At 47.4% G+C, this 60948-nt stretch overlaps 1 protein-coding gene across 1 annotated transcript; it reads right to left on the bottom strand.

The window, feature by feature from the left end:
- Positions 1 to 20829: 20829 nt before the first annotated feature.
- LSM2 (LSM2 homolog, U6 small nuclear RNA and mRNA degradation associated) lies at positions 20830 to 27116 on the bottom strand. Its single transcript, XM_063938046.1, has 5 exons — positions 26982 to 27116; positions 24778 to 24845; positions 24466 to 24496; positions 23523 to 23582; positions 20830 to 21840 (listed from the first exon to the last, which is right to left on the bottom strand). The coding sequence occupies exons 1-5, from the start codon at positions 26982 to 26984 to the stop codon at positions 21715 to 21717; spliced, it is 288 nt and encodes a 95-aa protein (XP_063794116.1). The 5' UTR covers positions 26985 to 27116; the 3' UTR covers positions 20830 to 21714.
- Positions 27117 to 60948: the final 33832 nt, after the last annotated feature.

Genomic DNA, 60948 nt, shown 5'->3' with positions numbered 1-60948 from the left:
CAGTCTCCTGCGGAGCCGCTATTCCCCATGGTCCTTACGGAGTTCCCAGCATCCACTAGGACGTCAGAGAAAATAAGATTTTAAACCTACCGGTAAATCTATTTCTCCTAGTCCGTAGAGGATGCTGGGGACTCCGTAAGGACAATGGGGTATAGACGGGCTCCGCAGGAGATATGGGCACTATAAAGAACTTTAGAATGGGTGTGCACTGGCTCCTCACTCTATGCCCCTCCTCCAGACCTCAGTTAGAGAAACTGTGCCCAGAGGAGATGGACAATACAAGGAAAGGATTTTGTTAATCTAAGGGCAAGATTCATACCAGCCCACACAATCCACACCGTATAACCTGGAATATATGCAAACAGTTAACAGTATGAACAAAAAACAGTATCAGCTAAAGACTGATCTCAACTGTAACATAACCCTTATGGAAGCAACACCTATATACAAGCCTTGCAGATTTTGTCCGCACTGGGACGGGCGCCCAGCATCCTCTACGGACTAGGAGAAAAAGATTTACCGGTAGGTTTAAAATCTTATTTTCTCTTACGTCCTAGAGGATGCTGGGGACTCCGTAAGGACCATGGGGTTTATACCAAAGCTCCAGAGCAGGCGGGAGAGTGCCGACGACTCTGCAGCACCGACTGAGCAAACGCAAGGTCCTCATCAGCCAGGGTATCAAACTTATAGAACTTGGCAAAAGTGTTTGAACCTGACCAGGTAGCTGCTTGGCAAAGCTGTAAAGCCGAGAAGCGTCGGGTAGCCGCCCAAGAAGAGGCCACCTTCCTAGTGGAATGGGCCTTTACTGAATTTGTTGTTTTTTTTTTAACATAATTTTTTATTGAAGCATTATATGCAATACATACATAAACATTTACTGTAATTCAAACCTTCGGTAGAAGGGTAACATATGAAAACGAAACAAAGGAGAATGCAGTTGAGTCCTTAATCAAGAGACATATCCATTATAAACAAGCAACAGTATCACATCTGCATAAAGCATGTCCCCGGAGACCACAGGCTCCACTGATCCAAAATCCAGCTCAGTCGACTGACCCAGACTTATACATAAAAGAAAAGAAAAAAAACCAAAACAAAAAAAAAAACCGTGTCCGTACCTTAGTTCCCCACCCATCCGCCCCCGAAGCCCCGAGTGACAATCAGTTTTAAAGCACAATCGGCGGATCTCCCGCAGCCATTCTAGTTAGAAACCATTCTGTATTGGACAAGGAGTCATGGAGCTGTTTCCTAACCGTTGTCGACAGGGTCGTTATATAGCTCTCCCAAACTTCAAAACATTTTTGTACCTTAGTATCTTTTTCCAGCAATATGCTTATCCACTCCATCCTAAAGAGATAGAATAGTTTGGCTTTGAATAATGATAGAGTAGGTGGATCCCTAGCTATCCACACTTGCAGAATGGCCTTCCTAGCCGCTATACTAACTGCCAGCAGCAGCTTTTTACTGCCCAAAGAGAGGCGTTGATTCAGTGGTAAAATACCGAAAAGCGCCCACTCCGGAGACAACCTCCAATAGTTCACCAGATCGGCCGTCAAGTAGTTTCTTATATGTATCCAAAACTGTCTGATTATAGGGCATGTCCACAGGCAGTGAAAGAGATCCGCCTGGAGAGTGCCACATTTCCAACATGTGTGTGTCAGCAAGTCCTATCAGGTATCGTCTATGAGGCGATAAATAAGTCTTATGTAAAATATTAAGAGACATTTCTTTATACCTAGAAGAGGGAAATAATTTACAGGCCTTAACATGTGCCGCTAGTAAGTCCGTAGTCTCAATGTCTGGGAGACAATCCTTCCAAGACATAATACCTCCCAGTCCCCTCGAGTAATCTAGGACGTTCCGAAAGTACCCATATGCAGTCGAAATTGCCTTACGAACCTTAGGGGTTTGTTTCAGCATTCTATCCATCGGATTGTCCCAATCCCCAGGTGAAAAAATAAGATTTTAAACCTACCGGTAAATCTATTTCTCCTAGTCCGTAGAGGATGCTGGGGACTCCTTAAGGACCATGGGGGGTATAGACGGGCTCCGCAGGAGATAGGGCACCTAAAAAGAACTTTGACTATGGGTGTGCACTGGCTCCTCCCTCTATGCCCCTCCTCCAGACCCCAGTTAGAGAACTGTGCCCAGAGGAGATGGACAATACAAGGCAGGATTTAGCAATCCAAGGGCAAGATTCATACCAGCCCACACCAATCATACCATGTAACCTGGAACATACATAACCAGCTAACAGTATGAACAAAAACAACAGTAACGGTCCTAGACCGATGTCAACTGTAACATAACCTTTATGTAAGCAACAACTATATACAAGTCTTGCAGAGTTTCCGCACTGGGACGGGCGCCCAGCATCCTCTACGGACTAGGAGAAATAGATTTACCGGTAGGTTTAAAATCTTATTTTCTCTTCCGTCCTAGAGGATGCTGGGGACTCCGTAAGGACCAAAGCATCCAATCGGGCGGAAGAGTACGTATGACTCTGCAGCACCGACTGAGCAAACGCCAGGTCCTCATCAGCCAGGGTATCAAACTTGTAGAATTTAGCAAAAGTGTTTGACCCCGACCAAGTCGCCGCTCGGCAAAGTTGTAAAGCCGAGACCCCTCGGGCAGCCGCCGAAGAAGAGCCCACCTTCCTAGTGGAATGGGCCTTAACCGAATTTGGTACCGGCAATCCAGCCGTAGAGTGAGCCTGCTGAATCGTATTACAGATCCAGCGAGCAATAGTCTGCTTTGAAGCAGGAGCGCCAATCTTATTGGCCGCATACAGGACAAACAGAGCCTCTGTTTTCCTAATTCTAGCCGTCCTGGCTAAATAAATCTTTAAGGCCCTGACTACGTCTAGGGATCTGGAATCCTCCAGGTCACCGGTAGCCACAGGCACCACAATAGGTTGATTCATATGGAACGAAGAAACCACTTTAGGCAAAACTTGCGGACGTGTCCTCAATTCAGCTCGATCTACATGAAAAATCAAGTAGGGGCAGAGGCAGAACTCTGGGAGGCAACGGAGTCATCTGCCGCCGGGCTCCTGCTATGAAGGGGGGCACCTCTCCTCCCATTCTGTGACACCATTGAATTAACTTAATTGAGAGCTGCCGCTATCTCTTCAGTGGCCGACTTCCAAACTGGTCCCTGCACTTTACAAATCACATCCTTTTTATTATACTGTAGATACACATTTTTCAAGAGTCATATCCAGGATTAGAAACCACGATTACACTGGAAGTAGACACCTTACTGATGAAGCTATTTGCTCCTGTATAGGAAATATGAAAATTTTAACTATATGAAGTTACTTCTCTGACAATTACAAGTAACTTCTACTTCATATAGTTAGAATTCTCATAACTCCATCAGTAAAGTGTCTGCTGTCAGTGTAACAGGTCATGGATTCTAATCCTGGGTATGACTGGTAAGAAATGTGAGATTTAAAATAAAAGACAATTAAATGTGTAAATACAGTATATACATTTTTTTCAGAACACACGCACACATACATACATACATACATACATACATACATACATACATACATACATGTATCTTAATATAGGAAATAGGGGGGCACCAATATTTATCTTGCCTCCGGGCAACTGGGACGAACTTACGCCACTGAGTAGGGGCTCTTGTGTGAGAGAGCCGCCAATTCTGACACTCGCCTTGCTGATGCTAAGGCCAACAACATGACCACCTTCCAAGTAAGAAATTTCAACTCAACCTAGTTAAGCGGTTCAAACCAGTGTGATTTTAGGAACTGCAACACCACGTTCAGGTCCCATGGTGCCACTGGAGGCACAAAAGGGGGCTGGATGTGCAGCACTCCCTTTACAAACGTCTGGACTTCTGGAAGAGAAGCCAATTCCTTCTGAAAGAAATTTGAGAGGGCCGAAATCTGTACCTTTACCGAGCCTAATTTCAGGCCCATATCCACTCCTGTCTGTAGGAAGTGAAGAAAACGACCCAGATAAAAATCTTCCGTAGGTGCATTCTTGGCCTCACACCAAGACACATACTTTCGCCAGATACGATGATAACGTTTTATCGTCACCTCCTTCCTAGCCTTTATTAAAGTAGGCATGACCTCTTCCGGAATCCCCTTTTTTGCTAGGAATCGGCGTTACACCGCCATGCCGTCAAACGTAACCGCGGTAAGTCTTGAAATACACATGGCCCCTGCTGCAACAGGTCTTCCCTCAGAGGAAGAGGCCAGGGGTCTCCTGTGAGCATCTCTTGTAGATCCGAGTACCAGGCCCTTCGAGGCCAGTCTGGGACAACGAGTATCGTCTGTACTCTTCTTCGTCTTATGATCCTCAACACTTTCGTGATGAGAGGAAGAGGAGGAAACACGTAGACCGACTCGAACACCCACGGTGTTACCAGTGCGTCTACTGCTACTGCCTGAGGTTCCCGAGACCTTGCGCAATACCTCCGAAGTTTTTTGTTGAGGCGTGACGCCATCATGTCTATTTGAGGGGTTCCCCAAAGACGTGTTACGTCTGCAAAGACTTCTTGATGAAGTCCCCACTCTCCTGGATGGAGATCGTGTCTGCTGAGGAAGTCTGCTTCCCAGTTGTCTACTTCGGAATGAAGACAGCCGACAGAGCGCTTACATGATTTTCCGCCCAGCAAAGAATCCTTGTGGCTTCCGCCATCGCGACTCTGCTTCTTGTCCCGCCTTGGCGGTTCACATGAGCCACTGCTGTGACATTGTCTGATTGAATCAGAATCGGTAGGTTTCGAAGAAAACTCTCCGCTTGTCGAAGGCCGTTGTAAATGGCCCTGAGTTCCAACACATTGATGTGCGTCCGTGGTAACCAGGATCCAGTCCTGAATCCCGAACCGGCGACCCTCCAGTAGATGAGCACTTTGCAACCACCACAGGAGGGACACTCTGGTTCCTGGGGACAGAGTTATTTTCCGATGTAAGTGCAGATGGGACCTTGACCACTTGTCCAGAAGGTCCCATTGAAAAGTCAGTGCATGGAACCTTCCGAAGGGAATGGCCTCGTAGGCCGCCACCATTTTTCCCAGAACTCGAGTGCATTGGTGAACTGACACCCTTTTCGGTTTTAGCAGTTCTCTGACCATGTTCTGGATGTCTTGGGCCTTCTCTATTGGGAGAAAGACCTTCATTTGTTCCGTATCCAGTATCATACCTAGGAACGGTAGTCAAGTTGTCGGAATCAACTGTGACTTTGGTAGATTTAGAATCCAACCGTGTTGCTGGAGCACTCTCAGAGAGAGCGCCACACTGCTCAGCAATTTCTCCCTTGATCTCGCTTTTATCAGGAGATCGTCCAAGTATGGGATAATTGTGACTCCATGCTTGCGCAGGACCACCATCATTTCCGCCATTATTTTGGTGAAAATCCTCGGGGCCGTGGAAAGTCCAAACGGCAACGTCTGAAATTTGTAATGACAATCCTGTACAGCGAATCTCAGGTATTCCTGATGGGGGGCATATATGGGGACATGAAGGTACGCATCCTTTATGTCCAGAGACACCATAAACTCCCCCTCCTCCATGTTGGCTATTATCGCTCTGAGTGATTCCATTTTGAATTTGAATCTTTTTATGTACAGGTTTAGGGATTTCAGATTCAAAATCGGTCTGACCGAACCATCCGGTTTCGGGACCACAAATAGGGTTGAGTAGTAACCTCTTCCCTGCTGGTGCAGGGGAACCTTGATTATCACTTGCTGTATACACAGCGTTTGAATTGCAGCTAACACTACATCCCTTTCCGATGTGGAAGCTGGTAGGGCCGATTTGAAAAATCGGAGCGGGGGCACCTCCTCGAATTCCAGTTTGTAACCCTAGGAAACTATTTCCAACATCCAGGGATTCAGGTCCGAACTGACCCAGGCCTGACTGAAAAGTCGAAGACGTGCCCCCACCGGTGCGGACTCCCTCAGGGGAGCCCCAGCGTCATGCTGTGGGTTTTGGAGCAGCCGGGGAGGACTTTTGTTCCTGGGCACCTGCCGCAGCAGGTGCTCTCTTGCCTCTGCCCTTACTTCTGGCGAGGAAAGAGGATCCCCGACCTCTTTTGGACTTGTGCGACCGAAAGGACTGCATCTGATAGGGTGTTACTTTCTTTTGCTGTTGGGGAATATATGGTAAAAAATTTGATTTACCTGCTGTAGCTGTGGAAACCAGGTCCGTCAGCCCATCCACAAACAATACATCCCCCTTATAGGGTAGTACTTCCATATGTTTCTTGGAATCCGCATCACCCGTCCATTGGCGAGTCCATAAGGATCTTCTCGCTGAGATAGCCATGGCATTGGCCCTAGAAGCTAGCAATCCAATGTCTCTTTGAGCATCCCTCATAAATAAGGCTGCGTCTTTTATATGGGCTAGAGTTAGGAATATAGTATCCTTATCCATAGTATCAAATTGATCTGTCAGCTCATCTGTCCAAGCTGCAATTGCGCTACACACCCATGCCGACGCAATTGTCGGTCTTAGCACAGCACCCGTATGAGAATAAATACCCTTTAAGGTAGTTTCTTGCCTGCGATCTGCAGGGTCTTTAAGGGCCGCTGTGTCAGGAGACGGTAGCGCCACTTTCTTGGATAAGCGCGTCAGGGCCTTGTCCACAGTGGGGGGTAATTGCCAAATCTCCCTGTCCTTCTTAGGGAAAGGGTATGCCATAAAAATTCTTTTGGGGATCTGCGGTCTCTTATCCGGAGTCTCCCAAGCTTTTCCAAAGAACTCATTTAATTCATGAGATGTGGGAAAATTAATAATCTGTTTCTTTTCCTTAAACATGTGTACCCTTGTGTCGGGGACTGAGGGTTCATCCACAATATGCAACACATCCCTTATTGCCACAATCATACACTGAATAGTTTTAGTCACCCTAGGGTGCAATTTTACTTCGTCATAGCCGACACTGGAATCAGAATCAGTGTCGGTAGTAGTGTCTTGTGTTAAGGGACGCTTTTGAGACTCCGACGGGCCCTGTGAGTCGGTCCAATCTGAGGATTGACCGCCTGATGTCCCCCCTAAACCAGCCTTATCAAGCCTTTTATGTAAAGATGCCACACTTGCATGCAACGTATGCCACATGTCCATCCAATCAGGAGTCGGCACAACCGACGGGGACACACCACTCATTTGCTCCACCTCCTCCTTGGAGAAGCCTTCCGCCTCAGACATGTCGACACACACGTACCGACACCCCACACACACAGGGAGTTACCTATAAGGGGACAAAACCCCAACCAGGCCCTTAGGAGAGACAGAGAGAGAGAGAGTATGCCAGCACACACCCAGCGCTTAAAAACACTGGAATATACAACCAGATAGCGCTTTTATATGTTTATAATCGTAATCTCCACTCACTGCGTCGCCAAAGTGCCCCCCTCCTCCTTTTTCCAACCTGTGAAGCTCAGCAGGGGAGAGAACAGGGAGCCAGCGTTTTCTCATGCAGCCTCTGTGGAGAAAATGGCGCTGGTTAGTGCTGAGGATCAAGCCCCGCCCACCCGACGGCGGGCTTCGGTCCCTTCATCATATATTAAGAAAATGGCGGGGGTCAGCGGATTTACTGTCCCCCAGCCTAATCCACTTTATTTATGTCCAAAACGAGGTTTATTGCTGCCCAGGGCGCCTGTGTGTGTGACTGGGAGCAATGGCGCGCAGCTTACCGATGCGCGCTTACCTCATGAAGATCTGATGTCTTCTGCCACCTGAAGTCTTTTCCTCAATACTCACCCGGCTTCTATCTTCGGCATCTGTGAGGAGGACGGTGGCGGCGCGGCTCCGGGACGAACCCCAGGTGAGACCTGTGTTTCGACTCCCTCTGGAGCTAATGGTGTCCAGTAGCCTAGAAGCAGTGCCCAACTTTACAAGCCAGCTCTGCTTCTCTCTCCTCGGTCCCACGATGCAGGGAGCCTGTTGCCAACAGGACTCCCTGAAAATAAAAAACCTAACAAAATTCTTTTTCCACAGAAAACTCTGGAGAGCTCTCTGCAATGCACCCATTCTCCTCTGGGCACAAGATCTAACTGAGGTCTGGAGGAGGGGCATAGAGGGAGGAGCCAGTGCACACCCATAGTCAAAGTTCTTTTTAGGTGCCCTATCTCCTGCGGAGCCCATCTATACCCCCCATGGTCCTTACGGAGTCCCCAGCATCCTCTAGGACGTAAGAGAAATATCCAATAGTGGATGAAACATAGTGTTGAGCCAAAAGAAAGCCCACAGGATAGGCCAGCAAAGTTGGATATTTAGTAGTGGCCTCCTGGAATGTGAGCGGCCTCGAGCCACGCATGTCCACTAGATCGCCGATCTTGGACACACACCCCAACCGCCATATATGAAACGGATATTGTGCCCGACCATCTTGGAAGTCAGGATTAGCCATGAACGGAAGATGTAATGATTAATCATTTAGATCACGTTTATGTCGCATATCCGTCCATAGCTTCTTAATGTTCCACAATAGTGGGTTTCTCCTCAGCTCCTCGGACACCTCCCGAGCGCGCAGATGTAGAAAGGTAATTAGATCCCCCCCTTGTAAAAATTCCCTATCTAAGTCTGTGTTTGTGTACGTGTTGTCATTGTGCATTCAGTCATGGAGGTATCGTAGTTGGGCCGCTTGGGAGTACCAGAAAATATTAGGGAAATTAATTCCCCCATTTCCTGCAGTCTGCTGGAGTTTGATCAACGCTATGCACGGTCTCCCTTCCTGCCAAATAAATCTTCTAAAAAGAAAATTGAGACGTTGAACGTCTTTAGGTAAAAGTACATGCGGCATGGCTTGCTTTACTGATTTTGGTAACGGCAATCCAGCCGTAACATAAGCCTGCTGAATCGTGTTACAGATCCAACGAGCAATAGTCTGCTTCGAAGCAGGAGCGCCAACTTTGTTGGCTGCATACAGGACAAACAGTGCTTCTGTTTTCCTAACCCGAGCCGTCCTGGCTACATAGATTTTTAAGTCCCTGACTACATCCAGGGACTTGGAATCCTCCAAGTCACCCGTAGCCACAGGCACCACAATAGGTTGGTTCATATGAAATGAAGAAACCACCTTAGGCAAAAAATAAGATTTTAAACCTACCGGTAAATCTTTATCTCGTAGTCCGTAGAGGATGCTGGGGACTCCGTAAGGACCATGGGGATAGACGGGCTCCGCAGGAGACATGGGCACTTTAAGAAAGACTTTAGGTCTGGGTGTGCACTGGCTCCTCCCTCTATGCCCCTCCTCTAGACCTCAGTTAGAGAAACTGTGCCCAGAGGAGACGGACAGTACGAGGAAAGGATTTTTGTTAATCCAAGGGCAAGATTCATACCAGCCACACCAATCACACCGTATAACTTGTGTATCTATTAAACAGTTAACAGTATGAAAAAACAACATAGCATCAGTCCAACCTGATGAAACTATAACATAACCCTTATGTAAGCAAAACTATATACAAGTCTCGCAGAAGTAGTCCGCACTTGGGACGGGCGCCCAGCATCCTCTACGGACTACGAGAAAAAGATTTACCAGTAGGTTTAAAATCTTATTTTCTCTAACGTCCTAGAGGATGCTGGGAACTCCGTAAGGACCATGGGGATTATACCAAAGCTCCCAAACGGGCGGGAGAGTGCGGATGACTCTGCAGCAACGAATGAGCAAACCTTAGGTCCTCCTCAGCCAGGGTATCAAACTTATAGAACTTTGAAAAGGTGTTTGAACCCGACCAAGTAGCAGCTCGGCACAGTTGTAGTGCTGAGACCCCTCGGGCCGCCGCCCAAGACGAGCCCACCTTCCTAGTGGAATGGGCCTTAACCGATTTTGGTAACGGCAATCCAGCCGTAGAATGCGCCTGCTGAATCGTGTTACAGATCCAGCGAGCAATAGTCTGCTTCGAAGCAGGGGCGCCAACCTTGTTGGCTGCATATAGGACAAACAGTGCTTCTGTTTTCCTGACTCTAGCCATTCTGGCCACATAAATTTTCAAAGCCCTGACTACATCAAGGGACTCGGAATCCTCCAAATCTCGTGTAGCCACAAGCACCACAATAGGTTGGTTCATATGAAAAGATGACACCACCTTATGCAAGAATTGAGGACGGGTCCCCAATTCCGCCCTATCCATATGGAAAACCAGATAGGGGCTTTTATGAGACAAAGCCGCCAATTCAGACACTCGCCTAGCCGAAGCCAAGGCTAATAACATGACCACCTTGCAAGTGAGATATTTTAACTCCACCGTTTGAAGTGGTTCAAACCAGTGCGACTTAAGGAAACTCAACACTACGTTAAGGTCCCAAGGCGCCACCGGAGGTATAAAAGGAGGCTGAATATGCAGCACTCCCTTCACAAAAGTCTGTACTTCTGGGAGAGAAGCCAGTTCTTTTTGAAAGAAAATGGATAAGGCCGATATCTGTACCTTAATGGAGCCTAATTTTAGGCACAAATTCACTCCAGTCTGTAGGAAGTGAAGGAAACGGCCCAGATGGAATTCTTCCGTAGGAGCATTCCTGGCCTCACACCAAGAAACATATTTTCGCCATATCCGGTGATAATGTTTCGCTGTCACGTCTTTCCTAGCCTTTATCAGAGTAGGAATGACCTCATCCGGAATTCCCTTTTCCGCTAGGATCCGGCGTTCAACCGCCATGCCGTCAAACGCAGCCGCGGTAGGTCTTGGAACAGACATGGCCCCTGTTTAACAGGTCCTGTCTTAGAGGAAGAGGCCACGGATCTTCTGTGAGCATTTCCAGCAGATCCGGATACCAGGTCCTTCGTGGCCAATCTGGAACAATGAGAATTGTTCTCACTCCTCTTTTTCTTATTATTCTCAACACCTTGGGTATGAGAGGAAGAGGAGGAAACACACAGACCGAATGGAACACCCACAGTGTCACTAGGGCGTCTACTGCTACCGCCTGAGGGTCTTTTGATTTGGCGCAATACCTCTGTAGTTTTTTGTTGAGGCGCGACGCCATCATGTCTATCTGGGGCAGTCCCCACTGACTTGCAATCTGTGCAAAGACTTCCCGATGAAGTCCCCACTCCCCTGGATGCAGGTCTTGTCTGCTGAGGAAGTCTGCTTCCCAGTTGTCCACTCCCTGAATGAACACTGCTGACAGTGCGCTTACATGATTTTCCGCCCAGCGAAGAATCCTGGTGGCTTCCGCCATTGCCACTCTGCTCCTTGTGCCGCCTTGGCGGTTTACATGAGCCACTGCAGTGATGTTGTCTGACTGGATCAGAACTGGTTGGTCGCGAAGTAAGTTCTCCGCTTGACGTAGGGCGTTGTATATGGCCCTCAGTTCCAGGATGTTGATGTGAAGACAAGTCTCTTGACTTGTCCAAAGTCCTTGGAAATTTCTTCCCTGTGTGACTGCTCCCCACCCTCTGAGGCTCGCGTCCGTGGTCACCAGGATCCAATCCTGAATGCCGAACCTGCGGCCTTCCAAAAGGTGAGCACTCTGCAGCCACCACAGGAGAGACACCCTGGCCCTGGGGGACAGGGTGATCAGCTGACGAATTTGAAGATGTGACCCGGACCACTTGTCCAAGAGGTCCCATTGGAAAGTCCTTGCATGGAACCTGCCGAAGGGAATGGCTTTGTATGCTGCCACCATTTTTCCCAGGACTTGAGTGCAATGATGCACAGACACTTGTTTTGGCTTCAATAGGTTCTTGACTAGAGTCATGAGTTCCTGAGCTTTTTCTATCGGAAGAAAAACCCTTTTCTGGTCTGTGTCCAGAATCATGCCCAAGAAGGTCAGACGAGTCGTAGGAACCAGCTGTGACTTCGGGATATTGAGAATCCAGCCGTGTTGCTGTAACACCTTCAATGAAAGTGACACGCTGTTCAGTAACTTCTGTCGTGATCTCGCTTTTATGAGGAGATCGTCCAAGTATGGGATAATTGTGACACCCTGCTTGCGCAGGAGCACCATCATTTCCACCATTACCTTGGTGAAAATCCTCGGGGCCGTGGAAAGCCCAAACGGCAACGTCTGAAATTGGTAATGACAATCCTGTACCGCAAATCTCAGGTACGCCTGGTGAGGTGGATAAATGGGGACATGAAGGTATGCATATACCATAAAATCCCCCCTTCCAGGCTGGCGATGACCGCTCTGAGCGATTCCATCTTGAACTTGAACCGTTTTAAGTATAGGTTCAGGGATTTTAAATTCAATATGGGTCTGACCGAACCGTCCGGTTTCGGAACTACAAACAGGGTTGAGTAGTAACCCTTCCCTCTCTGAAGCAGGGGAACTTCGACCACCACTTGTTGAAGACACAATTTGTGAATAGCATTTAATACTATCTCCCTTTCTAGGGGAGAAGTCGGTAGAGCCGATTTGAAAAACCGTCGAGGAGGCACCTCTTCGAATTCCAGCTTGTATCCCTGAGAAACAATTTCTATTGCCCAGGGATCCACCTGTGAGTGAACCCAGATGTGGCTGAAAAGTCGAAGACGTGCTCCCACTGGGGCGGACTACCTCAGCGGAGCCCCAGCGTCATGCGGTGGATTTTGCAGAGGCCGGGGAGGACTTCTGTTCCTGGGAACTAGCTGTGCTGTGCAGCTTTTTACCTCTGCCCTTACCTCTGGCAAGAAAGGACGATCCACGTACTCTTTTGCTTTTATTTGAACGAAAGGACTGCATTTGTTAATGTGGCGCTTTCTTAGGTTGTGAGGGAACATAAGGCAAAAAATTCGATTTACCTGCCGTAGCTGTGGAGACCAGGGCCCTCATTCCGAGTTGTTCGCTCGCAAGGCGAATGTAGCAGAGTTACACACGCTAAGCCGCCGCCTACTGGGAGTGAATCTTAGCTTCTTAAAATTGCGACCGACGTACGCGCAATATTGCGATTACAAACGAGTTAGCAGTTTCAGAGTAGCTCCAGACTTACTCTGCCTGTGCGATCATTTCAGTGCTTGTCGTTCCTGGTTGACGTCACAAACACACCCAGCGTTCGCCCAGGCACTCCCACCGTTTCCCCGGCCACTCCTGCGTTTTTTCCGGAAACGGTAGCGTTTTCAGCCACACGCCCCTGAAACGCCGTGTTTCCGCCCAGTAACACCCATTTCCTGTCAATCACATTACGATCGCCGGAGCGAAGAAAAAGCCGTGAGTAAAAATACTTTCTTCATAGTAAAGTTACTTGGCGCAGTCGCAGTGCGAACATTGCGCATGCGTACTAAGCGGATTTTCACTGCGATGCGATGAAAAATACCGAGCGAACAACTCGGAATGAGGGCCCAGGTCCGAGAGGCCTTCCCCAAACAATTCCTCACCCTTGTAAGGTAAGACCTCCATATGTCTTTTTGAGTCGGCATCACCTGTCCACTGCTGGGTCCAGAGGACTCGTCTAGCAGAAATTGACATAGCGTTTATTCTGGAACCCAGTAAACTAATATATATGAGAGATGCTCAAAGAGACAAGACAGCATCCTTTATATGGCCTAGGGTCAATAAAATGGTATCCTTATCTAGGGTCTCAATTTCCGCTGATAAGGAATCTGTCCATGCTGCTACAGCGCTACAAACCCAGGCCGACGCAATTGCCGGTCTGAGTAATGTACCAGAATGTGTGTAAATGGATTTCAAGGTAACCTCCTGCTTGCGGTCAGCAGGATCCTTGAGGGTAGCCGTATCTTGGGATGGCAGCGCTATCTTTTTTGACAAGCGTGTCAACGCTTTGTCCACCTTAGGGGAGGATTCCCACCATATCCTGTCCGTTGGCGGGAAAGGATACGCCATAAGAATCCTTTTGGGAATCTGCAGTTTTTTGTCTGGAGATTCCCACGCTTTTTCACATAATTCGTTCAACTCATGTGAGGAGGGAAAAGTTACCTCAGGCTTCTTTCCCTTATACATGTGTACCCTCGTGTCAGGGACAGGGGGTTCCTCTGTGATATGCAACACTTCTTTTATTGCAATAATCATATATCGAATACATTTAGCCACTTTTGGCTGTAACTTTGCATCATCGTAGTCGACACTGGAGTCCAAATCTGCGTCGGTATCTGTGTCTCCTATCTGGGATAGTGGGCGCTTCTGAGACCCTGAAGGTCCCGGCGACATAGGGACAGACATGGGTTCACTCCCTGACTGTTCCTTAGCTTCAGCTTTGTCTAATCTTTTGTGCAATAAGTTCACACTAGCACTTAAAACATTCCACATATCCATCCAGTCAGGTGTCGGCATCGCCGATGGAGACCTCACATTCATACGCTCCCCTTCCTCCCTAGGTGAGCTGTCTACCTCAGACATGTCGACACGCGTACCGACACCACACACACAGGGAACCTCTTATCTGAAGATAGTTTCCCCACCAGGCCCTTTGGAGAGACAGAGAGAGAGTATGCCAGCACACACCCCAGCGCTATATGACCCTGGAAAAAAAACACTACATGTTTATCCAGTAGCGCTGTTTATACTTTATATCCGCCAAATTTGTGCCCCCCCCTACCCCCTCTATCACCGTGTATTAGCAGGGGAGAGTCCGGGGAGCTTCCTCTCAGCGCTGTGCTGTGGAGAAAAATGGCGCTGGTGAGTGCTGAGGGAGAAGCCCCGCCCCCTCGACGGCAGGCTTCTGTCCCGCTCAAAATTCCTCTAAACTGGCGGGGTCTCTGTTATATACATGTACAGTGCCCATATGTACATGTATATACTTATTTTGCCAATGGAGATGTTTTATTGCTGCCCAGGGCACCCCCCCCTGCGCCCTGCACCCTTACAGTGACTGCGGTGTGTGAGGTGTATGGGAGCAATGGCGCACAGCTTTACTGCTGTGCGTTACCTCAGTGAAGATCATGAAGTCTTCTGCCGCCTCTGAAGTCTTCTTTTCTTCTCATACTCACCCGGCTTCTATCTTCCGGGTCTGCGAGGAGGACGGCGGCGCAGCTCTGGGACGGACGGCGAGGGTGAGACCCGCGCACCAATCCCTCTGGAGCTAATGGTGTCCAGTAGCCTAAGAAACAGAGCCTTGAAACTCACAGAAGTAGGTCTGTTTCTCTCTCCTCAGTCCCTCGATGCAGGGAGTCTGTTGCCAGCAGGCTCCCTGAAAATAAAAAACTTAAATATACTTTCTGACAGAGAGCTCCCTGTAGTGCACCCATCTCCTCTGGGCACAGTATCAAACTGAGGTCTAGAGGAGGGGCATAGAGGGAGGAGTCAGTGCACACTCAGACCTAAAGTCTTTCTTAAAGTGCCCATGTCTCCTGCGGAGCCCGTCTATCCCCATGGTCCTTACGGAGTCCCCAGCATCCTCTAGGACGTTAGAGAAATTGAGGACGAGTCCTCAACTCTGCTCTATCCACATGGAAGGTCAAATAGGGGCTCTTGTGAGACAAGGCCGCCAATTCGGACACCCGCCTTGCAGATGCCAAGGCCAACAACATGACCACCTTCCAAGTGAGAAATTTCAATTCAACCGTTTGAAGAGGTTCAAACCAGTGAGACTTCAGGAACCGCAACACCACGTTAAGGTCCCAAGGTGCCACTGGGGCACAAAAGGACTCTGGATGTGCAGCACTCCCTTTACAAAAGTCTGGACTTCTGGGAGAGAAGCCAATTCCTTCTGAAAGAAAATAGACAGGGCCGAAAACTGTAACTTAATGGAGCCTAATTTTAGGGCCATATCCACTCCTGTCTGTAGAAAGTGGAGAAAACGGCCCAGATGGAAATCTTCCGTAGGAGCATTCTTGGCTTCACACCAAGAAACATATTTCCTCCAGATACGGTGATAATGTTTTGCCGTCACCTCCTTCCTAGCCTTCATCAGAGTAGGGATGACTTCCTCCGGGATACCTTTCCCAGCTAGGATTCGGTGTTCAACCGCCATGCCGTCAAACGTAACCGCAGTAAGTCTTGGAACACGCAGGGCCCCTGTTGTAACAGGTCCTCCCTGAGAGGAAGAGGCCATGGATCTTCTGTGAGCATCTCCTGAAGATCTGAATATCAGGCCCTTCGAGGCCAATCTGGAACAATGAGGATCGTTTTCACTCTTTTTTTGTCTTATGATTCTCAATATTTTTGAGATGGGAGGAAGAGGGGGGAACACATAGACCAACTGAAACACCCAAGGTGTCACCAGGGCGTCTACCGCTACTGCCTGAGGGTCCCTTGACCTGGCACAATACCTCCGAAACTTCTTGTTGAGGCGTGACGCCATCATGTGTATGTGAGGAATTCCCCAAAGACTTGTTATCTCTGTAAAAACGTCTTGATGAAGTCCCCACTCTCCTGGATGGAGATTGTGTCTGCTGAGGAAGTCTGCTTCCCAGTTGTCCACTCCCGGAATGAAGAACGCTGACAGAGCGCTTACGTGATCTCCCGCCCAGCGAAGAATCCTGGTGGCTTCCGCCATTGCCACTCTGCTCCTTGTCCCGCCTTGGCGGTTCACATGAGCCACGGCTGCGACGTTGTCTGATTGAATCAGAACCGGTAGGTTGCGAAGAAGATTCTCCGCTTGTCGCAGGCCGTTGTATATGGCCCTCAATTCCAGTACGTTGATGTGTAGACAAGCCTCCTGGCTTGACCATAGCCCCTGAAAATTTCTTCCTTGTGCGACTGCTCCCCATCCTCGGAGGCTCGCGTCCGTGGTCACCAGTCTTGAATGCCGAACCTGCGACCTTCAAGAAGGTGAGCACTTTGCAGCCACCACAGGAGAGACACCCTGGCCCGGGGGGACAGGCTTATCTTCTGATGTATTAGTAGATGGGACCCTGACCACTTGTCCAGGAGGTCCCACTGAAACTTCCTTGCATGAAACCTGCTGAAGGGGATAGCTTCGTAGGCTGCCACCATTTTCCCCAGAACTTGAGTGCATTGATGAACAGACACTCTTTTTGGTTTTATCAAGTCTCTGACCATGTTCTGGAGGTCCTGGGCTTTTTCCATCGGAAGAAAAACCCTCTTCTGTTCCGTGTCCAGAATCATGCAGAGTCGTTGGAATCAATTGTGACTTTGGCAGATTGAGAATCCAACCGTGTTGTTGTAGCACTCTCAGGGAGAGCGACACGCTCTTCTGCAATTGATCTCTCGATCTTGCTTTTATCAGGAAATCATCCAAGTATGGGATAATTGTGACTCCCTGCCTGCGCAGGAGCACCATCATCTCCGCCATCACCTTGGTGAAAATCCTCGGGGCCGTGGAAAGGCCAAACGCCAACGTCTGAAACTGGTAATGACAGTCCCGTACAGCAAATCTCAGGTACGCCTGATGAGGAGGATATATGGGGACATGAAGGTATGCATCCTTTATGTCAAGTGACATCCATCTTGAATTTGAACTTTTTCAAGTACAGGTTTAGGGATTTTAGATTTAAAATGGGTCTGACCGAACCATCCAGCTTCGGGACCACGAACAGAGTCGAATAGTACCCTTTCCCCTGCTGGACTAGGGGAACCTTGACAATCACTTTCTGTTGACACAGCTTTGGAATTGCAGCTAACACTACTTCCCTCTCCGGGGAAGAAGCTGGCAAGGCCGACTTGAAAAATCGGCGAGGGGGCACCTCTTCGAATTCCAGTTTGTAGCCTTGGGATACAATATCCATCGCCCAAGGATCCACATCTGACAGAACCCAGACCTGGCTGAAGAGTCGAAGACGTGCCCCCACCGGTGCGGACTCCCTCAGTGGAGCCCCAGCGTCATGCGGTGGATTTAGTAGAAGCCGGAGAGGACCTCTGCTCCTGGGAACTAGCCGAAGCAGGTGCTCTCTTTCCTCTACCCTTACCTCTGGCGAGGAAAGATGAGCCCCGACCTCTTCTGGACTTATGCGACCGAAAGGACTGCATCTGATATTGTGAAGATCAGTGAAGATCTGAAGGCCTCTGCCGCCTTGATGTCTTCTTTTCTTCTTATACTCACCCGGCTTCTATCTTCCGGCTCTGCGAGGAGGACGGCGGTGCGGCTCTGGGACGAACAGCGGGGGTAGACCTGCGTTCCGACTCCCTCTGGAGCTAATGGTGTCCAGTAGCCTAAGAAGCAGAGCCTATCACTTAAGTAGGTCTGCTTCTCTCTCCTCAGTCCCACGATGCAGGGAACCTGTTGCCAGCAGTGTTCCCTGAAAATAAAAAACCTAACAAAATTCTTTATCAGAGAACTCAGGAGAGCTCCCCTGTAATGCACCCAAACTCCTCTGGGCACAGGATCTAACTGAGGTCTAGAGGAGGGGCATAGAGGGAGGAGCCAGTGCACACCCATTCTAAAGTTCTTTATAGTGCCCATATCTCCTGCGGAGCCCGTCTATACCCCATGGTCCTTACGGAGTCCCCAGCATCCTCTAGGACGTAAGAGAAATGTATTTAAGTCCTTAGACGGAGGAAAAGTCACCACCTGTTTTTTTATTTCATTTAAAATAATCTTTTTCCTCAGGTGGAGGTGTTTTGTCAGGAAATTCCAACACCTCTTTTATAGAGACTATCATACATTGAATGCTCTTAACCAGTTTAACCAGTTTGGGATCTACCCCCCTCAAACCCCCAGTGTCAACGTCAGTGAATTTCTTCGCTAGTTTAGCCATATTACTCTGCAGCTTTCTCACCCACACAGGCTCAGAACACTCTTGTGCCTCTAACATGGGTTTCTCTAGACATGGCACATGCGTGTACAGTCACACCACTCACTCACACACGCGCGCGCGCGCTAATGGGGACACACCTACACTAATGTTTGTCAGAGCAAGCCAGAGGGAATTGCCAGTCCACAACTCGCGCCCTATATGTATTACATACAATGAATATACATATATACCAAAACAGAGCTTTATATTCAATATGAAGCCCGCAGACTTCAATAAATTGCGTGCTCCCCTTCTATAACACCCTGGGTGCTTGTATCAACAATGTGTGAGGAGAAGCAGCGTGCAGGATCAGCGCTCCGGCGTCTGTGAGGAGAAAATGGCGCCAATTGAGTGTTACAAGCAATTCTGAGGTGAAACCCCACCCCCTGTAATGGCGCAGTTCAGCCACAGTAATATTTATACTGGCGGAGGTAGTGTACATCAGTGGCTCACATGTATGTACATTTTGCCAGTGAGAGTAAGGATTTATCATGCCCCTCAGAGCACGCCCTGCACCCTGTGCTGAGAGACATGTTGCTGCGCCGATACCTTTATGCCGCCATGATGACTGGAGGGCCCCTCTCTGCAAGTCTCCGATTAATACTCACCAGCCTTCTGACTCTGTTAGGGGGTGGCGGCAGTGCTGTGGGCGTGAGCAGCAGCCAGGCAAGGGCTGTGTTCAGTACCCTTCAGGAGCTAATGGTGTCCTGTCAGCGGAAGCAGAGCCACTAAACTAACAGAGAAGTTGGCTCCTGCTCTCTCTCCTCCCCTCCCTTCCAAGTCCCACAGAGCACGGAAGCTGTTGCCAGCAGCTTCCCTGTAAAATAAAAAACCTAACAAAGTCTTTTCCAGCAGAACGCTGTAGAGCTCCACTGGTGTACATCCAGTCTCCCGGGCACATTTTCTAACCTGAGGTCTGGAGGAAGGGCATAGAGGGAGGAGCCAGTTCACACTGTTAAATAGTCTTAAAGTGCCGAAGGCTCCTGCGGAACCGTCTATACCCCCATGGTACTAAAACGGACCCCAGCATCCTCTAGGACGTAAGAGGAACATTGTATAATGATCTGGGCAACTTGAAAACCGTTTCTCTGCCGCTTCTGGCTAAACAGGAGCAGAGAAACACTGGGGCAGATGTATTAAGCCGGGAGAAGTGATAAAGCAGTGATAAGTGCATGGTGATAAATGCACCAGCCAATCATTATGGATTTGAAAAATGACAGTTAGGAGCAGATTGGCTGGTGTGTTATCACTTCTTTAGGCTTAGTACATCTGCCCCACTGTTCTATAATGGTATGCTCACCACAGCAGCGTCTGTGGTATCATCATCCAGTGCCTAGTGCACTACGGAGCCTATTCTGAGTCACACTCCACACCAAATGTGTCCAGATCCCACAGATGGTGCATGCACAGCTTGCAGATATATCACACACACACGGGGAGTTCCTCTGCCACCCCAGGGACAGGTTCTCTTTGGCACAAGCCAAACACTTGAAGCAGAACCAGTTTCTGGGAACAGCTCAATGTAAAAGCATTAAACTAACATTACCGGGTGTGGTATGTTACTTAGACTAGACTTAGGTCGACAGTGTCTAGGTCGACATGGTTTCTAGTTTGACAGGGACTCTAAGGCAACATGTACTAAGTCAGGCATTCCCAACCGCGGTCCTCAAGGCACACCAACAGTGCAGGTTTTAGTGATATCCAGGCTGCAGCACAGATGGTTACATCAAACTAACTGAGCTACTAATTAAGTCACCTGTGTTCAAGCCTGGATATCACTAAAACCTGCACTGTTAGTGTGCCTTGAGGACTGTGGTTGGGAAACACTGTACTAGGTCAACATGAAAATAGGTAGACATGTTTAAATTGTTTTTGGTGTCGTTTTCTTCAGAGAGTGACAGGAAGGCCAGTTAGTGCACAGTGCCTGAAGCATAGCAAGCCATGTGAGGGGACAATGTGCCTCACTGCGCTCAGCACAGGTTCCCAATCATAGTCCACGTGGATCGTAAAGTATGAAAAAGCTCCCCAAAAAAAATATATTATAATATATTTATTTAATATATATATATATATATATATATATATATATATATATATATATATATATATATATATATATATATATATATATATATATAGGGGGGGACACACTTATGTCAACCTTTTGTCCTATCGACCTAGAGTCCCTGTCGACCAATGGTGGTGACCTAAAAAAACAGATCCCAACATTACCACTCATGTGTACAATAAGAACATAGTCAATAAGCTCAATGAGACCTCAAAAGGGTTTTATTTATAACCATAAAAACAGAACCTACATAAATGTGGGCGTTTCCTTCCCATATAAGGAAAACAATCAATGATAACTGTACAGAAAATTATCCTTTTAACAAAATGAGTCATTCTTACAATTCACCACTGCAGGAAAGTCCTCTTCCTGCAGAAGTGCCGACCTCATCTTCCCCCCCTCCCCCCTCTAACAAATGATTCTCACATCTTTATACATCAGGCCTGGCCAACCTGCGACTTTCCAGTTGTTGTAAAACTACAAGTCCCAGCATGACCTGCTACAGTTTTGCTAGTAGCAAAATGCTAAAACTGGTGCAGAGCATGATGGGATGTGTAGTTTCACAACAGCTGGAGAGCCACAGGTTGGCCAGGCCTGTTATACGGCAACTGTCTGGCAGAATTTGGAAAAGGAAGGCAAGAACAGGTATCGCTGTATATAGCCACTGTAGCCAGTTAAGATACAGCCCCTTTGGACCATTACCCCAAGAGAGAGCAGATAGGATAATAGACCAATGTCCACGGATAAAGTAGGCTGGCACAGCGATACGCATGTACACAAGCCTGTACTATATGGCATAACCGCACTACAAGAGAGCAGTGCATTACAGATGTAGACTGAATGAAATACCTCTTTGTAGCCTGCAGGGGTCACTGTTGCTAAAGTAGATTATAGACAAATTGCAGAACACAAAAAGGGCGTTACACTGTAAACACAAGATTATGAAATTCTGAAGATGCATCTTCCATTGAAGGAAAGGGTACTTAATTCTAGAATTTTTATTTTGTGTAGTCCAAGTGCCTGTCCAAAATGTAAACACCAGGGAAGAGGAATCAAGTGTCCAGTAGGGAAGCCGGAGCACACACGGGTCACTGTTTCTGCTGAACGGCCTCCTTCCTTGCTGCATCTTGCAGTAACTGAGTGTCCACCTCATCAGCAGGAAGCTGGACATAGCGGACCACAGAGCCGCGGATGAAACAGTTCTTCACAGACAGCTGGTGGGGTGGGAAAGAGGAGAAAGATCAGTACAGAAGCCCTTGCATTGCTACTACAGGTCACTAATGCAATGACAATTCACAATTTGTCTATGGGAGCAGTGCTGGAACGGCACACAGAACACTACATGCTTCTGTCCTGTAAGCCTGCTGCCTGGGCATCATACCCACCACTTCTTCTACTTTACTCCACATCCAGTTCCTCTCCCAATCATACCGCATCCAGAACATCTCCAGGATAAGCCTCTCACCCTGGATGCAACCTAGGCCCACACAGAACATCCTGCGAGTGCCAATTACTGGAACTATTCCAGTGATTTAGCGTGTAGCTTTTAAGCAGCAATAATTTAAAAGGTAAAACCAGACTGGGCACTGGAATCCCCTCTAGCTCCTGCAGCTTGCCAGGTATTACATATGGGTCAGAGTGGGCACCAGTCTCTGCTACTCACTTGTCATATTAACCCCCTTGCTGACCTCACTCACCTCTCCCCACTTCTATACATCCTTAATGCCACTGCTGCTCTTATTTCCCCCTCTCGGAGCTCTGCGTCAGTCACTGCACTTATACCTTACAGGATTCAGTTTCAGTTCTTCACCTTCGTCTATAAAGCCTCAGGGGCAGATTTATTTACCCTGGTGAAGTGATAAAGTGGAAGGTGATAACGCACCAGCCAATCAGCTCCCAACTGTCATTTTTCAAACACAGCCTGTGACATAGAAGTTAGGAGCTAATTGGCTGGTGCTCTATCACCTTCCACTTTATCACTTCACCAGGCTTAATAAATCTGCCCCTCAGTACTACTCTCCTCTCTACAGGGCTGATTCTGAGTCACATGCGCAGTGTCAGTAGCTGCCGGCAGACGACTCTACTAAAGCAGGGGTTTGAGAGTGTGCAAGCGGAACCCCGTGCCGCCCAGCGATTTTATGCCGGCCCACAACGGTCACTATTAGTATGTGTAATTGCAGCAGCCTCATGCTAGGGGGGAGGAAATATGTCGGACAGACTTCCCTACCCCGTAGGCACCACTCAATCACATGGAGCTTTTGATGCACGCCCACACATCAGGATGGTTCATGAGATCACTGTGCCACAGCCCAGTTAAGGGAAAGAAAGTTAGGCTAAGTTCTATACAACTCCAAATAGGACGGACATACACATATGCAGACACATGCCTCTGCGGATGTGCACAGAGATCGAGGAGTATATTTACTAAAAAGTGTGAGTTTTTAGAAGTGCCGATAGCAGCCAATCAGATTCTACATATTTATCTAGCACCTTCTCGGAGACAATAGCTATAATCCGATTGGATGCCATCAGATTAGTAAATATACCCCTTAGAATGAATCCCTACATCTCCAGCCTGAATTCCTTTCATACTCCCTGCCACCCTCTCTGCCCTGCCAAATATTGCTGGCTCGCCTATTCCAATATCCCCTCCTTTCATGTCGAACCTGACTTGCCCTCTTTAGTAGGTGTGATACCATTCCCCCATAGAGAGATGCTCCATACTGAACTGTATCTTGCCATCTGTTATCCTATCTAGAGCTTTAAGTGATGTCCACCATTTTGTATTGGTAGCTAAGTGTACGGTTTGGTTGTATGCCGTTTGTCTGGTGCTTTGGACAATTTGTGGCCCCTTACAAGTATGATGTAGGAGAAACAGGACTACACCAGGACTCACCATGTGAGGGTACTTCTCCGGGTCCGTCACGCTGATGTCTGTTAGTTTGATGTTCAGATACTAAGATGCATAGAAAGGTTCCATTACTAATAATTTTATATATTATAGCAGTACAGTCCAAACCTACTACAGAGAGAAAAGTGATAAAGAAATATGATAAATTGACAGTTACTCTAAAGGAAGTCACTTTTGGCAGAGGAAAGTGGTCCTCAGATATACGACCTTACCATAATACCACTCCTACCAAATTAGTAAAGCGATTACAGATGTTATCGGATTATTTAGGTTTACAGGTGATAAGACACGTTTACAAGGTTTAGTAGATCAAACCACCTGCCATTTTAAACCCCTCCTGTAACAAACACAATCAGGGATAATAGATCCAGTGGCAAGCACAGTGATGGTACTTGCTGCCGGTATTATGGCTGGAGGGATTCTGACAGCCGGCACCATGTCCGCGGCGTATTCCATCTCCATCCTGACAATCACACATACACATTTATCCCACGGGTCTCTGAATAGTGCGTCTTAAGCCCAACAGTCAGAACCTTCCATTCTCCCCCCTCCAAGTAGCAGCCAAGAACTGCAGTTCAGTTTGAACACGGCTCTCACATCTCTGCCCATATTACATCTGCCCCACCTGCAGTGTTACATGGATTTAACCAGGTGCGCAGTTACTTGCTCCCAACGCAGAATCAGCCCCTTATACACGTTCTGCCGCACAGAGCATCTGATGAAGGTACACCTGCTTACACAGGGCATTACAGCAATGATCCAGCCGATATGGGTCACTGCAGCATAATAGATGGGCTTGTATTACTTTATAACAGGATACTGACCATTATGCATTAAAATAAACATCAGCTACATTTCTAGAGGTCTTAATGCCCAATATTTTATGTAACCAGTTATACAACCTAAGAAAAGCCACATTCCGACTTACCTGATCAACAGAGTGCAACGTACCACAGATACTGCAAGAAAGCACAACTACCGTTACCAATAGTGACGCAGAAAAAGGGCATATTGTTACCGCATGCACGGAGGACAGAAGGAACTACATTGAATAAAGAAGCTAGGATAGGAATTTCTTTCTGAAGATGTATCTATAGAACAAGAGGACGTGCATTCGGGAATACAGTACAGCTGCAGACGTAGTTGGGTAGACGTGACAGGACACAGGAATGGTGAAGCCCAGATAAGGAGAAGGAGAGGTGGTCATATACACAAGTACAGGGGTCTCAGTGATACTCACCTCAAGTCATTCTTTAGCTCCACTACGACATCCTTCCCCACTAGTGACTTGAAGAAGGAGTAGAAGAGCTGCAGAACCAGGACAGGACAGTCAGAGAGCTCTTCCCACCATCCCCAATATAGGAGGTTACAGAACATAACCCAACGTTAGCAGTTACGCACTACTCAGAAGGGGTGTGGATCATCAAATCGACAGTATCTAGGTCGACAATGTTTAGGTCGACCACTATAGGTCGACATGTGCTAGGTCAACAGGTCAAAAAGTCAACATGAGTTTTTATTTTATTTTTTTGGTGTCGTTTGCTTCATAGAGTGACCGGGAACCCCAATTAGTGCACCGTGTCCCCTTGCATGGCTTGCCATGCTTCAGGCAAGGTGCCTCGCTCCGCTACTGCTTTGCTCGGCACAGATTACAGTTCCAATTGTAGTCCACGTGGATCGTAAAGTATGAAAAAGTTCAAAAAAAAAAAAAAAAAGAGAAAAAGTGAAAAACTCATGTCGACATTTTGACCTAGCACATGTCAACCTTCCAACCCTGTCGACCCAAACATTGTCGATCTTCAGACCGGATCCCACTCAGAAGCTACATGCAGTATACAGACAGCTGGTGCTCAATAAGCAACATATATACCATAGCAACACTAAAGCTATAGATGACTGATGTGATCAGGTGGTAACAGTAAGCTTTGGCTTGTGTCATCTGCCATTGCCGACACTCGTCCCCTGACTCGGCTATAAGGCTACTTAAAGTATTTTAGCCGTGCAGCATTATAACTTTAAGGGGCCTATTTATCATGAAATATTGGCGACATACGAGTGTTTTCATCTCTCAGTTGTCTGCTGTGGTTCTTCCATTTCCACTGCAGCCTCATAGGTTTCTATGGTGGTGCAAAGCTATCACATTTGCCAAGTTCCAGAATGGTTTGGACCCTGTAGCTAACAAAGATAGAGTTATCTGCTGTCGCCTATGATTTACACTTCACAAATACTACTGGGAGGGAATACATACGGATGACAGACAGATGGGGTGCCAGCCGTCAGTATACCGACAGCAGCACCCCGTCAGCAAGTCCCTTCACGGGCTCACTGCGCTCGCCACGCTTCAGGCACAGTGGCGAGCGTCACACACCACAGGTTATGCTCCCACGCGGTGGTGGCATGGACTCACCACCCAAGTAAGAATTCCAGGCAGTGGGCGCAATTGCAGCCGCCGGCATTTCCATGGATGTCAGGATTCCTGTGTTGGTATACTTAACAGCAGGACCCCAACAGGTGGTATATTAACTGCATCCCACTGAGAGAGGGCTCCACCAACGGGGGGTCATTCAGAGTTGATCGCACGTAGCAACTTTTTGAACCACTGCGTGCGAACAGGTCAGAATGACCCCCAATGTCCAGCAGGCTGCACGTGTGCAGGAGTCCTGATAGAGGAATGAAGAGACTGTTGATGTGGTCACTTCTCTGGACACAGCGCAGCCACTGTGCCGATACATCCAAGCAGCATCACCACATACTGCACTGCGACTTATAGGGTGCAAGTACACACCCAGGATGCATTGAGAATGTGACTGATAAATAGACCCCCACACACAAGCTGGTAATTAAAGTGTGCATGGCTATAATGCTTTTAAAGTTCAACCATGTCGGGATATTGGCACCAACACTCCCATGTCCACATAGTGACTACATACACAGCCTTGCACCCGATAAAGGAAAACCCTGTACCACCATGGCTACCGTAACAGGATAACAGGTTGAGAAGTGAATTTGCCCCATTGTGACAGAACTGTGGAAATGTTGGTGCATTGCAAACACTCCCGACCTCATTAACTATTTGGAACCTCCATTCTAAGGCACTAGGGTCCCTTTTAGCAGCAGGTTAACAAAAGTCCCCTCAGAATACCCATTCCCCCGCAGGAGCTGCTGCCTGTCTGCAAGTGACCAACAAACACCGAGCCACAGCTCCATGGCCAGCACCAGGCAAACTGTGGCTCATCTCCAGGAGTGGGACTACAACTCCCGGCATGCTGTGCGCGTCCACCGCTACAGAACACTACATATAAGCTACCGCAGCATACTGATAGTTGTAGTTCATCCAGCAGCAGCAAGACAAATGCGCATGCTTGCCTAGCCAGGCTCGCAGCCAACAGCTACAGTACATGGCGCCACACGGTACAATTAGTGCGGCCCTGCAGCTGCCCCTACCATGGTGCCGGTAGCCCGAGCCGGTCAGGAGGCGATACGCTGGTCGCAGAGCAACCTTCCGGGAAACAGCAGACAAGTGCGGACGACCGCTTCACGTTGGTGCTCAATTTCAATGCCGGCCGCAAACTCTCGCGAGAAGGCGCCAGCCAATCGTACGGTCCGCTGGGAGAGTTTCGCTGCTGAAAATGCAGATGCTGCCGCGCAATGAGTAACGTGTCAGCCATTTTGTTGAAGACCACAGCTGGCTGTAGTTCTAGTATTGCACAATGTGATATGTGATCTTTACACACAGTTGATATGTGTTATTATGTGAATGTGATATGCAGCTGATGATCCTGAGCAGCAAGCAAGGCACCACAGTAACCTTCATTTACCCAGACACAATAAGCCTTGTCCCAGATGCAAAACACCCCCCAATCCCCGCTCAGCTATGGGCACCATATGCAGAACCCATGCACATTTCCACAAGCGCCATGCGGCCCAGCATTAGCCATCTTGGAATCAGAGCAGGGATTTGTGTTCATGCCAGCTAAGGATCATAGTTGTCAGATCTGCCAGTGAGTGTGTGCAAGACTCTCCGGCTCACAGGAGGGTAGGCCGCACCATAGTGGGTGATAAATTCCCATTCATCGCCCTTACAACTTGGACCTCCTCTCTAGACAAATATGGTTAAGGCGTGACCACAAAACGTGGTAAATGTGATCACCGCACTAGTGGGGAGTACTTAGGACCTATAACTGGGCTTACCATACCATGCCTTTAAACCGGAACATTCATGGATTACACAGATGCTGTGGCTAATTAAAACCAGGTGAAATGCAGGATGAAGTCAGCCAGCCACAGAACCTGCGTAATTCATGAGTCTCCCAGTTGAAAGGGATAGTATAGTAAGCCTACCTGCCATACTCCCAACTGATCTGATTTCAGCAGGACAGTTCCTATGCCAGGGCTCTGTCACGTTCGGTGTAGCATTCCTGCTCTGCATAGTAGAACAGCAATGAGCAGGTAAAGGTTAACACTAAGAGGACAGGCACTAGTCAAGGTGCAGCTTAACACTTTTCAGCACTAGGCAAGCCACCAGAAGTGTGTCCGCACCCCCTATGTGACATACCCTCTGTCCTAGAAGAGGACAGACAGCAGTTCCTTTGTGGCTGTGCTTCAGGTATTAACCCGCACTTCCACAAAGGAACTTGTGAAACAGCACACGCCTAGTGCATGAGAAGCACTAGGCTACGATCACGCCATTTGGCTGAAAACACAATTGAATTGCTGTTCGCTCCTGATTCGGCTGCACAAAGTACTGGTTACCATGGTGATGACTTTGCTGTATACCCTCCCCTGCACGGGTTGTGTACGGGACCCTGACAGTCAGGACGCCAATGCTCAGAATATTGTTAGCATCATCCCGGCAGTCATAATCCTGACACATTTTGGTTAGGTATTGTAACGGGATCCGGTCTGAAGATCGACAGTGTCTAGGTCGACAATGTTTAGGTCGACCACTATAGGTCGACAGTCACTAGGTCGACATGGATGGAAGGTCGACAGGGTTTCTAGGTCGACATGTGCTAGGTCGACAGGTCTCAAGGTCGACATGAGTTTTTCACTTTTTTTTTTGTGTGGATTTTTTCATACTTAACGATCCACGTGGACTACGATTGGAACGGTAAAGTGTGCCGAGCGAAGCGAAGCCACCACGCCCGAAGCATGGCGAGCGAAGCGAGCCATGCGAGGGGACGCGGTGCACTAATTTGGGATCCCGGTCACTTTACGAAGAAAACGACACAAAAATAAAATAAAATCCTCATGTCGACCTTTAGACCTGTCGACCTAGCACGTGTCGACCTAGAAACCCTGTCGACCTTCCATCTATGTCGACCTAGTGACTGTCGACCTATAGTGGTCGACCTAAACATTGTCGACCTAGACACTGTCGATAAAACGAACCACACCCATTGTAACCCTTACCCTCCCCCTAACCCGCCCCCCTCCTCCTGCAGCCTAATCCTAACCCCACTCCTGACGGATTCTGACAGCCGGGGTGCCGCTGACGGTATTGTGACTGTTGGGATGCTGACTACATCCCCCCTGCACAGTAAGCAATGCTATCTCTATGGGCCTAATTCAGATCTGATCGCAGCAGCAAATTTGTTAGCTAATGGGCAAAACCGTGGGGGTCATTCTGACCTGATCGCACGCTGCCGTTCATCGCAGCGATCAGGTCAGAAGTACGCATGCGCTGCAGTGCGCTGGCGCATAGCTGACAGGCGACAGCTGGTCGTTGCCTAGCGATCACCTCTGCCTGATTGACATCGGCGTTTGGCTGCTGTTTTGTGGGCGCAGTCCAGCCAAAGGCAGACGGGGCCAGACCATGGGGATAGCCCTGGCACAGCTGCCGGCATTCTGGTGGTCGGGACCCTGGCATCTGTATTCTGACCGCCGGGATATTAACTACATCCCGTTAGGAGGACATGGCAATCCTTGGTTGTTAACCCTTTGCAGCCCCCTTCCGTCATGACGCCTTTTATGAGCATTACTTATGCTAATTGTGACTCCATATATCATCAACACCTAAATCACTCCTAGATAGTAACTACAATCATTTATAGCATATATCTAACTCCTATTATCTGCCTGAGCCTTTCTAATCATTGTTGGTAAAATGTAAGTATGCTGTGATCCAGATCTGCCCTAGTAATACAGCGGGCTGTCACTTACTTCTGACGCCAGCTGTTCCCTCCACGTGAGACACGTAGAAGGACGAGTTCTAATACAGGCTGAACATCCCATATCCAAATATTCCGAAATACAGAATTTTTTGAGTGAGACTGAGATAGTGAAACCTTTGTTTCTGCTGCGGGGTACACTGGGCTCCACAAGGAATGAACAATGGGGTGTAGAGTAGAATCTTGATCCGAGGCACCAACAGGCTCAAAGCTTTGACTGTTCCCAGAATGCATAGCGCCGCCTCCTATATCACCCCGCCTCCCTGCACAGGATCTCAGTTTTGTAGTTGGTGCTGCAGTAGCAGGCACTTAACAGAGGGGCTGCTCCAGGCAGCCCTAAGAAGAGCTTTTTTTCTGAGGAAAAAAGTGAAGACTTCAAGGGCAGCAGCAGTGTTACATGTCAGTGGACATTCACGGCTGCAGCTCCGGCTCTCCCCAGCGGCGCTGTACACTCCCGAGCCCTGGTTGCCAGGTAACTACAGCAGGAGGCTCCGGTTTTCTTCTTGTCAGGCACACACGACGGGGGCTCTCCGGGATCGCGTGGCCGCGCTTCGGGAGGCGGTAAGTGGGTCCCGCTTGCGGGACCCGGTCTTTATCGTGATCCGGCGTGGCCAGTGGGAGGCGGGCTGCGCGCGCTGGCGGTGGACACTTTGGCAGTACAGACGATCCCACTAGATCACCAGTGAATGGGACAGGTCAGGTTTTCTCTATAAACCGTTTTATTAGAGCCCGCAGTACCCGGTGGTTTTGCCAGCAGGGGAATAGAGCTTGGACCTGAAGCCCCAGCCCCAGGGCGCCATTTTCTGCAAATGTTCCCGCCCTGGAGCTGCATATCTGTCTCTCCCTCACTCCCTGGCAGTGTCTGCGGCGCCATTATCCCTCAGCTCACTGTTCCTGGGAATGCTTGGGCAAATCCTCCTATGTAAAGCCGCTTGGTTGTCAGTGCTGTGACTTTACAAGACACTTAAGTATTCTACCTGCCTTTTTTTTTAGTAATTGTTAGTTAAGAAAGAGTGCACTTAGTCAGGGTTTCCTAGTACAATTACCCTGTGATATACATCCAGTTCTTACTGTGTAGTTATATCTATTGTTATATAGCTGTGTAAGCTAGTCCAGTGCAGTATTATTGTTAGTAATAACCTCTGCATTGTACAGACTGTGACTATTTGTGTGTGCATTTGATAGCTGAGTGGTGTCCATTTCGTGTCTTTCACTCAACCTGCTATCCCTATATTCTATAACCTGAGGGGGCTTGGTGCGTCAGGTGTTATTTAATATAGGATTTTCACAAAGATATACTGTATTACGTATTTTTCTCTGTGATAAAGTCACCATATCTCTCCTTTATCTCTGCTGGTGCTGACTACACTGCGCAGGGGTTTGGGCTAGAGGTATTGTGCTGCTGACAAATTGTACTGTGTTACCTGATACTGCAAGTTATATCATGTCTGCTTCTGAGGCTAACGGTTCTGGGGCTGAACACACTGCGGGTGTTGCTGAAGCCGCAGATACCTATGAGGAGAATATAGCAGCTTTGGGCTCTGGTTCTGGGGGCTCCTTGCCCCCCAGTGGGACAGTGGCAACGGGGGCAAATAATGACCCGCCGTGGGCCGCTTTTTCTACGCTTCTGCATACGCTAGTTCATAAACTAACACCCCCTATGGGACCCCCAATGCCGGTGCAACCGTTTGTGGTCCCTGCAGCTAACCCGCCGTGGGCGGACGATTTATCTGCTCAAATAAAGAAGTTGAACCAGTCCATAACTACTAAAAAGTCTGACCGATGCTCGCCTACGTCCAAAGGGTCCTCTAAGCGAGCGCTTGTCTCCTCACAATCCACTGCTGTCACTGACACCTCGTCGGATGAAGACGGCACTTACACTGACCCCACAGGTTCTGACTCAGATACGGCTGATGGGGAGGGTGGTTCACATGTGGCTGTTCCTGATCTTTTGGAGGCTATTAAGTTAAACCCGGGTACGAAGTTTGTGCCTCAAAAGAAGATGCTGGCTCGCTATCCCCTCGCGCCGGAGCTGTCTAAGAATTGGGAAACGCCTCCTCCAGTGGACTCACATGTGGCTAGGATGGTGGTTTCCTCAGCTCTACCGGTCACCACCATCACGTCTCTTAAAGAGCCTACGGATAAACGTGTGGAGGATTGTCTGAAAGCGATTTACACCCTCACGGGTGCTGCACAAAGGCCCACTATTGCAGCTACTTGGGCTGCAGAGGCCGTTGAAGCATGGGCCTTGGAGTTAGATGCTGAAATCTCCTCCGACCATGCTAGACAATGCTTGTCTTATATTGTCACAGCTTCTCGTTATATTAAAGAGGCGGCTTCTGATGCCGGTATCCTGGCAGCCAAGGCCTCTACTACGTCAGTCCTGGCTCGCCGGATAATGTGGCTGTCAAAGTCGAAAAATATCCTGATACATATGCCTTGTACTAACCCCTCATGCACATGCCCGCTGCACGTGCACATGCCCTGCCGTGCGTGCACATATCCGCAATTTGCGTAAGATCGCTCCGGCGATCACGCCCGGTGTATGCGCATTTACGGTAGAGTTTGTAAGCGTCTAGCGGGCGACTCGATCATAACATATTTAATTCATATAGCGTATATTGTAGTGAATATTCCCCTTAACAATGTCAGAAAGTATGTTTAGTGTAAACGGTTCTTGGACAGAGAGATTCCTCTTTGCATGATAGGAAGGGTCAGATAAAGGTAGAACGGTGGTGTCTAGTATCCAGCTGTAGAGTATTTTAATAGTAACATTTCGGTGTTGGTTAGGAAGAGATTGCTCGCTCCTGCGCATAGTTATGTACAAAAGTAGTTTATAGATAGTTACTGTATTTGCTGTTCATTACCCATGCGGCGGGAATCCTAAGGATACCTCCCACCTGAGCAGTTGGAGAAAGGCACAGCCCACTTGTTCGAACCCACCTATGACCTTTTGTTATAATGCAGAGACACATTCCTGTGTCCAATGAACCATGAGATTATAGGGACCATTGTATTGTTACTGTATGTTGTATATAAAAAGACCACCATTGCCTGTCCAGTCACTCACTCCCTCTGCAAGGTTTTCACATTGAAGGCTGAGGGCTGGATTCAGGACGCGCCTGCGAATCATTCCCACGTGTGTAAGTTCTCTGCAGCCATTTTGTTATCCTCTATGTTTGCCATTTGTTCTCATTGTGTACTCATTCTGTTTTCTTGTGTTTGCGATCGTTCGCTATTGTTCATATTATTTCTCGTTATTCTGTTTAGATTTTTATGTTAGTTTTGTAGTGTATAAGCTGTACTGTTTTTCCCCTTTTTACTCAAATAGAATTATCCACTGGGTGTTAGAGCCTAAGTGGTTTTTGTATCCTAACCAGGTCTTGTGTTTTCACTAGTTACTGTAGAGGGTTTTCTGAGCGTCTCAATCGCTCAAACAGCTTCTCATATTATCAAGGTTAATAAGTATTACATCGTTATAGTATTTCATTGCCAAGGTTTAAAGTGTAAAACGTACCCTTAAGGTGTGTAGTTAATAAGGGTTACTGTGTAACATTCCGTGAGCGTGCGTGTCGCTTGTGCGTCGCGCCCACGGCCTAGCGTCCGCTACACTAGGTGCGTACCCTTACGGTACTCTGTGCGCCAATAGCGTACTTAGTCCATAATAGAATATAGCTTAATGTTTTTAGGTAATAACTGACTTTATCAATTGGGGGCATCGTACGGGCCTCCTCATATCCGCAGCCAAGCGGAACCAGGCAGACTTTATCCATCAGCAAAGGGCGGGAAGGTAGTATCCCCTGTTAGCCGTTTGGTGGTTGGGGATACGATAAGTGCTGATTAGATAAGCGTCTGCTCCGCTTGGTTTGTAGGGATGCTGGTGGGATCCGGAACCGAAAGGTAAGAACGTTAAGCTATTGTCTTTTAAATCTGTTTAAATTTCCGTATTGGTGAAAATTGCGCACGCAACACACGCACACACTTGTATTTCCATTTGCGTATTTTCACATATCTACCTTTCTGTTTGCCATTAGCATTGATCACGTACTGAGAAAAATTTTTGCTATTTAGTTAAAAGTAAAAGTAATACTTAAGGGAGTAATTGTAAAACACGCACGCAGCCTGACCCAGTTATAAAGGTTTATACAGGAGATACTGTGTGGTGTTTGGTAAACGATTATAGTTAAATATCGTTTGCATTTATAGAAGCGTGTTATTTGTGTCACTGCGGACGTATCCGGCCTGTGTACACGTGTCTCTGACCGAGTGCAAGACAGCGTACGCAACGCAAAGGCCCACACACGTGGCGTACATTACGCAACGTGCGTACGGATACGCCCACTAAACACAAATCACACGATAGCATTGTTTTAGTAGTAGATACGGAAGCCACGAGATAATAGCACAAATTTGTTCAGTTTCCAAAATTTAGTTTAAAAAGATCCTCCTCTCGTTGCATTACCTCTGGGATTAGCCTGTGTTACCTGAATGAAAGAAATTTTCTGTACAGAAAAATCAAAGTATATATGAAGTGAAAGAGCGTGTGTATGCAAGTAAAGTTTTTTTTGGTGTGAACCCTGGAAAAATCGAGATCTCGTAGAAGGATACCCGTGAAGTGAACACGTGGTGGCGTGGGAGAAGGCCATCTCACGTTTAAAGTCCATAAGGTAAGAGGAGCAATTAGTGTTAAAGCAGACCAGGAGGTCCGCGAAAGTCAGAAATCCGTTAAAAGTACATATATGAAGTTCTGAAAACCCTGACTTAAGAAAGGTCAGAGGTAGAGAGCGCAGCCCTGGGGGTTGGCGCAATACCCATATAGGCCCGTTTTGAGAATACGCTCCGGCTGAAGGTTTCGCAGCCTAAACAACCGATTCAGCTGGTCGTTCTGCGGATAAGTAATAGTTACTTATACGCATTGCGACTGTACCGCATGTAATTGTGTGCATTAGTTGGTTACCTTGATACCCATTACGCAATTTGCGTATGCTTTGCAGGATCATAAACACTATTTGTACATTCTAACGTGATTTGTGTAGGTTTTTTTTTTATTTTAAGGGAGGTTCGCTGTTCACTCAGAAATTCTCCAGCAACTGATACTTACTGGGGAGGGTAGCATACTCCCACACGCCCCAGTAAGTAGAGGTCACATAGGGGCCCTGGGTTGAGTACGCCAGTGCTGAAGCAGTGTGTGGGCATATTGGTTGACGTGGGCGAGAGTGGGTGAAGGCACTCGATGGACTTTCACCGTCGTCTTACCTCTGGGAACGTGGTTTTTGTAGGAATTCGCTGAGAAGGCAATACCTGCAAAGAATGGGGGCCCGTTGCTCAAGTAAGGGACGATCAACCAAGGTTCAGGTTGATATTATTCCGCGGCCAGTCGGGTCGGCGAGGTACGTAATGTGTGAGAAATATGGATCACACACAGAGGTTTTATGCAATGAGTGGGAACGTATGACTGTGAACGATGGGGAGAAGTTTCCCAGGGTAGGCAGTTTTAATCCTGAGGTTTTGCAAAATTTAAGGAGAAGGATATGTCTGATAAAATCACAAAAACAGAGGATCAGACACACAATCTGTTTACATTTATGGCAACAGGAAGGGGAGATACAAAGGGAATTAGCTCAAGCAGCTAGTTCCCATCTTAGCAGGAAATTAATGGCAACTGGAGAAACAATGGCTACAGAGAATGGCATACTGGGATATGATGATAATAGTGCACTTAATAAATGTATTAATGATAATAAGAGTAAGCGTAATAAATGTGTTAATAACGATAGGAGCAAAACTTATAAATGTACAAATTCTAACCCGTGCAAGTTGCACCCCATGTTAAACTTCCCTAAGGATTACAAGCAAGAAAGTGAGCCCAGCATGATGTCGGCACTTTTTCCAGCAGCCATCATACGAGACACCCAGGTGGGCACGGCCCAATCGGTAAAGGCAGTAGTCAAGCCCTTTTACGGAGGGTCAGGTGAGGTCGTGTCCACAGGTAAGTACGGTATTGTATGTTATGAACAGACAATTGCACCTCACATTGTAGAGTATAGAGAAGTAGCAGTTTCTGTATTAATGGATGGTTTAAAGAAAGTGTTGAGGACAAGGGTACAGACCACTCAATCCAACTGGAGAGGTATGTCGGTGGCTGCTTTGAGAGAGACCGCTATTGAGCATGATCGGAACATCGTAAGACACAGGGAGTCACAGGGCGGTAAGCAAATGACAATAAGTAGACAGGCCCTGACAACGAAGCCACCTCAGCCTAAGCCCCAGACCCCTGTGGGTAAGTCAAATGTGATAAAATGTTATAACTGCCAGAGGGAAGGGCATTATGCACGGAATTGTATGTTTAACGACCCATATAAGGTATGTAAACCCCCTAGACAACGACATAATGCACGTCATTGTAATCAGGGATCATATAGGAAAAATTTTGGGCCGCACTTGTAATTTGCAACCAGTGAAGTTGATTATTAGCCTTGATAGTAAGCCTGAGGTTACAGTCGATGTAATTGGTAGGTCATTCCTTGTAGACACAAGGGCGGCCAGGTAAACTCTGTGATTTATCTTTAAATATTTCCTTTTCATCTCGGACGTTCACCAGACAGTTCAAACGTCACATGTCTACTCGGTCTTTTCAGAGGTCTACCCAACCCCAGTGTATCTTACCAGCATCGTTGTGTCTGGCGAAACACAAAGGGTGGAGAGTGGAAATACTGGTGGGGGAGACTGTGCAGAGATACCGATGGACATGTTGGTGTGACAGCCTGATGGTGAACGGAAATCTGACAATGTTTTTTTTTTTCTATTGTTCTCTCTCTCTTTGTTCTTTCATGTTACGGATGGTATGTCACACAACAGTTAGACAAATGGTAATGCAAGATTTATGCTCCTTACAGAAAAATCGCTGAGTCGGAAAGAATATCGTATCACTGGAGTGTTCGTTTTGGGAAGACTGAGAGACAGCACTGTTGAGACGACATCTGAACAAAAAGAACAACAAGACTATAGGACAATTATCGTAACATTTTTCTTTCCCTTCAATTATTTTCGGTACCCCCATTACAACTGTTTCTTTCTCCTCCTGTAAGATGGACTCGCCCCAAGAGACTGCAGTCCGTGTTTTCCTGTTGACCCTGTTGCTGACCAGAGCAGTCTGTTTCGGTGAGAGTACCAGTGAGGTCGAGAAAGGATCTGGAATGGGTTCTGATGATCAGGATGGATTCGTAGAATTCCAAGAGCAACACAATCACCGAGCAAAGGCGAGTATCAGAAAACGATCTGGTAGCCATGACACTAACAGACATTGTGAAGGATTGTTAGCTGAAGAAAATTGTATATGTAGGAATTGTGACAACATAGTTTAGGACGGGTGCATCCAGAGATGTCAGTCCAGCATTAATATCAATATGGACCGTCATCCATTGAGTGACTATTACTCATTAGTGGGTAAGGTTTTAAACCAAACGGAATGCTGGGTGTGCTCACAAGTACCTCAAGGTCATAGAAAGTCAGGACTAGTGCCATACTCTTTAACGATAGATGAGGTACTTGAATTAAGGGATGGGAGACCGGTGGACAAGAAATTTAATATTTCTAGTCCTCCTAGTTTGAAGCTCCACCAATATCATGTGGATAGGTCCTTAATATGTTTTAACATTTCCAATCCCCGAAAGCCGGGAAATTGGGAAGTGACATGGAACAACTGAACCATGACATTCTCACACAGAGCCGATAGAATGCCCATTGACTCAGAGCTTATACGCCAAATAGCCAACAGTGGAAGATATTTCCAATATAGATACACTCTAGGAAGTAGGCCCATGCGAGTTGGGGAAGTATCACCAGTATACTGTGCACATATCATGCAACCTGATACGTGTACTAGTCAGATGAGAGAGTTAGGGATAGGATTTTTCACCTGGAAGGTTTGTAATATGGTGATGTCATATTCTGTCCCATATGTCCTCCCCAATGATGCATATTTCATATGTGGGAGGAAGGCGTATAAGTGGCTTGCCCCAAACTCAGAGGGATTGTGTTACATTGGAAGAGTGTTACCGGAAGTAATGACCATTACCCATGATAGAATGAAAGACGTTCACCGCAATGCTCAAGCTCCTTACACTCACACCCATTACGAACACATTGTAAAGAGACACCTTATAGATAGGACAGAGCATGCAGCCTCTGATTTGATCCACGAATCCACCGGGATTCAACTCCTGCTCGCGCTAGATATCACCCGTACCGCCAGAGGAGTTATAAATTTTAGGTATATTACCGCGCTAGTGAACCTGATAGACAATATCACCGAGATGTATGATGACACCTTTAGATATACTGGGAGAGAATTTCAAGCTTACAAAACGGAACTGATCCAGCACAGGATGGTTCTCAATTACATCACAGCGGTGACAGGAGGGTATTGTGTCACCCTAGCAACTCAGTATGGAGTGAAGTGTTGTACGTATATCACAAACAGCACTGAGGACCCAACCGAGGTCATAGATCAAAAGATGGACGATATCTTGCAATTGAAGTGGGAGTTCTGAAGGAGACACAACCTTGCTTCTGTGGGTAATGAACTGACCGGCTGGGTATCATGGTTGAACCCACGCAATTGGTTCTCAGGTTTAGGAGAATGGGCCCAAAATGTTATCGTTGCTGTAGGGAAATTCCTCTTATGTATCCTAAGAGTTGTCATAATGATTGGTTTGATATTCAGATGTGTTCAAATTTTAATGAATTGCAAGCGTAGTACCAAATTGATGAGTTTGAGGAGCGAGGTCATTGTAACAACAACTAGTTTAATTTATGACCCAGCAATCGAGACGATGTTGTGATAAAACGTGATTCCACGGTCCGTTTCTTTCACCTGTTTCTCCTTTGTTTTCCTCCAAGGTAAAAAGACACCGACTCGGAAGAAGAATTTGATGACCCATTATACAGACCATTGATGAACTTTGTCACAGCCATTTGATGAACTGTTAGAGACTTTAATTTTTATGGACACTTGAAGAGCTTTGCTTGCCACTCAGCAAAGATACAGCTATCCGGACAAGACATCAACAAGACATCAACAAGACTCCAACAGACGCCCAAGGACGACCATATATATATATTCATACGAATGCATTTATAACGCATGTTTCTTATCTTCATCTCTTCTATCTTCAGGTAGTGGCACACACATAGTCGACAGGTGATATAGACACATATATTAGCACTCACATATTTTTCCCCTTTCATGTATCATCAACTAATGTGCACCCCATTTGTTGGAACTAAAAGCCGAAAAGAGCTCGGTAGAGTTTGTTAGCCCACTTACAGACCCTTAATACGGGATAAGAAGGATTCAATGTATACTTCGCAATACCTCGAAGCTTATTTTTAGAACATGTACGGCACGATGATACATGACCCCTCAGATATGGATTTCATACATACATGCTTTTTACTATCTCACTAGGTCATACATTTCCCACCTTCTCCTCTCCTCCCTGCTCCCAATCATAATAAGGTATTTCATGGTAATATATTTTTCTGCTTAATTGTTTAGATAGTGGCAGTTATTGACTGCCAAAGGGTGGACTGTCAAAGTCGGAAAATATCCTGATACATATGCCTTGTACTAACCCCTCATGCACATGCCCGCTGCACGTGCACACGCCCTGCTGGGCGTGCACATATCCGCAATTTGCGTAAGATCGCTCCGGCGATCACGCGCGGTGTATGCAAATTTACGGTAGAGTTTGTAAGCGTCTAGCGGGCGACTCGATCATAACATATTTAATTCATATAGCGTATATTGTAGTGAATATTCCCCTTAACAATGTCAGAAAGTATGTTTAGTGTAAACGGTTCTTGGACAGAGAGATTCCTCTTTGCATGATAGGAAGGGTCAGATAAAGGTAGAACGGTGGTGTCTAGTATCCAGCTGTAGAGTATTTTAATAGTAACATTTCGGTGTTGGTTAGGAAGAGATTGCTCGCTCCTGCGCATAGTTATGTACAAAAGTAGTTTATAGATAGTTACTGTATTTGCTGTTCATTACCCATGCGGCGGGAATCCTAAGGATACCTCCCACCTGAGCAGTTGGAGAAAGGCACAGCCCACCTGTTCGAACCCACCTATGACCTTTTGTTATAATGCAGAGACACATTCCTGTGTCCAATGAACCATGAGATTATAGGGACCATTGTATTGTTACTGTATGTTGTATATATAAAGACCACCATTGCCTGTCCAGTCACTCACTCCCTCTGCAAGGTTTTCACATTGAAGGCTGAGGGCTGGATTCAGGACGCGCCTGCGAATCATTCCCACGTGTGTAAGTTCTCTGTAGCCATTTTGTTATCCTCTGTGTTTGCCATTTGTTCTCATTGTGTACTCATTCTGTTTTCTTGTGTTTGCGATCGTTCGCTATTGTTCATATTATTTTTCGTTATTCTGGATAGATTTTTATGTTAGTTTTGTAGTGTATAAGCTGTACTGTTTTTCCCCTTTTTACTCAAATAGAATTATCCACTGGGTGTTAGAGCCTAAGTGGTTTTTGTATCCTAACCAGGTCTTGTGTTTTCACTAGTTACTGTAGAGGGTTTTCTGAGCGTCTCAATCGCTCAAACAGCTTCTCATATTATCAAGGTTAATAAGTATTACATCGTTATAGTATTTCATTGCCAAGGTTTAAAGTGTAAAACGTACCCTTAAGGTGTGTAGTTAATAAGGGCTACTGTGTAACATTCCGTGAGCGTGCGTGTCGCTTGTGCGTCGCGCCCACAGCCTAGCGTCCGCTACGCTAGGTGCGTACCCTTACGGTACTCTGTGCGCCAATAGCGTACTTAGTCCATAATAGAATATAGCTTAATGTTTTTAGGTAATAACTGACTTTATCATGGCTGAGATCCTGTTCTGTGGATCTGGACTCTAGAAAAACCCTGGAGGTACTCTCTTTTAAGGGAGATATTCTGTTTGGGGAGGATTTAAATAAGATTGTGGCTGACTTGGCTACTGCCAAAACTGCTTGTCTGCCAAGTACTGCTCCTTCTGTGTCGAAGGCTAAAAGTACTTCCTTTCGCCCCTTTCGTCCTTCAGGTAAAGCAAAAGGTCAGGCGTACAACAAGCAGGCCCGCACTTCCAAACCTGGTAAGCCTAAGCCCAAAAGAGCCTGCGCGGCCCGTCAGCCAGCTTCCAAGACAGATAAGCCTGCCGTATGACGGGGCGGGCCTCCCTCTGGGGGATCCCAGGGTGGGGGGCCAGCTTCTAGGGTATACCCAGGAATGGTTGAAGACCACTTCAGATGCCTGGGTACGGGAAGTTGTCACTCGAGGTTACGCCATATCCTTCAAAAACCGACCCCCTCATCGATTTTGCCAGACAGATGTCCCGTTGGACAAGACAAAGGCAAACACTCAACATTCGGTGGTATAGACCCTCCTGGATACAGGAGTCGTAGTACAGGTGCCTCTTGCGCAGAGGGGCCGGGGGTACTATTCTCCACTATTTCTAGTCCCGAAACCGAATGAGTCCTCCCGGCCCATTCTCAACCTCAAGGCATTGAACAGGTTTGTGAAAGTTTCCAAGTTCCGAATGGAAACCCTTCGCTCTATAGTTCTGGCCTTGGAACCTGGGGACTTCATGGTCCCCCTGGATATACAGGATGCTTACCTGCATATTCCTATAGCAGTGTCTCATCAGCAATAACTGAGATTTGCGATTGGCAACTGCCATTACCAGTTTCAGGCGTTACCTTTTGGTTTAACAACGGCTACGCAAGTCTTTACAAAAGTCATGGCGGTGATGACGGTGGTACTCCGCGGTCAAGGGGTCAGGATACTGCCGTATTTGGACGACTTGTTAATCCTGGCAAATTCCCCAGAACTTCTCCTGCGTCATCTAGATGTGACGGTCCGGTTTCTGCAAGCCCACGGGTGGCTCATCAACTGGAAGAAGTCATCCCTGCTCAGAGCATGGTGCATCTGGGAGCACTATTGGACACTCACAACCAGCGGTTGTTCCTGTCTCAGGAGAAAGTCCTGAAACTTCAGGACAGGATTCGTTGCTTCCCTTCTCGTCCGCAAGTGTCGATACATTCGGCGATGCAGGTGCTGGGCCTCATGGTGTCAGCATTCGACATGGTGGAGTACGCTCAATTTCACTCTTGCCCTCTCCAGAGGCTGATTCTAGCCAAATGGGCCGGCCTGCCTCACCGGATCAGGTCTCAAATGATCTCATTGACTCAGGAGGTCCGTCTGTCACTGCTCTGATGGCTCCGGGACCAACAACTGTGCAGGGGCCTTCTGTTCTGGATATCCGACTGGGTCCTGTTGACAACAGATGCCAGTCTAAGAGGTTGGGGCGCGGTGCTGAAGCAACACTCCCTTCAGGGGCGGTGGACCAAGGAGGAGTCTCTCCTCTTGATCAATATTCTGGAGTTGCGGGCGGTCTTCAATGCCTTGAACCTAGCCCAGCATTTAATTCAGAACCGTCCTGTTCAAGTACAGTCGGACAACGCCACCACAGTGGCTTACATAAATCATCAAGGCGGCACTCGAAGCGGCTTAGCAATGAAGGAAGTCTCACTGATTCCACAGTGTGCAAAACGCCATCTACCGGCCATATCGGCAATATTCATTTCGGGAGTCCTGAATTGGGAAGCGGACTTTCTCAGTCGCCAGGACGTGCATACCGGCGAGTGGGGCCTCCATCCAGAAGTGTTTCAACTCCTAGTGGAAAGGTGGGGCCTTCCAGACGTAGATCTGATGGCGTCTCGACACAATCACAAGGTTCCGGTCTTCGGAGCAAGGACAAGGGATCCTCAAGCAGCATTCGTGGATGCGCTGGCGGTACCGTGGAGGTTTCGGCTGCCGTACGTGTTCCCTCCGGTGTCACTCCTGCCCAGGGTAATTCGGAAGTTCAAGTGAGAAAAAGAAATTCTGCTTCTCATAGCTCCAGCGTGGCCCAGACGGCACTGGTTCTCAGACCTGCAAGGCCTATCGTCAGAGCGTTCAATTCTACTTCCACAACGCCCAGACCTCCTCGTTCAGGGCCCCTGTGTCTACCAGGACCTAGCCCGGCTATCTTTGATGGCATGGCTCTTGAAGCTTCCGTCTTAAGGGCTTAAGGGTTTTCTGAGGCGGTCATTCAAACTATGTTGCGGGCCCGGAAACCGGCTTCGGCTCGGATTTACTATAGGGTCTGGCATTCTTACTTTGGTGCGCATCTAACGATTATGACACTTCCAAGTTTAGTATAGCCAAGTTGTTGGCTTTTCTTCAGCAGGGCCTGGACTTAGGCCTGCGTCTGGCCTCCCTCAAGGTTCAAATATCTGCCTTGTCGGTGTGGTTTCAGAGAAAAATTGCGACCTTACCTGATGTGCATACCTTTACTCAGGGCATGTTGCGTATCCAACCTCCCTATGTCCCGCCTGTGGCTCCTTGGGACTTGTCGGTGGTTTTGGAGATGTTACAAGAGTCTCCGTTTTAACCTCTTGGTTCAGCTGACCTTAAGTGGCTTTCCCTTAAGGTGGTGTTTCTGCTGGCTATTGCTTCAGCTAGAAGAGTGTCGGATTTGGGTGCCTTGTCCTGTAGTTCCCCATATCTGATATTTCACCATGACTGGGCGGTTCTTAGGACTCGTCCCGGCTATCTACCTAAGGTGGTTTCTTCGTTCCACCTTAATCAGGAGATTGTAGTTCCGGCGCTTGTTTCTCCTGATCTGTCTCCCAAAGAGCGGTCTTTGGATGTGGTATGGGCTCTCCGTATCTATGTGAAGAGAACTGCTCCTATTAGGAAATCTGATTCTCTTTTTGTTGTGTTTGGGTTTCACAAACGGGGCTTGCCTGCTCACAAGCAAACTCTGGCCAGATGGATTAGAATGGTGATTGCACATGCTTATGTGAAGGCTGGTCTCTCTGCTCCTGATCACATTAAGGGCAGGCCCATTCTACTCGGTCTGTTGGACCTTCTTGGGCGGCTCAACGTGGTGTGACCCTTGAACAATTGTGCAAGGCGACTACGTGGTCCTCTGTGAACACGTTCATAAGGTTCTATGCCTTCGATACTGCCGCTTCCCAGGATGCTTCCTTTGGACGCCGGGTTCTTGTGCCCGCTACAGTGCGTCCCCTCCCATAAGGAACTGCTTTAGGACATCTCCATTGTCCATTCCTTGTGGAGCCCAGTGTACCCCGCAGCGGAAAACGAGTTTTATGGTAAGAACTTACCTTTGTTAAAACTCTTTCTGCGAGGTACACTGGGCTCCACAAGGCGCCCACCCTGACGCACTTAGCTTCTTTGGGTTGGTATGGCATTAACCGCTGACATGTCTCCTGTCGTGAGAATGCGGTGTTGTGGCTACTAACCGTTGTCGTCTCTCTTCCTGCTACTGCATTGGACTGGTTAACTAAAAACTGAGCTCCTGTGCAGGGAGGCGGGGTGATATAGGAGGCGGCGCTATGCATTCTTGGAACAGTCAAAGCTTTGAGCCTGTTGGTGCCTCGGATCAAGATCCTACTCTACACCCAATTGTCCATTCCTTGTGGAGCCCAGTGTACCTCGCAGAAAGAGTTTTAACAAAGGTAAGTTCTTACCATAAAACTCGTTTTTCCGATGGCTCAATGTACACAAAGTTTGTTTAATACACAGTTTTTAAAAATATTGCATTAAATGACCTTCAGGCTGTGTGTATAAGGTGTACAGTGGGGTTTGAAAGTTTGGGCACCCCAGGCAAAAATTCATTTTAATGTGCAAAAAGAAGCCAAGGAAAGATGGAAAAATCTCCAAAAGGCATCAAATTACAGATTAGACATTCTTATAACATGTCAAAAAAAGTTTGATTTTATTTCCATCATTTACACTTTCAAAAGAACAGAAAACAAAAAATGGCGTCTGCAAAAGTTTGAGCACCCTGCAGAGTTAATACCTTGTACTGCCCCCTTTGGACAGCTGAGACCTGGCAGTGTCATGGATTGTTCTCAATTATCGTCTGGAAATACCAGGTGATGTCAATCTCAAAGGTTTTAAAAGCCCAGACTCATCTGACCTTGCTCCAACAATCAGCACCATGGGTTCCTCTAAGCAGTTGTGTAGAACACTGAAACTGAGAATAGTTGACGCTCACAAAGCAGGAGAAGGCTATAAGAAGATAACAAAGTGTTATCAGATGCCCATATCCTCTGTTCGGAATGTAATTAAGAAATTGCAGTCATCAGGAACAGTGGAAGTTAAAGCAAGATCTGGAAGACCAAGAAAAATATCAAACAGAACAGGTCGCAGGATTGTGAGAAAAGCAAGTCAAAATCCACATTTGACTGCACGATCCCTCCAGGAAGATCTGGCAGACACTGGAGTTGTGGTACACTATTCCACTATAAAGAGATACTTGTACAAATATGGTCTTCATGGAAGAGTCATCAGAAGAAAACCTCTTCTACGTCCTCACCACAAAAATCAGCGTTTGAAGTTTGCAAATGAACATATAGACAAGCCTGATGCATTTTGGAATAAAGTTCTGTGGAACGATGAGGTTAAAATAGAACTTTTTGGCCGGAATGAGCAAAGGTACGTTTGGAGAAGGGCACAGAATTTAATGAAAAGAATCTCTGTCCAACTGTTAAGCATGGGGGTGGATCAATCATGCTTTGGGGTTGTATTGCAGCCAGTGGCACAGGGAACATTTCACGAGTAGAAGGAAAAATGGATTCAATAAGATTCCAGCAAATTTTGGACGCTAACTTGATGCCATCTGTGAAAAAGCTGAAGTTAAAGAGAGGCTGGCTTCTACAAATGGATAATGATCCTAAACACACCTCAAAATCCACAGTGGATTACATCAAGAGGCGTAAACTGAAGGTTTTGCCATGGCCTTCACAATCTCCTCACCTCAACATAATTGAAAATCTATGGATAGACCTTAAAAGAGCAGTGCGTCACAGACAGCCCAGGAATCTCAAAGAACTGGAAGACTTTTGTAAGGAAGAATGTGCGAAGATACTTCAAACAAGAATTGAAAGACTCTTGGCTGGCTACAAAAAGCGTTTTCAAGCTGTGATACTTGCCAAAGGGGGCAGTACAAGGTATTAACTTTGCAGGGTGCCCAAACTTTTGCAGACGCCATTTTTTGTTTTCTGCTCTTTTGAAAGTGTAAATGATGGAAATAAAATCAAACTTTTTTTGACATGTTATAAGAATGTCTAATCTGTAATTTGATGCCTTTTGGAGATTTTTCCATCTCTCCTTGGCTTCTTTTTGCACATTAAAATGAATTTTTGCCTGGGGTGCCCAAACTTTCAAACCCCAGTGTATATGAAAGATAAATGCATTATTTGCTTAGACTTGGGTCCCATCGCCATGATATCTCATTATGGTATGCAATTATTCCAAAATACGGAAAAATCTGATATCCAAAATACTTCTGGTCCCAAGCATTTTGGATATGGGATACTCAACCTGTAGTTGTAAGACAAGAGTGGAGAAAGCCCCACCGCCTCTCACAAAAGTCATTGAAAAAATAGGATTTTAATTACCTACTGGTAAATCCTTTTCTCGTAGTCCGTAGGGGATATTGGAGATCCATTTAGTACCATGGGGTACAGACGGGTCCACTAGGAGCCATTGGCACTTTAAGAAATTGATAGTGTGCGCTGGCTCCACCCTCTATGCCCCTCCTACCAGACTCAGTCTAGGAAACTGTGCCCGAAGAGACGGACATACTTTGAGAGAAGGATATAGAAAAGGAAAGTGGTGAGATTACGAACCAGCACACACAAAACAAGAAGAAACTTTGCTAACCAAACTGGAAACAGCAACAGCAAACCTGAATACTTAACCAAGTAACAGTGCAGCAAGAACAAAGCACTGGGCTGGCGCCCAGTATCCCCTACGGACTACGAGAAAAGGATTTACCGGTAGGTAATTAAAATCCTATTTTCTCTTACGTCCTAGGGCAGTGATGGCTAATCTTGACACTCCAGCTGTTGTTGAACTATACATCCCAGCATGCTCTGCTACAGTTTTGCTATTTGGCCTTGCTAAAACTGATGCAGGGCATGCTGGGATGTGTAGTTCAACAACAGCTGGAGTGTCAAGGTTAGCCATCACTATCCTAGAGGATACTGGAAATCCATTTAGTACCATGGGGAAGTACCAAAGCTCCCAAACCGGGTGGGAGAGTGCTGAGGTTCCTGCAGAATTGATTGACCAAACTAAAGGTACTCAGTGGCCAAAGTATCAAACTTGTAAAACCTAGCAAACACGTTCGAACCTGACCACGTAGCTGCTCGGCAGAGCTGCAAAACCGAGACACCCCTGGCAGCCACCCAAGAAGAACCCACCGACCTAGTAGAGTGGGCCTGTACAGATTTTGGAACCGGCAAGCCTGCCGTGGAATAAGCATGCTGGATAGTGAGCCTAATCCAGCGTGCAATTGACTGCTTTGAAGCAGGACTCGCTGTAGAGAATGAACAGCGTGTCCGATTTCCTGTGACGAGCTGTTCTCTTTACATACACCTTCAAATCCTTCACAACATCCAAAGACTTTGAAGTAGCAGAGGTGTCTGTAACAACCGGAATCACAGTAGGTTGGTTGATGTGAAACGCAGACACTACCTTAGGAAGAAATTGCTGATGAGTTCTGAGTTCAGCTCTGTCCTCGTGGTAAATTAAATAGGGGCTCTTGTGAGACAACGCCCCTATCTCCGACACATGTCTTGCTGAAGCCAAGGCCAACAGTGTGACAGTCTTAAACGTAAGGTACTTTACGTCAACCTCCTGTAATGGTTCAAACCAGTCCGATTGGAGGAACTGCAGCACCAAATTGAGATCCCAAGGTGCTGTGGGAAGCACAAAGGGGGGTTGGATGTGCAGAACACCTTTAAACAATGTCTGGACCTCAGAGAGAGAAGACAATTGTTTCTGAAAGAAAATAGACAAGGCCGAAATCTGTACTTTTATGGAGCCTAAACGTAGGCCCACATCCACTCCTGACTGCAGAAAAAGCAGGAAACTTACCAGATGAAATTCCACCACAGAATATTGTCTGCCCTCACACCAAGAGACATATTTCTTCCAAATACGGTGGTAATGTATAGATGTTGCCCCCTTCCGGGCTTGGATCATAGTCGGGATGACCTTATCAGGAATCCCTCTCCTGGCTAGAGTCAGCCGTTCAACTTCCATGCCATTAAACGTAGCCGTGGTAAGTCTTGATAGACGAATGGGCACTGTTGCAGAAGATCCTCGCGAAGAGGTAGAGGCCACGGATCTTCGAGCAGCATCTCAAGAAGATCCGTATACCAGGCCCTTCGTGGTCAGTCCGGAGCCAGGAGGATTGCTAGAACCTTTTCTATTTTTATTCTCTTTAGAATTCTTGGGATCACAGGAAGTGGAGGAAACACGTACATCAGCTGGTAGATCCACGGAGTTGTCTAGGTATCTACCGCCTCTGCTTGTGGGTCCCCCAGCCATCATGTCGATTTGTGGATATCCCCACTGATGTGTCAACCACCAGAACACCTCTGGGTGAAGGCCCCACTCCCCCGGGTGCAGGTCGTGTCTGCTGAGGAAGACTGCTTCCACGTTGTCTACTCCCGGAATGAAGACCGCTGACAACTCCACGGCGTGTTTTTCAACCCAGAGGAGAATTCTGGACACCTCTGACATTGCGGCTCTGCTTTTCGTTCCGCCCTGTCGGTTTATGTACGTCACTGCTGTCACATTGTCCTACTGGACCTGAATGGCCTGATTCTGAAGAAGAGATGAGGCCTGCAGAAGGGCGTTGTAAATAGCCCTGAGTTGCAGAATGTTTTATTGGAAAGACAACTTCCTGACTTGACCATCTTCCCTGAAACTGCACCCCCTGGGTGACTGCGCCCCAACCCTTTGAGGCTTGCGGCTGTGATTAGTAGAACCCAATTCTGAATTCTGAACCTCCGACCCTCGACTAGGTGAGAAGTCTGTATCCACCACAGGAGGGAGAGCCTGGCTTTTGGCGACAGACGAATCCTCTGGTGCATGTGAAGATACGATCCAGAACTTTTGTCCAACAGATCTAGCTGGAAGGGCCTCGCATGAAACCTTCTGTACTGAAGCGCCTCATAAGAGGCTACCATTTTCCCCAGAAGGCGAATGCACAGATGCACCGAGATCCAGGTTGGCTTCGGGACAGCCCGAACCATCGACTGGATTACCATAGACTTTTCCAAGGGAAGGAACAGTTTCTGAGGCTCTGTATCCAGTATCATTCCCAGGAAAGGAAACCTCTGTGTTGGTTCCAGGTGAGATTTTGGTAGGACCAGAATCGACCCGTGATCCAGGAGTAGTCTGGTTGAGAGGCCAATGCTGTCCAACAACTGCTCCCTGGATGGTGCCTTTATCAGAAGATCGTCCAGGTACGTAATTATGTTCACTCCTTGTTTGCAGACTAGAAACATCATCTCTGCCATCACTTTGGTGAACACCCTCGGTGCCGTGGAGAGAACAAATGGCAGGGCCTGGAATTGGTAATGACAGTTCTGCAGTGCAAACCGTAGATAAGCCTGATGAGGCGGCCTGATCGGAATGTGAAGGTACGCATCCTTGATATCCAGAGACACTAGGAATTACCCCTCCTCCAGACCTGAGATCACCGCTTTCAGAGACTCCATCTTGAAATTGAACACTCGTAAGTACGGGTTCAACGACTTGAGGTTCAGAATTGGTCTTACCGAACCGTCCGGTTTCGGTACTACAAACAAGTTGGAATAGTACCCCTTGTTTAGCAGATGAGGTGGAACTGGAACAATGACCTGAGTCTTTGAATGGCGTTCTGTAAAGTTATACTTGCCTTTTGTGAAACTGGTAAACCTGATTTGAAGAATCTGCGAGGTGGGTGCTCCTGGAACTCCTGTCTGTAGCCCTGGGAAATAAGATCAATGACCCAGGGATCCTGGCACAAATTTGTCCAGATGTGACTGAAGAATTTTAGCCAGGCTCCCATATGTCAGTTTTCCAGGCATCGCGGTCCACCGTTATGCTGAAGGCTTTGAGGAAGCAGAGCTTGAGCCCTGTTCCTATGAACCGGCAGTTGCTGGTTTGCGTGGTTTACCTCTAGCGCCTCTGGTGGCTGTAGAAGAACCTCTGGCTTTGCCCATAAACTTGGCAGTCCGAAAGGACTGTAAATTGGGACCTGAGTAGGCCTTCCTAGCTGGGGGAGCTGCAGAAGGAAGGTATGTGGACTTACCCGCAGTAGCTTTGGAGATCCATTTGTCTAGTTCATCTCAAAAAAAGGCCTCGCCTGTGAAGGGTAGGCCTTCCACGCCTTTTCTGGAGTCCGCAGTCCACTGGCATAGCCATAACCCCCTGCGTGCTGACACTGCTAGCAGTAGTGCGTGCATCAAGCAAGCTTATTTCTTTTATGGCTTCCACCATAAAGTTCATAGAGTCCTATATATGTTGCAGGAGTAAAACAATCTCCCCCTGAGGCAAGGTATCTAACCCCTCAATTAGGTTACCCGACCATTTGGCAATATCTCTTGTAATCCACCCACATGCTATAGTGGGTCTCTGGGCCACCCCAGCAGCTGTATACAAGGATTTGAGCGTAGTCTCAATTTTACAATCAGCCGCGTCTTTTAGGAAGGCTGCAACCAGGACAGGCAAAACAATTTTTCGTGAAAGCCTGGATACTGATGCATCCACTATTGGTGGATTTTCACATTTTTTCCTATCCTCAGGAGGAAAAGTTAAGGATGATAACAACCGTTTAGGGATTGGAATTTCCTATCAGGATTAACCCATGGTTCTTCAAACAAGGTATTTAGTTCCTTTGACACAGGAAAAGTGGCTGAGGATTTCTTTTTTACATTAAAATAAGATTCCTCACTCTCCTCTGTCACCTTGTCAGGGATACTTAGAACTTCTCTGGTAGCTTCTATTCCTGCGACATAGTACCCTCCCCCCCCTCTGAGTCCACCTTATCCGCTTCCATTTCTGACCCCTTATCATCTAAGTCATGATAAAGCTAAATATTTATCCTTTAACACAAGCTATTTACTAATACCGTGAAGCCGTAATGGCCGCTAAACCTCGTGCACGTGCTACGCACTTTGTACGCTATTTGCGTACAAAGACCTCGCACGTGGTACGCAAGTTACGCACACACGCTACGCTGGGTGTACGGAATACACACAGCGAGCGTACACACAGACAATATCCTTTTTAAACCTTAAACACAGAGTATGCTTATACTGTAAACCTTAGCATTGAGGTACTGTAATGATATAACACTGATTAACCTTAGTATTTAAGCTAGCTGTTTGAGCGATTGAGATGCTCAGAAACCCTTAGTAATAAATGGTGAAACACACAAACACTTGTTAAGGTTCCAACACCTTACTAGATGATTTTAGTAAGTAATAGGGAAAGGAAAAACAGTTTACAGCTTATATACTACAGTCCTAACATTAATATCTAAGCAGAATAACTAGACATAAAATATACGATAGCAAGATGATCACAAATACTAACAAACAGAGAGAGAATAAATGGCAAACATATGAGGATAACAAAATGGGAACAATTGCATACACACAGAGTAACGAAATGGCCACAGAGAACTTACACACGTGGGAATGAATCGCAAGCGCAGTCCTGGAAACCAGCCCTCAGTTAATCAATGATGAAAACCTTTGTAGAGAGAGTGAGCTGGCCCAGCAATGGTGATCCTTATATTTACAGCCTACATTCACAATACAATGGTCCCTACAATCTCATTGTTCATTGGACACAGGAATTTGTCTCTGCATTATAACAAAAGGTCATAGGTGGGTTCGTACGGGGGGGATGTGTCTCTTTCCAACTGCTCAGGTGGGAGGCATCCTCAGGACTCCCACCTCATGTGTAATAAAACAGCAAATACATTTAAAGTCCATAAACTACTTTTACATATAACTATACGCAGCAGCGAACAATCTCTTCCTAACCAACACTGAAATGTTTCTAATAAAATACTCTTTAGTTAGACACTAGACACCACCATTCAACCTTTGTCTGACCCTTCATATCATGCAAAGAGGAACCCCCATGTCCACAAACCATTTAAACTAAACATTTTTACTGTCATTGCTAAGGGAAATATTATCTACAAAACACACTATATGAGTTAACTATGCTATAAACGAGTCGCCCGCTACAAGCTCACAAACTCTACCGTAAATATGCATATCACGCGCGTTGTCGCCGGAGCGAGTTTACGCAATTTGCGGACATGTGCACTCATGGCAGACTGAATGCACGAGCAGCGGGCATGTGCATTGGGGTTAGTACAAGGCATGTGAATCATGATATTTTTCGACTTTGACAGTCAGAATGTAGGATATGAGCCAAAATGCGTTTTTGCGGACAAATGGCAGGGGACTGAGATGCTGGTTTGTGTCTCTTTTCATAAACTCAGTCATAGATTGTCTTAAGTATTGCGTCTCTTTCTATGTCTGAGATAACTTAGTAGAGATTGTGGAAATCATTGCCCTAATGGAATCCAGCCATGCTGGTTCTGCCCCACTAGCCTGGGAAGGGACACTACATTGAGTACACACTAGTGAACCCACTAGGGAAGAGGAACACTGTGCCTTACATGAAACACACTCTTTGCCTGACATACTGTATAGTGACAGCACACACACACACACACAGAAAAAGGTTAAATGCACAATTAACCCACAAAAAGGCCTTCCAGGGAGACACAGAGGGAGTATGGAACCAGTACATGGCGCCCTTAACGCTAATGCCAAGCTTAGCCAGGTCGCAGACTAAGTACCTAGATTAGGGACTTAGTACACTAATAACCGCTCCCCCCTGCTATGACCCCCTGGTACCGCTGAGGTAATCTGAAGTTTCTCCGGAGGAGCTGCACGTCCCTGTCAGTCAGCGTCTGTGTCAGCTGCAAAGGGAAAATGGTGCTGGTGAGCTGCTGGATCCGCTTATAGTGAAGCCCCGCCCATTCAATGGCGCGCGGTCTTCTCGCACCTTTTTATACTGGCTGTATGTGTCTAAGTGCATAGAATGGAGACAGACTCCTTTTATGTCTTTGTTGCCAGTCTTGGTACTGTGACCGCTGTTCAGCGTATGTGTCTTTCTCTTATGTCCTAGAGTATGCTGGGGATTCCAAAAGGACCATGGGGTATAGACGGATCCGCAGGAGCTTGGGCACACTATAAAGACTTAAACTGGGTGTGAACTGGCTCCTCCCTCTTTGCCCCTCCCCCAGACCTCAGTTAGACTTTGTGCCCAGGAGTGAATGGACACACACTAGGGGAGCTCTACTGAGTTTCTCTAAAAGACTTTATGTTAGGTTTTATATTTTCAGGTAGACCTGCTGGCTACAGGCTCCCTGCAGCGTGGGAGTGAGGGGAGAGAAGCAGGACCTACTTCTTCTTAGTTTAAGGGCTCTGCTTCTCAGGCTACTGGACACCATTAGCTCCAGAGTGTTCGATCACTTGGTTCGCCTAGCTGCTTGTTCCCGCAGCCGCGCCGTCACCCCCCTCACAGAAGCCAGAAGAAAGAAGCCGGGTGAGTATTAGAAGAACAGAAGACTTCAGTGACGGCAGAAGACTTCAGTAATGGAGGTACAGCGGTCGCGCTGCGCTCCATGCTCCCACACACCAACGGCACTCTCAGGGTGCAGAGTGCTGGGGGGGGGGGGAGGGGGGGAGCGCCCTGGGCAGCAGGTTACTGTTTTCCTGATAAGGCTGGCTTTGAAAGCATTTTCGGTGCCTGGGCACCGTGTCTCATTCCCCCGCCAGCATGTTATGGCGCGCTACGCGCCACTGATCCCCCGCCACCGGGGAGCGCTCTGGGCAGCAAGTTACAGGTTTTTTTTAAGGGCTGAAATGTTTTACATTTGCGCTGCCGGGGGGCTCCATGTCCCGGACCCCCGCCAGCATGTTACAGCGCATTGCGCGCCATTTCTCCCGCGTCCTGGCTTCCATGGGTGCAGGGCGCCGGGGGGGGCACTGGGCAGCATGTATATATATATATATATATATATATACACAGTTTATTTACGGGCCCCGGATGCGATACCCCGCCAGTCATAGCGGCGGTCGCGTGCCGCGCCAGTGCTCCCACACACCAACGATTTACTTGGGTGCAGGGCGCAGGGGGGGTGCCCTGAACAGCAGTTTCAGATGGTATATAGGCCCTCATTCCGAGTTGTTCGCTCGCTAGCTGCTTTTAGCAGCTTTGCACACGCTAAGCCGCCGCCTACTGGGAGTGTATTTTAGCATAGCAGAATTGCGAACGAAAGATTCGCAGAATTGCGAATAGAAATGTCTTAGCAGTTTCTGAGTAGCTCGAGACTTATTCCTCCACTGCGATCAGTTCAGTCAGTTTCGTTCCTGGTGTGACGTCACAAACACACCCAGCATTCGCCAAGACACTCCCCCGTTTCTTCAGACACTCCCGCGTTTTTCCCAGAAACGCCAGCGTTTTTTCGCACACACCCATAAAACGGCCAGTTTCCGCCCAGAAACACCCACTTCCTGTCAATCACACTATGATCACCAGAACGATGAATTTTCTTTGTTAAGCCGTGAGTAAAATACCAAACTTTTTTGCAAATTTACTTGGCGCAGGCGCACTGCGAACGTTGCGCATGCGCAGTTTGTGACTAATCGCTCCGTTGCGAAAAAAAAACTAACGAGCGAACAACTCGGAATGAGGGCCATAGTGTATTTACACTATATACGGTCCCCGGCCTGCATATTTAAGATAAGGGGCTAGAGCGTGCCGAGGGGGGCGGGGCTTAGCCCTCACACACACTGGAGGCAGCGCCATTTTCTCTCTGTCCCCGCCAAAGAGGGGGGGCACAGTTTTTTTGTGTTATTTGAGTTTTTATAACACTAGTTAATGCAGAGATAGTATGAACTCATGCTTGTGTGTATTGTGTGCTCCCTGTCAGTTATTCCCACTTTAGTTCACTTGTGTCGACAGGCGTGAGTGTTCTGTCATAAACACCTATGGGGTTCACTGTCGGCATCGCCGACGTATGTGGGTATTTGATCAGGTCGGTAGTGGTATGCTTGTGAAAAGTAAATACTATATGGGCGGCACAGTAGTATGTGGGTGGCCCTGTCGGCACCAACTTTTTTCACCGGGTGTAAATAGGTATACTTCCCTCGGACCCCTTGGGGTTGCAAGAATAACATTTTTGCCTGGTTACTAATCCCTGTTGTCAACGAATACTAGGGTTTTCTGTCGACTATATTGTTTCCTGGTAGATCCGCAACTGGGGCTTTTCAGTACATGGTCATACACGTTCAGAACACATTAATGTCACGGGGGACCCGAAGGCTCCGGACAATCCGCTTATATGTATGTTATATATATATAATTAGGATATGTGTATATGTGTATTACAATATTAGGATTTATAATGAATACTGAAGTAATAGTATTCCTTCTCATGTGCTGGTCGCTCTGTTGATAAAGCTCTAGGTCGGCCGTGACTCACACCCTCTCCAGACGTCCGAAGGTTATTCTTTTCCCGCCACGGGTAGAATACTGTGATGGTTAACGCCTGGTCGACGCGGGGCCCTAGCTCAAAGGTCATATACAGGAAAGCTAAGTGATTTTATATTTCTATGCTGTGGGCTTATTTACATTGCATGCACATAAGGGAGTGTTTCTTTCGGTAAGACATCAGATAATTTTGCCCTAAAGAGACAGGGGAGGTTCCTCAAGTTGGTTCTTCTCTATAACATTGCGGCAGGCTGCCATACGTATACAGGTAGTGTGGCCGGGGAATGCTGAGGCTGACTCCGAGAGTTACTGGACTTTTTCCCTGGGACGGTGTCGCTGTTTGGGGGGATGTCTCAGTTCAGTCAATCTCAAGGGATATTCCTGGTAAGTCTAACTTCTGGAGCAAGTTTCCCTCACAACGGTTGGTGACGCCTTCTTTTGTGGGATACAGTAATTTTAATCGGTTAAATTCAGTTCTTTTTTCCTTTTCTGTACAGCCTATAGAAGGTGAAAAGGTAAGAGTCTGCAGCCTTGTTAGGTTCGCAGAAGAGGATGTCGGTTCTGTTTTGCCGCATACACCGCATGTCGCAGAGTCTATATGGCGGGACCCCACTCCGGTGAGGACTCAGTTACTACTTTCACTTAGTCTGGGAATAGACTAGAACCGGTGAGTTATTTATGGATTCCAAAGGGGGACATTCTGGAGTTACAGATGTTTCACCTCTCTGATTTTCTAATGGATATTGCCGTTGCCCCTCTGGAAGGGGAGGTAGTACGTGTCGCCATACAAAGCTGCGCCAGGTTCGGGCATTGTCCTCCTGTCCCGGAAAAAAAAAAAAAAAGTTTACCTGCGTTGTTCTACGCATTCTCATTACCTGGTGGGAAAGTCAGGATTGTCTTTGCCTTTTCACTGGAGTGATAGTAGTATGATGGTTTTCTTTCAATAGTAAGAGCCATTGTTATTCTGTACTGAGATGTTCACCTGATTGAGGCGAGATCAAGTAACAAGTGGTGCAAATCGTTGTTTCTCTCTGACTGTTCTTCAACACAAGGAAGGGCTGTTGTCCCCAACGACGCAGATGTCGTGGGTGGTATCAGGGTTGATACGGAACGGTTGAGGCTCTGTGTTTTCCGGTGGGAAGAAGTCTGAGGATCCTGAGTCGGATCAGATTTGCAGTGCCACTTCATCAGTGTGTTCTGTTGTTGAAGTTGAGTGCGGCCTAGTAGGCCTTTTTTGGTGAGCAGGTCAAGCCAGAGTGATTTCACGGAAGCTGTTGGGACTGTGGTCCGGGTTTCACCGGCACAGGCACCGGAATATGGTTCTAATGTCCAGGATCTCACTTCAGTGGTGGCTGCTCAGTTCTCACCTCCTGGAGGGACGAAGGCTGGGATCCAGGATTAGGTCCTGGTGTCCATGTATGCAGATCTCTGAGGCTGGGGAGCAGTCCTTACATGGGAATGTTTCCAGAGGAAAAGGTCAAGCTGGGAAGCTTGTCTACAATCAGTTTCTTGAATTAAGAGTTGTTTTCAACGAACATATTCTTCGTGTTCTACCTGTGTTAATTCTGTCAGATGTCTTGACAGCAGTGGCGTATGTAAGTCGCTAAGACGGAACACGGAGTACAGCGGCAACGGCTGAAGCTGAAATAGTGTTCTGCTGGGTGGAAAGACTGGTTAACGTTATATTAGCAGTCTTCGTTCCGGATGTAAATGACGGAGAAATAGATTTCCTCTACAGACGCGCTCTTCATCCGGGAGAAATACTGTCGTCATCGAGAAGTTTCACAGAAGTGACAAGTCTTTGAGGAATGCCTCATTTGGGCATATTGACGTCTCGCCTCAACAAGAGACCTCAGGAATATGGTTCCAGGTTAAGGGACACTCAAGCTATAGCAGTGGATGCCCTCGTGACACCTTGGGTGTTTTTAGTAGGTCTATGTGTTCCCTACGCTTTCACTCTGCTGAAGGTAATAAACGTAAGAGGGTCAGAGGTTCCGGCGATCCTCATTGTTTCGGTCTAGCCAAGGAGGGCTTGGTATCCAGTTCTTCAAGATTTATTCATAGAAGATCCCGGGCCTCTTCCTCTGAGGGAGGAACTTTTACATCGAGATCGGGCCATGGGGGTCATTCCGAGTTGTTCGCTCGCAAGCGGATTTTAGCAGATTTGCTCACGCTAAGCCGCCGCCTACTGGGAGTGAATCTTAGCATCTTAAAATTGCGAACGATGTATTCGCAATATTGCGATTACACACCTCGTAGCAGTTTCTGAGTAGCTTCAGACTTACTCGGCATCTGCGATCAGTTCAGTGCTTGTCGTTCCTGGTTTGACGTCACAAACACACCCAGCGTTCGCCCAGACACTCCTCCGTTTCTCCGGCCACTCCTGTGTTTTTTCCGGAAACGGTAGCGTTTTTTTCCACACGCCCATAAAACGGCCTGTTTCCGCCCAGTAACACCCATTTCCTGTCAATCACATTACGATCGCCAGAACGATGAAAAAGCCGTGAGTAAAATTCCTAACTGCATAGCAAATTTACTTGGCGCAGTCGCAGAGCGAACATTGCGCATGCGCATTAAGCGGAAAATCGCTGCGATGCGAAGATTTTTACCGAGCGAACAACTCGGAATGACCCCCCATGTATCAGGACTTACCGCGGCTGCGTTTGACGGCATGGCGGTTGAACGACATATCCTAGTCCAAATGGGTATTCCCAGTGTGGTCATTTCCACACTTCTTTAGGCTAAAATAGAAGTATCGACGAAGCCTTACCACCGTTTTGGCGCAAATATGTGTCTTAGTGTGAAACTGAGAAGGTTCCTGCGGAAGATTTTCGGCTGAGTCGGTCTTTCCCATTCTTTGCAAGCAGGTGTGGATGCAGGCCTGAAGTTTGGCTCCGTCTCAGGGCAGTTTTGGCCTTATAAACTTGTATTGGCCATCTTTCCAGAAGTTCCGACTTTCGTGAAAGGAGTACTCCACTTCCAACCTCCATTTGTGTCCCATGGGCACCGTGGGATCTGGACGTAGTGTTTCTGGTGTTTCACTGATTGGAACCTTTACTGCAGGTTGTGTTGACATTTCTCTCTTGGAGAGTGGTCATGCTTTTGCATTTTGGGCGACCGCAAGGCGGTTGTCGGAAGTAGCAGCTTTGTTTCACAAGAGCCCTGTTTCTTTTTCCAAGTGGATAGAATGAGAACTCAGTTAGTGATTCTACAAAATAGGGTCTTCGGTGTTTATCGAAAACCTGTCTATTTTGATGTCTGTGGTGACTTCAGCATTGGTTGATTCTACGTCATTCGATGTAGTCAGGGTTTTGAAGATTTATGTCCCCAACTGGGCTCAGTTTGGGGTAACAGAGACTCTGTTTGTCTGGTATGATCCTAGCGTGCTTGGGGCGCCTGCGTCTCTGAACTCTGTTACACGCTGGATCTGTGGTATGATGTGGCGTGCTAGTTTACGGCTGGATGGCCGTGACCGAAGTCGGAGGAGACCTATTCTACTAGGTAGATGGGCTCTTCTTGGGCGGATGCCCGAGGTATCTCGGCGGGTTGCCTTTGCAAACACCTTTGCTGAGCTCTACAAGTTTGATACCCTGGCTAATGGGGACCTCATGTTTACTCAATCAGTGCTGCAGAGTCGTCCGCACTCTCCCGCCTGTTCTGGAGCTTTGGTATAGACCCCATGGTCCTTTTGGAGTCCCCAGCATCCTCTAGGACGTAAGAGAAAATAGGATTTTAGTACCTACCGGTAAATCCTTTTCTCCTAGTCCATAGAGGATGCTGGGCGCCCCTCCCAGTGCGTACTGTGTCTACAGTTATTGATTTTGGTGGCACTTTGTGGTATTTCTTATCTTTCAGGCTATTGCTGAAGTTGTTCATGTCTTGGTATGTGGTTTTTTATTATTGGTTGGGTTGACACACAGGTTGTGTTACATATTCTCTCAGCATATGGCTGTATGTTTTTCATACCGTGGGCTGGTATTCTGTTGAAGGCCATGTCTTGCGGTATGTTCGTGGTGTGAGCTGGTATAACACTCACTGTGTTTAAATTATAAATTCTTTCCTCGAAATGTCCGTCTCTCCTGGGCACAGTTTTCTAACTGAGGTCTGGGGGAGGGGCATAGAGGGAGGAGCCAGTTCACACCCAGTTTAAGTCTTTATAGTGTGCCCAAGCTCCTGCGGATCCGTCTATACCCCATGGTCCTTTTGGAGTCCCCAGCATCCTCTACGGACTAGGAGAAAAGGATTTACCGGTAGGTACTAAAATCCTATTTTAAACAGCGGGAGACGCAGTCCGCCCCGTTTAGAAGCCGTTCGTCTCCGTACCCTCATGCCGCCATAATGGCCGGCGACCCGCTAACCAGGATGCCAGCTTAGTACTCACCACTCTTCTTTCTTCTGGCTGTTAGGGGTGGCGGCGTGCTGCGGGAATGTACGATCGCCGTGGTGGGGCTAGCGAAGTTCCCTCAGGAGCTAGTGTCCTGTCAGCGGGGAACGGGACCATTAACCCTGACAGAGGTTGGGCTGTCCCCCCCAAGTCCCACAAAGCAGGCAGGCTGGTGCCATCCAGTCCTGCCTAAAAACATCAAACACAGAAAATAAATGCAGAAATCTCCTCAGGAGCTTCCAGAGACGTGACCGGCTCCTCTGGGCACATTTTCTAAATGGAGTCTGGTAGGAGGGGCATAGAGGGAGGAGCCAGCGCAAACTATCAATTTCTTAAAGTGCCCATGGCTCCTAGTGGACCCGTCTATACCCCATGGCACTAAATGGATCCCCAGTATCTCCTAAGACGTAAGAGAAAATGCAAAAACATTTAGAAATACTCTGCACCTCCCTCTTATTGAGTGGCACATGTAATGAAGTCATTTCTCCTCCACCTAGAAAAGCCAGTTTCATCTGATGCTCAAATCTAGTCCCACTGGCCACACTTTCCTGTGTTCTGAATCTCTGTACTTTTTCTGCTGTTAGTGGCCTACAAACACAGGTGTACTCAGGGGAAGATTCAGAGGTGGATGGTAAATCAATAGTCCTGCAGATCACCCATTAGTGGGAGATGTGTACCTACAACACAGCGCACATGTGTGGTGATACTGCTCTGGGTAAGCCGCAGCCTGAATGACATGCTGCGGCTGTTTGGGGGCACCGAAAGGATCCATTAAGTAAAAAAACCAAGGGCGTCTGCCTCCGGGAATGCCAAGGCCAGCGTCTGCATCTTACAACGCATATTTACCAGCTTAGGCTTACTCGTATGGCCGTCCAATGGTGATCTGATGTTGGATCTTCAGACACAGTAGTGTATTACAGAAGCAAGAAGTGGGATGTCTTTTTTCTTTAGCTGCCTCCTGCGACATTTGCATCTGCTCTATGGTCTATGTCAGTGGTTCCCAAACTGTGTGCCGTGGCACCCTGTGGTGCCTCAGGATACTAGCAGGGGTGCCTTGGATTGGTGGTCCAGGATCAATTCAAACTATTTCTGGTCAAAGTAATTGACAAAACCAGTGCTTGTAGCTGCCAATTATAAAATATAAGGACAAACAGAAGCAAATATTGGGGGTAATTCCAAGTTGATCGCAGCAGGATTTTTGATAGCAATTGGGCAAAACCATGTGCACTGCAGGGGGGGCAGATATAACATTTGCAGAGAGAGTTAGATTTGGGTGGGTTATTTTATTTCTGTGCAGGGTAAATACTGTCTGATTTATTTTTACACTGCAAATTAGATTGCAGATTGAACACACCCCACCCAAATCT

This window comes from Pseudophryne corroboree, chromosome 8, assembly GCF_028390025.1.
Source record: "Pseudophryne corroboree isolate aPseCor3 chromosome 8, aPseCor3.hap2, whole genome shotgun sequence".
NCBI classification, from domain to species: Eukaryota; Metazoa; Chordata; class Amphibia; order Anura; family Myobatrachidae; genus Pseudophryne; species Pseudophryne corroboree.
This window is presented reverse-complemented; position numbering and strand designations above follow the sequence as displayed.

What these genes read in the sequence shown, in the direction of transcription:
- LSM2 (XM_063938046.1), bottom strand. An exon ending in CGTTGCACTCTGTTGATCAG is followed by an intron (nt 23,583 to 24,465) that starts GTAAGTCGGAAT and finishes TATGCATCTTAG; the next exon opens with TATCTGAACATCAAACTAAC. An exon ending in CGGAGAAGTACCCTCACATG is followed by an intron (nt 21,841 to 23,522) that starts GTGAGTCCTGGT and finishes CCACCCCACCAG; the next exon opens with CTGTCTGTGAAGAACTGTTT.